The sequence below is a fragment of the Nanorana parkeri genome, unplaced genomic scaffold, assembly GCF_000935625.1.
Source record: "Nanorana parkeri isolate BGI_ZX_2015 unplaced genomic scaffold, ASM93562v1 scaffold746, whole genome shotgun sequence".
NCBI lineage: Eukaryota > Metazoa > Chordata > Amphibia > Anura > Dicroglossidae > Nanorana > Nanorana parkeri.
The window spans coordinates 486,238-549,709 of NW_017307014.1; the positions used below are offsets into that span (position 1 = coordinate 486,238).

At 42.8% G+C, this 63,472-nt stretch overlaps 2 protein-coding genes across 2 annotated transcripts; both read left to right on the plus strand.

Annotated features, from left to right (window-relative positions):
• The first annotated feature begins 2,250 nt into the window (after window positions 1-2,250).
• On the plus strand, window positions 2,251-15,546 carry NQO2 (NAD(P)H quinone dehydrogenase 2). The gene is made up of 6 exons (XM_018564348.1): window positions 2,251-2,309; window positions 6,826-6,990; window positions 8,421-8,566; window positions 10,698-10,799; window positions 12,287-12,388; window positions 15,327-15,546. The coding sequence occupies exons 1-6, from the start codon at window positions 2,294-2,296 to the stop codon at window positions 15,498-15,500; spliced, it is 705 nt and encodes a 234-aa protein (XP_018419850.1). The 5' UTR covers window positions 2,251-2,293; the 3' UTR covers window positions 15,501-15,546.
• Window positions 15,547-19,578: 4,032 nt separating this feature from the next.
• On the plus strand, window positions 19,579-60,691 carry RIPK1 (receptor interacting serine/threonine kinase 1). The gene is made up of 13 exons (XM_018564341.1): window positions 19,579-19,713; window positions 26,859-26,866; window positions 30,547-30,738; window positions 37,096-37,249; window positions 38,692-38,829; window positions 39,131-39,371; window positions 42,080-42,229; window positions 43,946-44,022; window positions 49,242-49,332; window positions 51,208-51,825; window positions 55,442-55,519; window positions 57,973-58,176; window positions 60,398-60,691. Exons 3-13 carry the CDS (start codon window positions 30,560-30,562, stop codon window positions 60,676-60,678), a joined length of 2,211 nt encoding a protein of 736 aa, XP_018419843.1. The 5' UTR covers window positions 19,579-19,713; window positions 26,859-26,866; window positions 30,547-30,559; the 3' UTR covers window positions 60,679-60,691.
• Window positions 60,692-63,472: the final 2,781 nt, after the last annotated feature.

A 63,472-nucleotide genomic window follows, 5' to 3' on the forward strand; every position in this document is an offset into this window, starting at 1 on the left:
TGTAATACATCACTTCCGTATTCACCTGTCAGTCCTCTGGCTGCTATAGCCAGAGAGAAGAAGCTGATGAAGCAGATCTCTGCTTCATCAGCTTCTTTGGGGGTCCCCAGGTGACATTAGGGGTCTCAGAGACCCCTAATGTCTCTATAAAGAGGACCTGTCAGTGGTGTTCTTCTTTAGCTATAGAGGCATGTGAGTGAAGGGAATGCTGTTGTTTGTTTATTGCTTTTTCCGTATTAGCAGGCATCCCAACCTGAAAGAATTCATTTTAGGGAGGTGCCCTTTTCATTTCAGGGAGGTGCCCTCAACCCCCATCATCCGCAGGGGGGTGGGATGAGGGATCCCACCCCCCTGCGGATGATCAGAGTTAAAAAAAAAACACAGACAGTATGGAAATGAATGGCTAGATTGCTATTGGCTATTTCAATTTTCAATAGCCAATAGGACGCTGGCTATTGCACCCGCCCACTGCTGCTGTCAATCGGCAGAGGAGGACTTGATGGAGAACTTCAGGTCCACCTCTGCGTATTGACAGCAGCAGAGGGCGGTTGCAATAGCCAGCCTGCTATTGGCTATTGAAAATTGAAATAGCCAATAGCAATCTAGTTATCCATTTCCACGCTGTCTTTTTTTTCTGACAGTGATCTGCGGCCCGATGTCAGAATAAAAAAAACCAAACAGCAGGGAAATGTTTACTCTGCTAGGTAGAGCAGAGTAAACCTTTCCGGGATAAAATGTTTCCCTCCCGGGAGTCCAGGAGCCGCTATCTTATTGCGGGAGATTCCCGGAACATCCGGGAGAGTGTAGATGTCTGTATTAGGGAAATTGACTCTCTTTATTTGTCGAGGTCTATTACTGGGATAGGGGAAGAGGGCATCTCACTCACTTTGGAGACATTTACCCTCACAGGACCAGAAGTAAGAGGAAAATCTCCACAAAGGGACACAGATGGAAAAAAGTGAAAGAAGTTTTCACCATTTATTATTCTACCAAAAATTACAGATATTTTTTGACTGACTCTGATGTTCCAGAAACAACAACCCAATTATGTTTTCTCTTATTTGTTGCCATGTATACAGTCAAAAAGTAGCTCTGCATATAGAGCAGTCATGCTCTCACCAGAAGCCCATAGCATATGGTTAATTGTATTATATGTTGTGAAACTTTGGGTGGACTGTCACTGAAGAAGGAACCCTATGTGGCCCTTAAATGTTGGTATATTGGTGTATGTTTCACTACAAAATCTTTCCATTTAAGTTAGAACCATTTTCAATGATGTGACGGTCAGTTTTGCTTGATTGCTGGATATTGGTTAACACCGTCACTACATGCAATTTTCCCCCACAAGAACATTTTGGTGGTCATAAAATGTAAAGTTTATAGCTGAGATTTGGACTGTTAATAAAGAGCAGATATCATTCTTTCTCCAGTATATTTTCATCATTTTTACTGCATGATACAATGGACAGAGCTTGTACAAAAGGCACCATCATTCAGGGGTGTCCTAGGACAACATGGTGTCTCCATACAGCTCTGGTCCTATAGTTGCTGGTCAGGTGGGAATCCTATTTGTTCAGTTGAATGCATATGTGTCAGTTTGTGCAAAGAGCTGCAGTGTGTGCTCAAATTTGGTCAGTACAAAAAGGGGCAACACAACTCTCGCTGGTTCATCATCTTATCACAGAACAATGTGAGCGCAAAATGTAGTTGAAAAGCCTTTGGCCTCATTCTTTTGTTTTGAGGGATTATGCTATTTTAAGTGTTTATGTAATACATTCCAAAGAGCTGAAAATTCACATTCATTGAAAAGAAGTGTTCGCTCCAGGGATTATATTAGACCCTTAACCTTTTTTGCTGCTGCTATGTATTACAAAGGATTGTACAACCCTGAGCTGTTAACCTCTCTGGCAGTGGAAGTGAACAGTTTCGAGCTCTGCCCTGATTTTGCTAGTTGCCATGATCACCAGCTGCCCGCACAAGACAAAGAGTGGAACCGATGAACACCGTTCTTGTTTCCTAGGGAATGTGTTTCAGCAAGTGGAAAGCACTAAGAAAATTCTGATGCTCTCTTTCAAATTAAATAAGTGACTGAGCTACTGCCTCAATGCTTTTCGCACTCAGATGCTCTACCAATGAAACTTATTTTATGTGAAGTCTAAACTGGATTGCTTTTCAGCTATTGCAGATAGAAGACTTTTTTAAAAGCATAACTTAATTACATAATTTTAAGCCGCTTCTTGAGTGCAGAAATTATTTGGGAGCTTTGCATCCTATAAACACACTAAAAAGGACAATGACAGTAATGCCAGGTAAGTAAAGTGTTTTAATTTCCTGCATTTACGCCTTTCATTGTTAAGCTTGATACCTTGCTCCGACCGGAAGGTCTATCCTGCAAAGGTCAATTGTACAGCATGGAGCAGTATTATCATTCGCTTTGTCATTACCACATGAGACATTTACAGCTTCGCATACAAGGTCGTAAATGCATTATACCCGATCTCTCACAACAGTTATTCTGGACAGTAAAGTAATTATACGATAGTGCCTGCAGAAAATATAAGCTAATACTGGTGGCACCAATATAATTTTAGTTTAGCAGTTCTGTCCCATCAAAGCTTTACTGGAGCCCCCAGAATACATGTGCTACTGCTGAATTTTTGGAGGTTTGTATTTACCTAGCCTAAAGGATACCCTGACCTAGATGAAAATGTCTGGCTGGACCTGGTGATAGCTCACTCAGGCTTTAAACCCTGCTGTGGAAGATGGAAGAGCTGGTGGGGCTGATTCCTATAGCCAAAACTCAGAGCGGGAATATATCAAAACTGGAGCAGACAAAATCTGGAGCAGCTGTGCATGGCAGCCAATCAGCTTTTCTCTTAAGTTTGTTCAATTAAGATTTGAAAATGAAAGAGAAGCTTATTGGTTGCTATGCACAGCTGCTCCAGATTTTGTCTGTTCCAGTTTTGATACATTCCCTTCAGAGTTTGCTGGGAGCTTTGACAAGTGCTATGGAGAGGACAACCCTAATATACTTTGTCAGAAGGAAAGGCAGAAGGGGGGCTTTCTTAATGTTCGCACAGAAAGACAAAAAAACCTGATACGTGCTATGTTTGCGTTAATCTTACAGTTGTCTTAGTATATTATTGCACAGTGGAGACAAGGAATATGCGCGGAGGACCTATAATGATGTCCTTGTGTATGAGAAATTAAATAAAACTGTCTGCTGGTGTTTTAGGAGATATTTTTTCTTATTTTTAATGCCTTTCATGCTGCATATAATATTATTTATATATTTTTCTTGTTACTCTTGTATTGATAAAATATTTTATTATCATATGTGCATAAAGCTCTGATGAGCAGATTTAGAAGAGTAGTGTTTTTTTTTTCTATATTCTTGTTTGGAGTTTGTTTTCAGTGTTCCACATGGACAAATGAGGTGTTACAATTTACCTTTTTGGTTAATCCCTGCATTGGCCAGAAATGACCTAAGAAATACATGAAAAAAAAGCAATGTAAGGCTGGTCTTAGACTTCAAAGGGTGGTCAGACATAAAGAATCGATCTGGTGGCCATAATATTAGCAAATAATAGCAATAAACAGAAGCTCAGTTTGGCCAAGCTTGCAATCAAGTTTGAAAACTAATCTTAAAAAAGGGCACCCTGGCGACAGCTCACCAGTACCAGGATCACTGAAAGACTGCTTAACTTTTCTTTGCGAGACACTGCCTTGTTATCCAGACCAGCCAGATTCTGCAGTGTTGTAAGCAGTGGCATACCTAAAAATCACAGGGTCTTATATTTATATTAATGTTGAATGCAAACCCCCCTCCCAAGAAAAAAGAAAAAAAAACACACCATTGTACAACATTCTAATTACCATGGCAGGCGATGAAGGATTAAATAGCACATGGTAATGATATTGAAGTACTAACATGTGGAGGGGGAGGTGGTCTTTCATTCAGGGAGCCCAGAACAAAAGGAAAAGTGGGGAGCAAATTGACAGTCTCTGCAAAGTGGCCCCCTCCAACCTAGTTATATTCATGGTATCAAGGCTAATTTCTATCTCCTGCCTCCTCCACAGCTGAAGACACAATACTTGGTGCTTTTGGGTATGGGAGACTATGTGACCTCTCCTGTGACAGTGGTCAGTATTAAAGCCAGCCCAAGCACTGTCACATATGAGTGACGACACCATTTCACATAGTCACTGACATCTTAGATTTTAAGGCTGGCTATAGAGACGGAAGAAGTTGTGAGTGAATGTGCTGACAAGGTGAGTATAAGGGGGGCAGAGAGGACACCTTTGCAAAGACACTGCCGGGAGGGGGGGGGGTCCTAAAACATTGCTGTATTGCAGCTCTCTGGCAGCCATTCCTATCCACACATGTTTTACTATCAGCCAAATAGAGTCTAATGTTACTCACTGTACACATTGCACACATTTGCTGCTGTCATTGTACCCACAAAATACTTTTCTATCATTACTATGCCACGGGCAAGGGTCTTACAGACACACATAAACCTGAAAACAAAATAATATTTTAAAAAACTCTTCCATTGCATATGTATTTCTGTCTGAGCCTGCCTTACAGAAGAACCTCATTTAAATTGTTGGGGAATACTTACCAGCCATCAACTGATTAAACAATAGACATTTTGTTCAGGAGTTTGTAACACTTTGTACAGAGTTCAGCAGTTAGGATTATGTAACACAGTGCCCCTTACAATGCTGGTGAGTAAAAAGAAAAAAACAATCCCAAACATTGACTACCAATGTATTAAAGGAGAACTATGGGGTCAGTGTTTTTCCCCATAGTTCTCCTTAGGGTAACGGGAGGACACAAACTAGCGTCCTCCCGTTACCCTAAGCTCAGTATACCGCGAGCTACAGCTCACGGTATACTGAGACGCCGCACCTGGAGCGGATCCCGACGTAGATGACGGGATCCACCCAGCTGCGTGAGTGACAGCTGGCTCTGCCTATCTAGAGGCAGAGCCAGCTGTACCCGCCCCCTCCCCGTCCGTTCCGCCAGTCAGCGCTGGCAGATCGGAGCGGGGAGAGGGGAATCCAGCCCCTCCCCCTGTCACGGCAGAGAGCCGTGACAGGATCGAGAGGTGAGGGAACCCGGTATGTGTTCCCTCACCTCCCGATCTACTGAGCCGACCTGTGACAGTCTCATTGTCACAGGTCGGCTTAGAACTATGAGGTGAGTGGAAATCACTCATCTCATAGTTCTCCTTTAAGTCAGTTGGAAAAAGAGAAAAAAATGTCCCACTGATGGAGGTCATTTGTGGTCAGTGGAAGGAGAAAGGCCTAGCATCATTGTTCAGTATAAAAAAACTGCCATGCAATACTGGTTAGTGGCAGGCATGATCCGTAGATTAAAAAATGCTTGGCTTCAATGGTCAGTGGGAGGGAAAAATGGCTTAGCGTCTGCGTTTGGAAAACATGCCCTAGCATTAGTGGGAGGGAAAATTGTTCTGGTGTCAGTAGTCAGAGAAATGATATGGTCAACTCTCCCGGTTTCCTCCTTAACTACTTTAGACCTCAGAACATCTCCCACTGCTTTCCTCCCTAACCCCTATAGGCCTTAGATCACCCCACTTTCCTTCTTAACTCCTTTAGACCTCAGATAAGCCCCCTTTTCTTCTTAACCCCTTCAGCCCCCTTTTCTTTACCTTCTTCACAACTTCTTCAGACCACTGCCCATCGCCATGGCAGAGCACACTGAGGAAGTCTATAAAAGACTTCACCTGTGACTCTATGATGTGAAAAGCATACCATGACCAGAAATTGTAAGTAAAGATAGACTTCCTCACCCTTCTGTGCTGAGGCCACACTGGACTAAGGAGCTTCCCAGCACTGGCGCTAGGAGTCCAGGGCATAGAAAGCAGCATGGTGGGTGGCAATTGCTGGTTAGAGGTGCATCCTTAACCTTAAGGGGTGCCCGCTGCATCTATCACCTGGCCTAATCTGCCCACAGATCCCAGCCTTCCTGCACATACCCCATAGCACAAGCTGGGCTGCTATGGTAATAGTGATTTTCTTACTGGCGATGTGTTGCCAGCAGTGGAATTCCTATCTGACATGACCCAAAGGGGATGGTAGTGGGTGTTTCAAAGCAATTGGGAGGCCCATGGTCTTCAAGGCCAATTTAAGATAATTATTGTATACAACATGCATACCTTCAACTGTCTCTCTATTGGAAACTGAAATTTTCATTTGAGTACGAGTGACTTTTCTACCACGTGATACTGATCTGCAGAGGCATCTGCTGTCATCTCAGCACCCACCCATTATTTTGGGTTATATCTATTCAGCAGTGCGATGGGATCTATTTGAATTGCTTTTGAAAACACATCACTCTGTCCCGATTTCCCTTTCAGTAGTTCCTCTTTTCAGTTTGAGGTAAGGACCTCTAAAAAATGAACGATTTCATACTCTGAACCTTTCATTAGAAACTAAAAAAAATGAATGCAAAAGCACTTGTAGGGAAAAGCACATCCCCGTAACTGGGCATGTGACAGGAGTGCGTCTCTTGTATACATACTTTGTGCTAAAAGGAGTCTGTCTTTCTCATCTCAGTTGGGAGAACGTACATGTGCATTTTCTGTAAACAAAAACATCCGTTTTATATTGTCTGGTTCTGTTGTTTGTGCATTTTTTTAGGCAGTTACCATCATTACTATCGTATGTCTATGGGTAACCTAATTCTCATCCAACAGCCTAATTTTTCTACAAATATAGAATACTCCAAGCAACCTAAGTAGCTGTTGCATTGTTTTGTAAACTGCCATTAAAACATTCATATTTTTGTTTTAATAGGTAGAAACGTTCTTATTGTGTATGCTCACCAAGAGCCAAAATCAATGAATGGATCTCTAAAGAATATTGTAGTGGATGTCTTAAGCAAACAGGGATGCAGTGTTACAGTCTCTGATCTGTATGCAATGAAATTTAATGCAGCGGCAACCAGAAATGACATCACAGGTAAACATGATGAGTCACTTATTTTTGGATGTTACATCAACTTAACAGACTTCGGGTCTCTTAAAACTATACCCTCCTATCCTTTACAGCCAAGGAAGGTGCAATCTTAGCCTCTATTTGGATTGCAGTTGCCATGGTGCTGCACATGCAATCAGCTATGACACCAGCCATATGAGGGCTTGAAAGTTCAGTTGAGAGCTAAAATAAGCACACTGGCAACCTTGGCAGATAACATGCCTTGAAGGAAACTGTCCGGGGGACCGGTTAAATTTGTGGTTCAGTTCCGTTTTAAAGATAACATGCTGAGGCTGCATGGCAACATAGTTAGAAATACTGTCTTGCAGAATTATTGTCCTTAATTTATTACCACCAGGGACACTATCAATATGGAGTTTGTATGATTTTCCCATGTTTGTGTGAATTTCTTCTGGGTTCTATGGCCTTCTCATAACACCATAAATAATAATAGGTTAACAATCTTCTACCAAGATTAGCCCCAGTGCCTCTACATGGATGCCTGAGAAAGGGAAATTACATTATTTTCTTCAGGGGTAGGAACTACAGGAAATATTGTCTGAAATAGTGTTTGCAAAACAATACAAAATGTGTATCCTGTATTTGTTATGTATTATGTATGTTAATATAAAATAGTAGTGTTAGAGAAAGCCTGACACAATACAATGTGTAAGCAATCTAGACAAAAATATGGGTCAGTAGATCCAGAAATATATTTTATATGCAAATAGTGTTTGTAAAACACTACAAAATGTGTATCCTGTATTTGTTATGTATTATGTATGTTAATATAAAATAGTAATGTTAGAGAAAGCCTGTCACAAACCCATGAGCCTCCTATTTGGTAACATAAAATAAGAAAGCTAGTGAGATGTTGAGTGGTCATGTCCCCAATGTAAAGGGAATTCCCATTTTAGACAGTTGTCTCCAGAACATATGACCCATTGAAAGGTTTCTCCTTACCTCTTGCTTACATGACATTTCTAACATTTAGGATTTCCCTTTGTTTTCTGTCTTGGTGACAATGGATGGTGAATTCCCCTAAAGGGGGCACAAACAGCAATAAAAACTAGGCATAGGGTCTAACCCTTCCCCTCTCTATCCAAACCAAAATGTTTTGGCTTTACATACACTTTAAATAAAGTCATAAATATGTTTCAGAGTGTTTATATAGCTTGAATTTCAAGCCAAATTTCATACATTATATCCTTTCTTATGGTAAGAGGTTAGGATTTTCTGCCCTTGGACCTGTTAGGCTCAGTTGTTTCAGGGTTGCTTTCATGTCTGTCAAAGGCTGGTGGAGGACTCAATGTTGCTTTGCATTACCCTACTCTAGCCTCCACGTGGATTCATTGTGCTTTATAGATTGCAGCTATAAAGGAAAGGTAAGGGACATTTTATTTCTGGTTTTGTAGGAGACCTGTGCAATCCTCGACACTTCAGCTATGGAACAGAGACAAAGGAAGCATTCAAGAAAGGCTGCTTATGTGAGGATATTCTTGAAGAGCAGAGAAAAGTCCATGAAGCTGACTTAGTCATCCTTCAGGTACCTAGAGTTTACAAACTGATTTTTGTTTACTTTATAAGATAACTTACTCAAACACTGTATACACTTGCTTTTGAATGCCATTGGTCAAGGCTGACCTACAGTTTCTTCTGTGGGAAAAGGTACTCTTATAAATGGTCCTTAGGCCATCAGTGGCACAGTGACATAGTTTGGCCACACCACTAATTTACCACTTGCAGTTTTGGCCCAGGGTGTCCCCAGCATTTTAAAATCCTAGCAATGTCCCTGCTTGCGATCCAAGCACCCGTTACAAAGAGACCAGCCAGGTCAGTGAACTCAATTTTTTCAACTGCCATTAGGCAAAACAGCTTGGTCATGCCCCCTTTCCCTGAGACATTCCACTGGTTGGCCAATGAAGGAGCAGCAGCATATTGATAAAGTGTTTTTCGCTCCTGTAAGCATTTAGAACATTAGACTAATAGTACTGCCCCAACATTGACTAGTCGCTGACGGCCACAATTCGCACATTCAGACCCAGATTTTCGGCTTACAGTGCAGTCTTTAAACACTTTAACAACCGCTGCTCTTGAACATTTAATAAATTCTGCTGTTTTGCTGATACAACTCCATGGCTCCGAGCGCCAACAATCATCCCACTTTCAAAGGCTGTTAAATCGCGTTGTTTACCCATATCTTCAGAAACAAATCACTTCTACTGTCGTGGTAAACAACCTGTGTCCCTATTTATAATGGTCTGGCCCTCTAGCAACTTCAGTGCGAAATTATAGCTAATTTGCCTACAAACGTCAGGTGGTCATAATAATCTGGCCACTCAGTGTATATGTGCTGCTGTTAAGAGCATTACATATAACCTATATATTGTGGTATTGTGGTGTGGCAATCCCACTGTAGAATTGGATTTGATGATCACCTGGGACGTTTCAGGAAGCAAGGGATTGTCTGGATTTTGTTGGGATCCTGGAACTGGGAGGTTTCAAGGTGATTCTGGAGGAAAGATGAGATCCCTAGTCCTGGGTCTAGGCTTTAGCAGTGGCCAGCACTCGATAATTGCACAGATGTGCACAGCCATTAAGAAAAGGATGCTGGCTAGGGGAATTAGCTCCTGCTGGGAAAGAGGAACAGACCGTGTTCAGGTGTCAGGAGAACACCCCCAGAAGGCAGAGAGGAGTCAGGTAGTAAGTGTGCTGGAGGCACACTAGGACAGCCAGGGAGGCTGGGAGAGAACTGGTGAGGCTAGAAGAGCCGTGAGCCTGAGGGGCCACCAGTATCAGCGTGGGTCAGCACTTCAAAGAGGACCAGTGGGTCAGATGTGCTACTGTTTAAAGTGGAAGCCAGGAGGCTGCTATTGTGTTGTGTTGAAGCCTTGCAAGAATGTTATGTTGAACAACCCCTGCGAGGGTATCCAAGATGGATATGAACTTTGTTTTGAATAAAAGTGGGCTACCGAGCCCTTAAACCGAAGATATTGCGAGTAGACTGCATTCTTAAGCGCTCACCATATGTGCTAACCACCCCAACGTCACAATATATACATACATACATACACAGACACACACATATACACACACACACAGTAAAATAAAATCCATATACCAATAATACAATAATATTATATATTTATTTATATATACATCAGATTTGTGAATTGATGTTCAAGTATCTGTCAGTGTATAGGTCACAATTTATTAGACAGCCCAAGTGCAGTCTTTAAACACTTTAACAACCGCTGCTCTTGAACATTTAATAAATTCTGCTGTTTTGCTGATACAACTCCATGGCTCCGAGCGCCAACAATCATCCCACTTTCAAAGGCTGTTAAATCGCGTTGTTTACCCATATCTTCAGAAACAAATCACTTCTACTGTCGTGGTAAACAACCTGTGTCCCTATTTATAATGGTCTGGCCCTCTAGCAACTTCAGTGCGAAATTATAGCTAATTTGCCTACAAACGTCAGGTGGTCATAATAATCTGGCCACTCAGTGTATATGTGCTGCTGTTAAGAGCATTACATATAACCTATATATTGTGGTATTGTGGTGTGGCAATCCCACTGTAGAATTGGATTTGATGATCACCTGGGACGTTTCAGGAAGCAAGGGATTGTCTGGATTTTGTTGGGATCCTGGAACTGGGAGGTTTCAAGGTGATTCTGGAGGAAAGAATGGTTCAGCGTTCCTGCTATCATGAAGGGCTGGATAGATCGAGTATTTGTTCAAGGCTTTGCCTTTGACTTCCCTGGCTGCTATGAGACTGGACTCTTGAAGGTGAATATATATTGGATGACACAGTACAACCACTTGGTTGAAAAAAGTGTTACATTCAACTACTGTGCTAAAAATAAGTTTCTTTCTGCATTACATGTATTACAATAGATCAGTGTTTTTCAGTCCCTGTACCCAGTCTAAAATGTAAAAAAAGTTAAAAATTTAAAAAACAACACGTGAAGACCCTTATGAGACCAAAATCCATATGAGACCTTTTTCCTAGATAGGGGTCTGGTACATATTTTAAGGGGGGACACCACACAAAAAACACAAAAAACACAAAAAAGTGGCGTTCCCCCTTTTACATAAGAAGCCCCCTCTCACTTCAGGAGTCCCCCTTCACATCAGAAGCCCTTCCTTCACATCAGGAGCCTCCCTTTCACATCATAATCCCCCCTTTACATTAGGAGCCCCCCCCCCCTCATCAGGAGCCCGCTTCACATCAGAGTGGTCAGCCCCTCCTTCACATCAGAGTACTCAGTCCCCACTTAACAACTGTACCCTACTTTAACATCAGAGTGTGGGTTGCAGCAGCAAGGCAGTTGGCAGGAGGTTGCACAGGTCTGGATGGAGGCAAATTTCTGTAATCTTCTAAATGGATCCCGCCAACAGTAGATAAGCGCCCTGTGTTTCGTTTCCATGATGCTGGTGGCTGGTCTGCCTGATGTTGTATAAAACATTTGCAGCACTGTGAGGGACAACACACAGGGCAAAAAAAAGGAAACTTTCTGCAGTGACATCTGCAGGATGTATCAAAACTGGCTGTGTGGTTAATGAGAATTTATTAGGCCCACTGGTTTTTTTTTTGGGAAGTATTGGGAGAATAAAATATAATCTTCCCATTACTTAGAGCTGGTGTGGGGCACTGTGGCTGTCACATACTGGCTCTATGTACTGAGAGCTGAGAGATCATGTAACCGCTGATTTTTCAGCTCACAGTCTCCTACTTGCAAAGAGTAGTGACTGTCAGTCACTAGAGGCAGAACAGGCTGACAGTCAGGCAGTGGGGTGGATCCCAACAATATTGTTGGGAGCTATTCTGGCTGCAACGTGGCTCTGCGCTGTCAGCATATAGTGGGCAGTAGCCCACTATATGCTAACATGGGTCGCAGGAGTACATTAGTAAATGCACCCCAGTGCCCCAAAAGAGAAGTACAGCCAAAAAATAAGTTTGGCTTTACTTCTCTTTCACATGTAATATGCTTGTTCAAATCTTTCACAGCTATACTAAGGTGTCACCATTGGAGATATTTCCAGCCAAGTATAAAGTGTAATGGACCATCATCACTGGCTTACAAAGGTAAAGGCCCATATCAGAGTATTCAAAACAAGAAAATGGCACAGTGGTTTTGCTACTGTATGTTCTGTTGATGGTTGATGGTGGATGTAGCAGTTTAAGGAATATTAGGGAAAGTAAAGAGCAGGAATAAAAGATCACATGGCTTATGCACATTGAAGGTGGTTATTGTTCCTTTTTTGCTGGGCAGGGTAAAAAAGCACTTCTTTCGCTTACAACTGGAGGAACTGAAGAGATGTTTAGCACAGAAGGAGCAAGTGGAGATATCCGATATCTTCTTTGGCCTATTCAAGTAAGTATTTTTTCATTAATCTTAAAAATATTTGTCTTTGAAAATTAGAACAATGTCTTGAAAAGAGAAGGAACATGTATAGTTTGGCAGTTGCACTTTGGTATTTGCACACTGGATGTAGGAGAACAGTCCCCAGTGCTAGTTTACCCTGATATTATGGACTGCTCCGAGCATTAATATTTAGCAATGACCGTTAAATAATTCCTACATCCAATATAAACAAAATACGTGCTCTACTGTTGCCAAGCTAAGATGGTCCTGTGCATCCAAGAGAGAAGTTCTATTGTTATATATATACAGTATATACAATGTCAGGGAGTCTGAAATTAAAATCCTTTTTTTGTTTACAATAGAAAGGTAAACTGACAAAGATTCTTGTTCTTTACAGTTCACATACAGTAGCTTTAATACTAGAATAAGAGTCTTTATTTTCAGCCATGTGACTGTAATCTTTAAATCTCTTTGGACTCTCATTTTTTAAAATAAGGATTCCCATTATGGTGTGTTATCTATGTTTGTTTTACTGGATGCTAAATCTCTACTAGTTAGTAATGCAAATGACATATAGAACTTACTACTGTGAAATATTTTTTCTCCTCTTTTTTAATAAAAAAGTGTTATTAACCTATGCAGCAAACATGATATTATATGATTGACACTATACATGTCCCTAAAAGATTACATCAATAAACGTTGATTGCCTCTGGTAAATTCAAGTTTAAAAAAACTCAGAAAATGTTGCTGGCTATTAGATCCATCTGATGAAGGGGTCATAAAACATTTTCAGGATTTGAACCTTAAAGTAGAACTCCAATCAAAAATGTTCTAAACCCTTGCAGTAGGGCTACTCCCACACTACAAGGGATAAGTGCTTGTTTTTGTCTAGGTGCTTAAAAAAACGTTATACTCAGCTCTATCTCACATTATCCTCTTAATCCAGTCCCCGAAGCCTCTATCCCCCTCTGCTGCAGTGGCTAAGGATCCTTGAGTTATCACATTCTATACACAGTGTATAGGACGTGGGGACGCTGAGGGCGTACTATCTATCTAGAGGTTGCAAATAAACAGACAACATAGGCTGGCAGTACATAATGTCCCCAGCATCCTCTAGTTTGCTTTTACATGCATTTAAATTTGGCATTTTAGACTTGCAGATGCCTGAATTTAGCAGTTTACAATAAATGCAGTATATACTGAGTGCACGCCTTTGGTATCTGTGTTCCACAGGGCTCCATTGCTGCCATTAGGTATTTGCTGTCACACCAAGTGCTGCCAAGTCCTTCCACTGACACCAGGGGGAGGCAATGACCATGCAATAGCAGTGCAATACCCATCACATTTAGTGTCTACATTTCATAGTCTCCTTAGGTCCCACATTTCTAGCTTACCTTATGTGCCATGCATATGCACTATCTATGAAAAATGATAAATACTCTGTTTTTGTCATACAGGGCTACTAGATTACCAGTCAGGCAAACTACAATTTGCAAACAGTGCAAGGCTGAATAACTAACAAGTAAAGGCTAAATAACTTCTTAAAAGAAATGCATACCATATTAGTGTAAAGCCGGTTATACACTATACAATCTGATTGCACGATCTCTATAAAACTTCATGTAGATTTGCCAAAACTATTGAATATGAGGAGAATCCTAAACAATTCATTAATTTAGAAATGACACAGTTATGTAAACCTAAACTTTGTGTGCAAAATAGTCTATTTTTTCTTTGCATACACACAATTGTGTCTTAAATAGATCTGCTGATGTTCTCTTTGTGCCAGAAACAGCGTTGCAACAGTCCAAATGAGTGATCACAGGGGTAAAGGAGACTGAGAAAATGCTTTCCTTTTATCTGTAGCATACCTTTTATCTGAGTCATGACACTGTTCTCCCAGTATACACCCCTCAGCCTAGGCACAGTTACTTGACTAGAGCCTTAAGGACTGCTTAATATGCACTCCAGTCAAAATGTTTTATTTTATTTTGTATACAACAGGAAAGGTTAGAATATCTGTCAGGTTTATATTGCTGATTATGTTGCTGTTTGGGAGAGTTCTCCTCACTTCCTGTCGGGACAACTGGGGTAGCATGGAAACATAGAAGAGACATGGCAGAAAAAGACCAAGCGGTCCATCGAGTCTGCCCCTTTTTTATTTGTTTTGTGGGTTTGTTTCTTTAAACCTTTTTTTTGTCTTGAGTATAATTCCATGTTTGTCCCAAGTATGTTTAACTGCACTTACTGTTGACTGACTCACTACACCTCTGCTGGAGGTACTGTATGTTCCAAGCATCAAATACTCTTTCAGCAAAATAAACACGTTATCAGTTTTGAACTTTTCTTCTGCTAGTTATCGATAACGTCACAATGTTCTTGATCTTAGCTTCATATTGAAAATACTTTATTAATACTCTTAATGTATTTAAAGGGTTCAATCCCTCATCCCCTTCTTTCCTGAAGACTGTACATATTTAGTTCCTGCAATCCTTCCTGATATTTCATCCCTCAGACCTTTCACCATTTTCCATGCCCATTCAATCTTATCTATATGTATTTTGTAACCAAGGTCTTAAGTACTGGACACAGTATTCTAAATTAGGTCTAGCTAAAGATACTGTATATTTATATCTATATATATCCATCTATCTATCTATCGATCGATCGATCGATAGATAGATAGATAGATAGATAGATAGATAGATAGATAGAAATATATTTTATTTTTTTTAAACTATGTAGTTGCTGTATATTCTGACACAGCAGAAACGTATTTGTGAAGATCAGTAAAGTTACTCATTTAGGGTATAACATGGAACAAGGTATGAATTAGCCTTTACGTGTGATGAATTATATTGTATCATACAAATAATGTTTACCTGTATCATTCTTTGCTGTAATACATCTGTATTGCTGAAAATTGTTTTTGGTACATTTGCAGCATGGCATAATGCACTTCTGTGGATTTCAAGTTCTCGCCCCTCAGATATGTTATGCAACAGAATATGTGACAGAAGCAAAAAGAAAAGAAATGCTTATGAACTGGGCTCAGAGATTGGAGAACATCTGGGAGGAACCTCCTATAGATTGTACCCCATCTTGGTATTTCCGTTAGATTAAAGAGCTTCTCTGCATTGGAAGACTGTCTAACAGCTACTCACATCACTGCAATACTGACAAACTTTTGTTGCCCATGGATTATAAAAGCATACAGAATAGTATATGCAATGCATAGCTTATTATTAGCTGAAGTAACAATGGTTGGTCCATTGTGTTCTGGAATTAGCCTGTTTTAATGTTTCCTAAGGCGGAATATTGCTTTCCTATGTACAACTTACAAAACAAAATAATAAAGAGAAATAAGTATATAAACTAGAAAAAGACTAAAGTGATTGGAGGGCAGAGGCTTTTGTAATCTAGTTATGACACATTGATCTATGCAATTAAATGTACTTTGCTTATTAACCGACATGGAGTTATGGATGTGCTGTAGTGAATATGGAGTGCTCATAGGCCCTATTAGAGGCAGGAATAAATGTATCTCCAGTAGCCATCAGGGTTTTTGTATGAGCCAGCTCCATTGACAACAACTAGAGAAAACATAAAAAGTTGGCACCAGCTGTATTGGAGCTTGGCTACCTGGTTCCTGGGATTTGTCCAGCCCTGAAATACCATTTACATGTGTTTTCACTTTCATAAAAACCTACTGGAATGATGGGATTGGCCTTAGAATAGAAGCTTCTTGAGAGCAATGCTGAGGCAACTAGAGACATCAGAGCTGTAATGCTTGACTTTTTTAGGTATGAATATATATAATACAATAAATACAATTGTGAAATACTGCATGAGTTCAAGGGTTTTAAGCTCTTTATAATCATAAGCAAACATCATCATGTGCACCTGCTATTATAAACTGGTGGGAAATCTGCTAAAAGATGATATGTTTTGGCACCTCGCTACCTTTATTTTTTCTATTGATATGTTGGAAACGGCAAGTAGATAAAATAAAGTGAAAAAGAAGAAGTTGAAAAAACAGATCTGCTGTTCTAAAATGTTGTTTGCCTTTAGAAAATGAACCCCAATAGGTATAATTCAAAAAGCTAGTTTTCTCCTTTCCCATTGTTTTATTTATTATTATTATTATTATACAGGATTTATATAGCGCCAACAGTTTGCGCAGCGCTTTACAATATAGGGAAGACATTACAATCACAATACAAATCAAGACAAGATGGTAAGGAGGGCCCTGCACTGCACCTTATACATTTCTAACGGTTTGTTAACAAAAGGTGCATTATAATGTTATTCAGGGATCTGTGTGATGTAAAAGTCAATTGATAAAGATAACAGCCCTTTTATCACTCCTTAAAATAGCGATAGGTTCAGACTGATGATATACAGTACAGTCATGGCCACAAATATTGGCACTCCTGCATTTCTGTCAGATAACGCACCACTTTGCGCAGAAAATTGTTGCAATTACAAATGTTTATGCATTCTCATGTTTATTTATTTCCTTTTGTATTGGTATGACACAAAAAAGTGGAGGGAAAAAAAAGCCAAATCTGACATATTCCACGCAAAACTCCAAAAATGGGCAGGACATAATTATTGGCAAATTACAAGAAATAATTGCATTCCAAGTTTGTATGGAAAAGCATGGACAATCTCAAGGTTACAAGTCCATCTCCAGAGATCTTAAAGATTAAATCCACTCTAACTTTCCTCCAATCCTTTACATTAAGTTTTCGTTCATCCCCAACTGCCCACCGTGCCAGAGCAGCGGTGTCTGACTTTGGAATAAACCTATTTAAACTTATCAATTGTGTGATTTGCTGCCTTAAAAACCTTTCTTCCATTTTTCTAATATATATTTATGATTTTGGGGTGTGGCACCATTGGACAGAGGTATCACCAATGCACTGTAATAATAAGCAAAGATTAAACCTCAGATTGACCGACATACTGAAATAAATCATTTTTGTATGCATTTTTAAAGTTTAAATTGTATATTGATATATATTTCATGGGTGCCTGTTTTCTTTTCATTACATACTGGTTATACTGAAGTAAAAATAACCAGATCTGAGGTATATGCGGACAGTAAATATTATTTAGAACTGTGATGTAGGGTAAATGTAAGGTAAATGTATAAAAAAAATGGGCAATGAATGATGAGGGAACCAATCATTTACTGCTTTTCAAATATGCCGCATAATCGAGTTCCTGCACAAATACGTATTTTGCAATAATACAGACAACCAAGCAACACAAAAAGCATCCAGTGGTATCTTAATAGCACAGCTAGTCTTTTAGAAAAGTGTTCCTTTTTGCAAAAAAAATAACCCTTACATCAATTTCTTTTCATACTCTAAAGTCATGGCAGACGGCTTAGTCAGCAGTTGTCTCAGGAAATACAAATAACGTGAGTTTTTATTGAAGCATTGCAACATACTGGAACTGCAATTTCAACATATATACTACCACAGAGTAAAACATATCTGCTGTAAATGTCTCCTGTTATGTCAAGGTTCTAATGCTGAGAAGAGTGATGGCAGAAAATGACCGAGTGGTCCATTGAGTCTGTCCGTTTTTTTATTTTTTTAATCTTTGGATAAAAATATTGATCTATATTTGTCCCAAACATGTTTAAATTCACTTACTTTTGACCAGCTTACCACCTGTGCTGGAGGTTCTGTTTCAAGCATCAACTACTCTCTCAGTAAAATAATACTTTTTCATGAGATGACGAGGGAGCATGAAGCCAGCTTCCCGGCCAATCACAAACCCGGGCGCAAGTGATGAGAAACCCGGGCACAAGTGACGAGGGAGCATGGAGCCGGCTTCCCGGCCAATCAGGAAGCCAGGCAACATGTAATGACGCGCTGCCCGGCTTCCTGATACAGGAAGTATTGGGCTAGGCATCAGAGCATTTGGGCGAGTACGAGTACTCACCAAAAGACTTGGTATCGGCACCTATTGGCTATTTTAAATTTTAATAGTCAATAGCAGGCTGGTTATTGCTCCACCCCCTGCCTGATGTCAATCAGCAGAGGAGCAGACCTGAGAGAGAAAGTTCTCTTTCAGGTCTGCTTCTCTGCTGATTGATATCAAGCAGGGGGTGGAGCAATAGCCAGCCTGCTATTGCAATTTAAAATAGCCAATATCAGAACAACTCTTGCTCCTGCAGAGGAGCGGACCTGAGAGAGAAAGTTCTCTCTCGGGTCCGATTGGTGGTATGCGGTATGTGGTATGCACTATGCAGTATCCAGGCAGACTTACCTGCTTTTACTTACCAGCATCTGTTTCCAGAAGAGCTCCCCCACGTCTCTATCTCTTACGGCGTATTTTAGTAGGGTATACAGGGTTAGAATTATGGTTAGAATTGCACGGTTTGATTTTTTTAGAATATCTATCAATTAGTATGGTGCCATCGGCAGACGAAAACAACGTTACTGAAAATTTTCGAACTAGCATATGGGAAAACTTTTCTTGATCGAACGAATTTCTAACAGACAATGTGGTTTTCGTTCTAACGTTTCTGAAGCCAGTATTGAACGTTCCGACGGGATTTGTCGTACACATGTTAGTGCCAAAATCTACTCGTGTATGCCTTACTTTTATGTGGTTTGTCACCTCTCATGAGGTGGATAGTTGAAATATCTAATGGTATTTTTTGCAGCAGTATGCTTGGGCTTTTCTAGGCAAGCATTACTTTATGGACTGTTGTTTTCAGGAACATTTTACGGTATATTTAAAATTAATTAAAGAGCTGTATTTATTGTATTTAACCAATTTTTAAAAAATGACGCAGCCAATTCAATTCTATGCCACAGTGTTGGTGTCTTCTGTTTTTATTTATTTATGTCTAAAGGTTTCCGGTGTGTTGTTTTTAAAAGGTGTCACTTGCAGCCCCATGAGGCCACTTCTTTTATTTGCGTCCCTGCCTCTACTTGCAATAAAGCTTGTTGAATATCAAGGAAAAAGCAGTGGAAGTGCAGCCTGGTTTGCTTTTCAGCCATAGCAAGCTGGTGAGAGGTAAGCACTAAGTATGAGAAGGCAACAGGAGGGGGAAACCCCAGCCATGTCATACATTTACGTACTTTTAAAGGGGGTGGAGATTTCTACATATTCCTTCCCACAGGAAGCTGCTGCTGCTGGACTGTACACACACACACACACTAGAGAAGACTTCCTGATTAATATCATGGGCTTTGCTGGTAAAAGACAGCCACGGAGGCCGTGAAATGATCGACAATCGCTGATCTATGACAAGAGTTTCCAAGCGATGTAGAAGAAGCACAAACAAGTAGAAGAGGAACTTCTTTGTACAGGTAATGTTTGACAGGTGTCCTATGGTAAGGGGTATCCCCTGTGTCCCTTTAGACGTTTCAGCTCTTTTTTCAGTCAATCAATGGTTAAAGTACCCCCATGCCCCGCTTATTACATGTACTGTACAAGCTGTGCCCTGGGAGTGCCACCTTTCCATTCACCTCTCAAAGTTTACCTTAGGACACCGCCATTATAAAACAATTTATGGCATGAAAAAAAAAGCCATTGCATTTCCTGCTGTGGTTACTAACGATGATCTCAGACAAAGGAGTGCATGTCAACAATTAACAGATATATAATGGCCTTTTCTTGTCAGATTTGACCTAAGGTGGCCACACACATATCCATGTGATCATTCGGTCGTTTCTTTTTTTGTACTCCTTTAGATCTTCCAACAACAATGTAATGTAAGGGCCTGGACATTGGATACAAACTGACTGTATTGTTTAGGGCTTTCCTTACAGTACATAGTTTTGGCACATATGAAAGAGATTCTGCAGACATTGTACAATCAGATTGTCACGTATGTATGCCCAACATAAGATTCTGCCACAGGTCCTAGTTTAGCTGAGGTGTCCCTCTAAGGCTAGGTTCACACCTGCGCAATCTATGACCACGCGGCAATCGTGCACGACACTGCGTGGATTGCTGACCGGTCACGGGAACGCCCAACACAGCCGATCTCGCTGGCGGTGCCATTATTTTCTAATGGCACTCCTGCTGCGGTTCTGCCCGTGCAATTGAACACGCGTGTCGTGTGTCGCAAAAACAGGTACATGTACCTTTTTTTCAGCGATTGCTGCGCGGATGTAACCCCATTGAAATCAATGGGGCCACGCGGCAACCGCTGTGCACACCCAAACGCGTTTGCGCGGTTCCAGGAAGCGCATCGCGGGGCTCACACAGATCTGAACGTAGCCTTAAAGGAGAACTATGAGGTGAGTGAATCATAGTACAAGCCGATGTGTGACAATGAAACTGTCACACGTCAGCTCAAGAGATCGGGAAGTGAGCGAACACATAACGTCGCTCGCTTACTTCTCGATCATCCCCACAGGGATTTCCCCCTCCCCGTTCCAATCCTCCAGGGCTGACTGGAGGAACGGACGGGGGAGGGGCGGGCACAGCTGGCTCTGCCTTTGGACAGGCAGAGCTAGCTGTCACTCACGCAGCTGGGTGGATCTCGACAGTAATGTCTGGATCCGTCCCGGCTGCAGCGGTCTCCGTATACCGCTAGCTATAGCTCGCGATATACAGAGCTTTGGGTCACCAGAGGACACTAGTATATGCCTTCCCGTGACCCTTAAGAGAACTATGGGAAAAAACACTTACCCCCATAGTTCTCTTTTAAGTTCTAGAATATGGTGGGTGCCTGGAAGGTTGTGTGGCCCTGTCAGGTTGGCTGCAAGGGGCCCTGTGGTTTCTAATGGTGGGTCTGCCTGGCACCCTGAATTTCTTACAAACATTTTTCAGCACACTAGGCTCAAAATGTTGCTTACACCTGCTGTATTGTATCCAGAGGCGTGTTCAGTTCCTTAGCCACTGTGAGTGCCGAGTTAGCAAACCGCCGCTGAATGCTGTGCACTCACCACTGCTAACTTAGCACTCGCAGTGGAAGTGAATGTGAATGCATAGCGCGGAGTGTGATGGAGAGGAGGGGACCATTTTAACTGTGGGCACACCTGGCAACGCTGGAGAAAGGTGCCTGAACCCTGATGGAGGAAATCAGTTCAGTGTGGGAACCAACAATGTAATGTTTTGTTGGACCAGCTCACCAAATATTCATTGGAAAATTGTATTTATTAGTAAAAAATATTATCATCTGCCATTTTGCTTCGCACGTTGCAGCGTTTAGTGAAGCTGCTGCAGAACAGCTACTCAGCGCTTGGCTAAGGAACTGAGTACGCCTCCGCAAAAAGGAGAATGCACATCTAAAGGGAAGCTGGGGATGCATTTTTGTATGTGATACTGGTGTAAATCCTGGTATAATAAAGTAAATAACATGCAAAATAGGAGACAATGAACATACGGAGAGCCAAGGTGATATTGCTGAACTATGTTCTACTCGCTATAACCTGGGCCTACTAGGAACAATAAAATGTTACTGGAAGTGAAACTGAAACTATGTCAATGCCCTATAAGAGAATGATGACAACGTTTCTGGGAAATCACAGCATACATCCAAACTTTCTGAGGTGGGGAAAGAAGGACGCCTTTTAGGGTAAATTATTTAGAAAGGGCACACCCCTGCCACGTCTAAGAATAATTATTTCGAAAAAAATGAGTCCACTGGTGCTTCTTTCATTACTTTATTATTATTATTGTTATCAAATCAAATGAAGAACAGTTGGGATGACAGAGGTGTGGAAGTAAAACTGCCCATACACAGGGCAGCAGGACCAGTGAGCCAAATTGAACCAGGATGTGGCCCAGTCAGCACCCTTTGTTCGACAGAAGTACATTTTTCAATTAAAAGCCCCAAAATCTTGGCCAATCAGCTGCAATCCCTGTTCAGGCAATAAGATAGTCAGAGGCGTAACTAGAAACCTCAGGGCCCGGTGCAAGAAACCATTACAGGTAGCCCCCCCAAAAAAAACATGATTTTGATACCTTTTTTTTTCTATTAAATAAACAGTATGTATGTTATAACTTTCAGGGCTAGTTCACATCAGCTCCAGTGCGTTCCGGCCCGATTTTGGTGCTGGAACACACTGGATCGCATCCCGGCTGGCTCACTGCGTTCTGGGGTGGGAGGGGGCGTGGCGGTGCATTAAAGGCAAGCCCCCCGGCCGCAGTGCGATCGCCTGCACCGGAACGCATGGCAAATCAATGCCTGTGTTCCGGTACGCTCACAAAAAATAGCGCCTGCAAATGGAGTTCCCTGACTGGACACCCCCCCACTACAGCGTCATCACCATCCCTCTGTCTGAACTGTGGTCCGCAAGTGTCAAAAACACTGCGGGCAGCATGAGGCAGCTGCTGGTGGCAGGCCCTCTTCTTTCTCTCTGGGCTCCCCCAAATTCGCCAAACACCAGGGCCCGGTCGCAAATGTGACTGCTGTGACCATGGTAATTTTGCCTGCGCCTATAATGTATTGCTGGGACTTGTAGTCCTGCATTGTTGGTGCTATTCTGCATTGCTGTATAATCATTATGCAGCAATGCAGCAGAATACCACCAGCTATGTAGGACTACAAGTCCCAGCAATACATTCTAATGTAAATAACAATAACAGCTTCTTCCCCCCCCCCCTCCGCGCGCCCCCACCTTCCCCGCAGCTGCTTCATCCTTGGCGGCCAGGGGGCGGGACAGAGTGGAGAGAGTCTGTCCTCTCCCAACAGAAGAATGTGCTGCCTGGTGGTACCTGCTGTGTTGGAGCCCGCCAGGCAGCCAAGTGACAGGCGCAGCCTCCTCTCCTTCCCCGCACAGCTGCCAGGCAATTGCGACCGTTGCGACCCTGGTAGTTCCGCCAGTGATGAATACAATAGCTCACCTGGGAGGATTCCCCCATCCACGCTGTTAGTGTGGATGAGGAAATCAAGCTATTTTTTTTTTTTTTTCACCGTGCTGGGCTGAATAAGAAACAAGATCAGTGTATGGCCATCCATAGAATTGGGAGTTTTACTTTAACATTTAGGCCTCATTCACACGAGAAAAAGCCGGCACGTACAGCTCCGTGCTGCGTGCACAGTTGTACCGGGCAGCTCCCAGGAAGGACAGGTGCTGCGTGTGATTAGTACGCAGCACCTGTCTTGCATGGCCATGCAAGTCCGTGCGGGTGTCCGTACTCGTACGCTGACAGGATGGATCCTGTCTGCATCTGAGCCGGGACACCCGCACCCGTACGGACCTGCACTTGGGGTGAGCGTAGGGCGACGTGTGGCTGCGTACTCCCATAGAGAAGGACAGGGGCTGCATACTAATTACACGCAGCACCTGTCCTTCCCGGGAGCTGCCCGATACAGCCGTGCACGGAGCTGTACGTGGCTGGCTTTTCTCGTGTGATGGAGGCATTAGGTGTTAAATTGACAACAACCCAACAAATTAATTTTTAAATGCTAGTTTCCAAGCTGTCATACTGATCCATAGATGTCTATGCTTTCTTAGGCACAAGTATGTGGATCACGGCAGAGAGCCGTGACAGGATCGAGAAGTGAGCGAACGCCGGTATGTGTTTGCTCACTTCCCGATCTACTGAGCCGACCTGTGACGGTCTCATTGCCTTTAATGTCACTCTGACTTTATAATCTCCAGTCAGTGTTTCAGAGTACTAGGATGCAGGCACACAGGGCAGGATTTTACATAGGATCTTGCTGGCATCCATGTCCTATGTAAAATCCTGTCCTTGCACTTTACACATGTAATGTTTGCACATGTTTACATGCATGCAGCAAAAAGTGCCCTATTGGTTTCTAGGACGCTAGGTGGCAAGGAACCACCTTCATCCATCCTAACAATGAAAGAAGCTAGGTGGCTCAAGGTGTCTGTGACGTAGCAACCAAGGACACTAGTCAGCTTGAGCCACCTGTATCCCAGCAATGAAGGATGCTAAGAGGCAAGGAGCTGTCTATGTCCTAACAACAAAGAACGCTAGGGGGCTCAAGCCTCTTGCATCCTAGCAATGAAGGGCACTAGGTGCCAACTTGCTGGGATGCCGACGGCTCCAATAAAGTGCATTTGCACTCTACACTGTCCGCATGTAAACATTAGCAGAAACATTTACAATCGCACAGTGTAAAATCCGTCCCATAGGCAGGACCATGGGTGCAGATTTTCCTTTTTTTTTTTATTTTAAACAGATCTGCGTGCAGCCCAAATTTACTGACTTTTAAGGCCCCATTCACATGGTGCTTTAGGTTGCGGCTGGGAATTTCTGTGGTAAGGACCTGCAGATTCCTGCAGCAGTAATTCTAAATTGTTCCACGTACAATTAGCTGTGGACTGCTGAAAGATGCGGCCGTTGTCACGTACCTGAACTGGATTATTTTATGCATTTGTATGGACACACCTATCTACAAACATTTGTGAAAGAATGGATCGCTCTCAGGAGCTTTGTGAATTCAAGCGTGGAAATCTCCTTGCTAATAAATATTCCACGGTGAACTGTTAGTGGTATTATAACAAAGTGGAAGCAACTGAGAACAACAGCAACTCAGCCACAAAGTGGTAGGCCATGGGAAATGACAGAGCGGGGTCAGGGCATGTTGAAGCGCACAGTGTGCAGAAGTCAATAGTCAATAGCTACAGACCTCCAAACTTCTTGTGGCCTTCAGATTGGCACAACAACAGTGTGCAGAGAGCTTCATGGAATGGGTTTCCATGGCCGAGCAGCTGCATCCAAGCCTTACATCACCAAGTGCAATGCAAAGCGTCGGTTGCAGTGGTGTAAAGCACGCCGCCACTGGACTCTAGAGAAGTGGAGACGTGTTCTCTGGAGTGACAAATCGCGCTTCTCTGTCTGGCAATCCGATGGACGTGTCTAGGTTTGGCGGTTGCCAGGAGAATGGTACTTGCCTGACTGAATTGTGCCAAATGTAAAGTTTGGTGGAGGGGGGATTATGGTGTGGGGTTGTTTTTCAGGGGTTGGGCTCCAGTGAAGGGAACTCTTATGGCATCAGCATAACAAGTCATTTTGGACAATTTCATGCTCCCAACTTTGTGGGAACAGTTTGGGGATGGCCCCTTCCTATTCCAACATGACTGCGCACCAGTGCACAAAGCAAGGTCCATGAAGACATGGATGAGCGAGTTTGGGGGGGGGGACTTGACTGGTCTGCATCAGGAACGTGGGGTCAGGGGAGGCAGGTGAGGCAGAGCCTCCCCTAGAATTATGGAGGAATAATTCTATGGGAGCTTTTTCTCCATTCAGATCGGCATCTAGCAGGTAACACAGCAGAGAAATCTTCCCCGCTCTGTAACCTGTCATGGACGGAGCGCTGCCTGTTAATTACAGGCGGCGCTGCATCCAGCTTTTGACAGGTAGTTAGGTTACACAGTAGCGGGCTTCCCCACTGCTTGTGTAACTTCACTATTGAAGCCAGAGCTGTCACAGCCTCTACTCTTTGTAAAGATGCCCATACACTGCTCGATTCTCATACGAGAATCGCGGGAAATCCCGCGATCGTACGAGAATCGAACAGTGTGAACGAAGACGCGCGACCGTTTCTACTGTACGGTCGCACTTCTTTTGTCTAAGGAGCATGTTAGAAAACCAGCCGAGAATCGTACGATTTTCGGCTGGTTTGAACAGTGCTCGGGAGACAAATGCCGAACGGGCCGGTGTGCGCACGCGCACACTGCTCGTTCAGCATTGCGGTCATCGGAATCCCGCCCCTCAGGGGGGCGGGCTTGCGATGATCGAGAGTGCGATCTGCCTGTCCAAGATGGGCAGATTGTACGTTTTTTTAATCACTTTACAACCATCGCAAGACTAAGGTCTTGCGATGGTTGTACAGTGTATGGCCACCTTTAAGGTACCCATACACCTTACAATTATCTGCAGATTTTTTGTGGTCAGATGGAAAAAGTGCAACAGATTGGCCCAGGTGGAGATTACTCCATCCACACAGTTAAGTGTAGATGGAGGAATCTGTTGCACCTTTTCCATCTAACCACAGAAAATCTGCCGATAATTTTAAGGTGAATGGCCAGCTTTAGAGGCGTGAGCTCTGTGGATGGCTTGGACCAATGGCAAAGCGCCATTTGTCCAAGCTGTCCAATTAAAAAAAGCAAAAAAAACCCCCACTGAGGCGATCTCGGTGCCTCAGCAGTGACGAGCAAGTGAGGGACAGGGAGGCTCCTCCCCGTCTCCTCCCTTCCTCATTTACACTAGCTTGGGGATGGATTGGGGCGGGGCTTCAACCAACCAGGGGTGTGCTTTGGCCAACAGGAGGCGGGGCCTCCATCCGGCGGGGGGTGGGGCGGGACGTGCTGGGGAATGCCTCACCCGGAACAAGAGGTACCGCACGTCACTGGTCTGCATAGAGTCCTGACCTCAATCTGACACAACACCTTTGGGATGAATTACATCGAGGCCTTCTCGTCCAACATCAGTACCTGACCTCACAAATGTGCATCTGGAAGAATGGTCAAACATTCCCATAGACACACTCCTAAACCTTGTGGATGCCTTCCCAGAAGAGTTGAAGCTGTTATAGCTGCAAAGGGTGGAGTGACTCAATATTGAACTCCACGGACTAAGACTGGGATGCCATTAAAGTTCATGTGCGTGTAAAGGCAGGCATCCCAATACTTTTGGTAATATAGTGTATGTGTGTGTGTGTATATAGACACACACATACACTACAAAAGCACTACACACACTGCAAAACACACACTGCAAAAGCACACTGCAAAAGCACACACACTGCAAAAGCACTACACAGTATATACACACACTGCAAAAGCACTACAATTCGCTGCTGGAACGCACTGGAGCACATCCCGTTTGGCATCCTGCGTTCAGGGGCAGAAGGGGGCTCGGCGGCGCCAATGACATTGCAGCCATACCCCCCGCCCACAGTGTGTTTGTCTGCACCAGAACACGTGGCACATTATTGCCTGTGTTCTGGTCCAGTGCGATTGCACTGGACCGGAACGGAGGGCATTCCTGTACCTCGTGTTCCTGTGCGGGCGATCGTACTGCAGGTGGGGGGGGTGCCTGCAGTGCCATTAACATGAATGGCCATGCCCCCTCCCACCCCTGAACTCAGGAAGCCGGCCAGGATTCGCTCCAGTGCGTTCCAGCAACGAATCGTGCTGGAATGCGCCGTAACTGGTGTGACAGGGCCCTAATTTTCAGGGATACATCACAACATTATGATAAGCAATTAAATACATGGAAACATCAGAAAATAATAAAAAATAACATGACATTGGCTGTGGCAGCGCACCTTTGCTCTTTTTATGTTTTGTTTTGTTTTAACCTCTGATCTTTCGTAATGGATCTTCCTGAGAGAGATATTGAATGTGGCACAAACAAAATTGTTAGAAGGTGTAGGTAGCACAAATATAAAAGCATTTATTTTTAAAGAGGCAGTAAAAGTAGTGATTTCTCACACTCTCATGTAATTTTGTTTTTTGATCTATGACTTCTGTCTTCTGAAATGTGCCCCCAGTCTATGAATATCTTCTAAAGCCTTGGTTCTCAACTGGTGGGTCGTGACCCAAAAGTGGGTTGCGACCCCGTGTTCAGTGGGTCGCCGCATGCCTTCCACTTTTCTAGGTGAGAGGTTGCTCAGCCTCTCCCTAGCCTCCCCCTAGTGCAGCATTGTCTGTTCTCACACCGAGCAGCCATTCAAAATATGGTGCCCGGTGCTGAGTGTCAGCTTGAGGTGGGGTGGAGTGGGCTGGGGGTTTGGCAGCGAGGGAGCTCCATCCATACCTGCATTGCTTACAGCTTCCTGGCATGTCCTGTAGAGGTGTCTGGACCGGAGTGACATCACATTCTGGCTCCCGGCACCTCTACAGGTTGCGCATGGGAGCTGTACAAGCAATGTTGGATGGAGCTCAATCACAGCACAGCAGCCCACACTGGTCGCAACTTAATGACCGAAGACAAATGTGGGTCCTGGGGTTACATAGGTTGAGAACCACTGTTTTAAAGCATGGCCACAGTCTCCAACAACTCCTACAGCAAGTCTGCAGTCTATGACAAGCTCTTGTAGCATGTCCATAGTCTTGCTCCATGTCCTGTTGCATGTCTACATTTTCTGACAGATTTCTGTAGCATTACATCCACCAGATATTATGTACAGTCCTTTGGTTACATCAGGGGCTGCACTTGAGGCCCTCTATATCACCACCACTGCCCAAAAGATACTCCTAGACAAGAAATGTCATCCAATTGATTTCTTCATGCTATATAGAGTTGTGGCTAAGCATAAGTCATATTTTTTATGACCTTAGTATATGTACAGTACTCACAACTCATTTAAGTCTCTTGTCTAATTTTGTGCAAAGGTAAATGTATTTACAAAGATCTCCTTTGCTGACTATTATGTTGAAAATTTACCATGAGCAATTTTAAAATATAAGTAAGGTTGTGTATGTCTTAGTGATCCATACATTTATTGATCTGTGACTTTGGCCTCCCTCTCTAGTTGTTGTCCCCTTGTTCGTCCATGTCCACCAGGATGGAGACTTTTAGCGGATGGGGTCCATAGTGTCATATTTGGCATGAATTGGTGCATATGTGATTGTTAAACAGCACAATGAAAAGACTTATTGTGTTGGGTTCATTGGCTTATGGTGTCCCTTACCTGAGACTTTTCTGCCTCTTGAAGCGACAGACTACAAAATGTTGCAAAACTCGTAGAGGCGCAATCTTGTCCTCTGGCCATACCAGCACTATGTTTAATACAAATGGACTTGATTTATGTATGTATGGTAATTTGACCTACTGTATAAATCAACATTAACCACATGCCATCCAACCATTGTAAATACACGGGCGGACATCAACCTTTTCCCAGCGGACAGACGGCCTTGTACTTGATTTTTTTTTGTCTGCCCATGCGTGCCCCCAAGCAGAATCCCGCTGGGATTGTAAACAGCCATTACCGGCTGTTACATACAAGCATTCAACCGGCTCTACAGCATGTATGAAACTAAGAAACGTGCGCTCTCCCCTGCTGCTGTGTCCCCCCTCAGCTGCCGCGCACCCCGCCCCCCCCATCATTGCCGCTGCCCGGGACTGGCACAGTGGCTGTCTATACTGAGAGAAAGTAAGAGAGATCAGCATTTCCGCACTACTGATCCCTCCTCCTCTCTCTCTAAAGGCGGAAGCGATGTGTATTACATCACTTCCGCCTTTAGCTCCAATTTCTCTGGCTGCTATAGATATATCTCTGCTTCATCAGCTTCTTTGGGGGTCCCAAGGTGACATTAGGGGTCTTAGCGACCCCTGCTGTCTCCATAAAGAGGACCTGTCATTGTATATTGGCTATTACATAGGGGGCTTGTTATCCCCCTATGTGATAACAATAAAGTTAAGTGTTAAAAAAAAGTAAAACAAATTCTCATATAAAAAAATAAAAAACACCCCAAAAAATGATAAGTCCCCCGCGTGTTCGCACATATAAACGTAAATATGCATGGGGTGTTCCTACGTGCGAAAAACAAAGATTACGCTACACATGTTACATATCACAGCGAATGTGGGAGTGTGAGCAATAATTAATTCCAGGGCCATCAATCACTGATAACACAAAACTGATGAGCGGTAAAAGCTTTTAAAGTGTCGCCTATGGCCAATTTTAGGAATGGGGTTGTTTTTGCGATTTCACTGCGCACACAATTTTAACGCTTGACATGTTTGGTGTCTATTTACCCGACGTGACCCCGTCTTTTATATTTTACCAAAAAATTGGGTACTAGTAAAGGTTCTATAACATAACGTAGGGAAAACAGGGTTTTTAAAAAAAAAAAAATTTCAAACTTTTTTCTTTGAACTTTGAATACTGAAAAATGGCCTGGAGAGGAAGGGGGTGTAAACACCGGGTCAGCAAGTGGTTACGCGTTATTTGGTCCAGTGATTCAAACGAGATTATGTCTCAGTACATGGTACATGGTTTTGTGATTTATTTTTTTTTGATGAGTTTTCATGAAGATGAATTGTTCTATAATGAAGCTAATTTGAAGTGTCAGTACCATCAAGGTCCAACAGGGTCCATGTTGAATCCTTTGGTTTTCTATTTAGTTCATTAGGAATCTGGATGTGGTTCTAAGCCGGCTCCAGTTGGGGCATAAAATCTCTTTGATTCAGGTGAACTTTGACTTCAAAGCATATTTTTAAAGCCATATTTTTCTTTGTTTTTCAGGTTGCTAAAGTACTATTTCTAAGATGGATAAGTCAGTTGATTCTGCAGACATGTCTCTTGAAGACATTGGCATGAATTCCAAAGACCTATTGGACAAGAGAGAAATTGACTGTGGGGGTTTTGGAAAAGTGTTCCTGTGCTGTCATAAGAAGCATGGCCTGGTTGTCCTGAAAACTGTGTTTACAGGGTGTAAACAAGATTCGTAAGTAACAAACTATTTTTATGTTACAAAAAAATAAAGGTGTTCCGTTCCTGATTCTCTACCTGTATTTTACAACACATAATCCAACACTGTTTTATCATTTCAAGAATAGGAAAGAAAACTTCTAACTTTTTTTTTTACTATCTGTGCCTAAGGTTGCCACCTGTATGGGTTTGACCCGGACAGTCCGGGTATGGGAGTCCAATATGTATTGTGTTTGGTTGTCAGGCGAGCTTCTACCTGGACACATGCTTGTTAAGCGTCCTGATTTGAGTCCCTGAGCAAATGTAAATCTCCCTATCGGCAGCGTCTCAGTTCCTTTGCCCTGCAGGCCTGTCATCAGGGCCGGATTCCCTACAAGGCCAGAGTGCAGAGGGGCAACAGCGTCTGTGGAATCCCCCGACGCCCGGAACACAAAGTTCTGGGCGGTAAGTTGCCTTCTACATTTAGTCCTGTTTTGGGAAGGCAGGACTAAATGTAGTGTGGTGAAGCCGCTTGTTGGTTTACATGTGATCACGTGTAAAATGTGTGCAGCCTGTCCGTCCTACTCTCCTCATCCCCCCCCCCGCGCCTACCTCTCTCTTCTGGTTCCATCCTTCCTCCGGCCGCCAAGTCTCTCCTTACTGGCCGCCATTGTGGGGAGCTGAGCCACAGGGTTAAAACTAACCCTGCCGCTCCGTGTATACAGTGAGAGGGGAGAGCTGTGCTCTTCCTCTCTCAGCTGTCACAGGAGTTCCAGCACAGTACTGTGCTAGAACGCCTGTAATGGAGGTGACAAGTTCAATAAAGAGAACCTGTCACCTCCAAAGGCTATCACACAGGGGCTTGTTAGCTAGCTCCAGTGTGATAGCAATAAAGTTAAGTGGAAAACAGAACCATTGCAGAACCTGGCCTTGGGGCAGCAGGGAGAGTAAATACGGTCCTGCCTGTCATAATGTAATCCGTGCTGAGCGGCTGTGAGCATTGAAGCTGGTATCGCCGCCTCTAAGATGCAGAATGTTAGTGATTCCTCTGGGAGCTGACAGCATTGGATTGCCTCTGAATGACCAGCTGCTGTGAGTATTTCAGGCTGGTCTTGTCTCCCTCAGTTGCCCCCCCCTCCCCTCCATGCTCATTATTGACAGAGGAGAGCTGACTCCAGATCAGAGGTGTGGCTGGGTGGGGTTACCATGGCAACAACCTCAGCTAGTGAGGCTCTGTCAACCAGAGAATGGACCGTTAACCCTTGCAGTGTGAGCTGCCCCAGTGTGTTCTGGCTCGAATGGTGCTGCAACGCTCTTGATCACATTTCCGCTGGCTCACTTTGCTTTGGGGTGGCAAGGGGCATGGTGGTGGTGCATTGAAGTCAATGGCACCGCAGCCACGCCCTCCAGCCGCAGTGCGATTGCCCGCACCGGAACGTGTGGCACATTAACGCCTGCGTTCCGGTGCGGTCGGACAAAATAGTGCCTGCAGCATTCTTTCTGACCGGACTGGAAGGCAGGCAGGCGACCGCACTGCGGCCGGAGGGCGTGGCTGTAGTGCCATTGACTTCAATGCACCGCCATGCCCCTTCCAGCCCCAAAACAATGTGATCCAGTGCATTCCGGCACCAATCGGGCCAGAACGCTGGTGTGAGCTAGCCCTAAAGAGGTAATAAAAAACCTTGCAGTGGGACTACAGCCCGCACTGCAAGGGTCCATTCACATTGTGCGCATTTGGCACATGCTATCGCACAATTCACCTAGCGTGTGGTTCCATGCGCTTGGTATGTTGCCCTGCAATTCATTTCAATGGCACCCCATGCAGCAGACATGCGTTAAAATGCAGCATGTGGTACCACAATACCATGCATTTAAAAAAAGTAGGAGAATTAACGACTTTTTTTCTCACCGTGCTGCAATACAACTATCTCTCCTCCCTCTCCCTCTGCCTCCCCCTGCTCTCTCCTGTATACTCTCTGAATAAAAGTGTTCGGGTTTAGCTCGCAGAAAAGGTGGCAACCGTATCTGTGCCCCGTTAGGAAAATTAACCTTCTGTGACAGACAGATAATTAAAAAAAAAATGTTTTATCCTGGTTACTTACTTCCTCTTGTAGGAAAACCTGACAGAAGTTCTAACCATTCTCCTCTATATCTAACATAGAAACATTGTTTGGTCTATAATGCACAGTTGAATGTAGAGCATTTGCATGTTGGTGGTGGTGATGCAGGCTGCTCATAATGCACTGTGGAGCAGCTTGATGATGTAATTCTCCTGGGTCTCTCCTCTGAGCACTCTGTGCCAGAATGAATTCATTCTCAGAAATGTTAATAGCACTTCATGTAGTAAACCTTCTGCTTTATCAGAAGGAACATATGGTCTAGTCTACAAATGCTGTTACAGCTGCCAGTGTACATTCTGTGCTTTCTGACTATTTTTGCTCCCTTTATGCAGTCATTTTGTGTGTGGTCATTACGATGTCAGGATGGTGCGGATAGACGAAGTTACACACATACAGGCCTATTTATTAAAAAAACTGCATAGCTGTGTGAGGTAACCAGCTGTTGTGAGAATTAGTGTTTTTAGTGTAATTTCTCTGCTGGTCAAATGTTCATTCATGTGGAACCTATGTGGATAGGGAAAATGCTGCATTATGGCCACTAGATGGAGCTGAGGATCACAGGAAATAAATACCTATTAGGAGTGTATGACATGTGTCTTCATGTATCACCCCCTCTGTCTCTATCACTAATCTACTCTGTGACATCTCAGCATGGATGTCACACCACCACCTCAAACTCAATCTGTCCAAACATGAGCGTATCATATTTCCTCCTCTCCGTGTTTACTCCCCCAACTTATCCATCACAATCAACAGCACAACAATCAACCCCTTCCGTCAAGCCAGGGTACTCGGTGTAATCCTTGACTCTGAGCTCTCCTTTCATCCCCACATCCAATCACTATCCAAATCTTGCGGACTCAACCTCCATAACATTTCTAAAATACTCCCCTTTTTAACAAACAAAACCACAAAGCTTCTAATTCACTTCCTTGTAATATCTCGCCTCGACTACTGTAACTCCCTCCTTGTTCGCCTACCACTAAACCGGCTATCCCCCCTTCAGTGCTGCTGCCATACTTATTCACCTCACCAACCGTTCAGTGTCTGCAGTCTCTCTCTTCCAAACCCTCCACTGGCTTCCAATTGCCCAACAAATAGAATTATAGTTACATAGTATTTGGGGTTGAATAAAGACATACGTCCATCAAGTCAAACCCATATAGGTCCACGCATCATCTCATTCTTAGGAATACTGGTATCCCTGAATATTACGGTCCCTCAGGAACTCGTCCAAAAGTTTCTTGAACAATTCTACACTCTTAGCTGAAATCACTGCCTGTGGCAGTGAGTTCCAGACCCTAACTGCTCTTACTGTGAAGAACCCCCCTTCGCCCATTGTGCTGGAATTTTTTCTCCACCAATTTTAGGTGGTGGCCTCTAGTCTTTGTAATGGTGTTTACACTCTTAAAGAGTTTTGTTGCAATGTTGCTACCACCATTGAACATCTTGTACATGAAAATCATCCCCGCTTAATCTCCTTACTTCCAATGTGAACATGTTTACATTCAGTAGCCTCGTCTCATAGCTCTGGTCCTCCATTCCCCTAATTAGTTTGGTTGCCCTCCGCTGGACTCTCTCCAGCTCAAGGACATCCCTTCTTAGTACCGGCAACCAAAACTGGACCGCGTACTCCAGATGTGGCCGAACCAATGATCTATAAAGTTGCAAAATTATAGACTTGTCTCTGCAATACATTCCCTTCTTAATACAGGACAAGACCCTACTAGCTTTGTTTACCACAGCCTGGCACTGCATGCTACCATTCAGTTTGAAGTCTACAATGACCCCCAAATCTTTTTCTATAATACATATCTTTCTATAAATCTTTTTCTATATACAAATCTTCTGTATAGAAATCTTTCTATAAATAATAAATATTATTATTAATAAATACTAACAACAACACACAAAGCCACCCATAACTCAGCCCCCGACTACATCTCCAACCTCATCTCAAAATATCACCCATACCGTCCTCCTCAGCTCCTCTCAAGACCTCCTGCTCTCTAGCTCTCTCATCACCTCCCCCCATGCTGGCCTCCAGGACTTCTCCAGAGTGCCCCCCCTTCTCTGAAACTCCCTACCCCAATCTGTCCACTTATCTCCTATGCTGTCCACCTTTAGGCAATCCTTAAAAACTTATCTCATCAGGGAAGCCTATCCTGCCTCAACATAACTGCCCTTTTACTTCTTCCACTAACCCAATCTAAACAAGTATTACCTTTTATGTGTGACTTGCCCCTCCTACTAGATTGTCAGCTCTACGAGCAGGGTCCTCCTAACCCTATTGTACTGAAATTGTATTGTATTGTAAATTGTATTGTAACTGTACTGTCTCCTCCATTTTGTAAAGTGCTACGCAAACAGTTGTCGCTATATAAATCCTATATTATAATAATCAGGAGCGCCTCGAGGCCAGGGGTCACCCGGAGCGGAGACCGGGTAATACCCCGCAATGACATAATCGTGCATGCGCATGATGTGATGACATCATCACGCATGCGTGTGGCCATCTTGGTGATGGACACCGGCAGAAAGAGGAGGGAACATTCACCCGGCGGGATGAGGTATGCTGCCGGGTCCACTCCTCTCTCCTGACACTGTCAGACTCTCGGTACATGACCGCGTGACCGACATTTTAGAGGGGGTGACACAAATGTCAGTCATTTTGGTGTCACCCGGGTGCGTGCCGCACCCCCCTTGTGACGCCACTGATAATAATAATAATGTTAGATGTGTGAGATACAATGTTACAATTCAAGAAACCACTGGAGAGAATGAGCATGTGAATGTAATTATTAATACTATGGGGATTCTTTGGGGTATGGGGCATGGGGTATCCACCCTGTAATTTCTGTCCCCTTTTTTTCCCCTTCTTTAGTTAGCAATATTGTTTTATGTTTTATATTTTACAAACTTACGCATAAATAAAGATTATATAAAAAAAAGCAGGGATAACAATGGTTACAGTTATATGCTAATTCTCTCCAGTGGTCTTTTGAATTGTAACATTGTATCTCCTTTCTAATAGGTATTTATTTCCTATGATCCTCCGCTCAGTCTAGTGGTCATCATGTTGTATTTTCTCCATTCACATAGGTTCTTTATAAATGCACCTATTGAAGAATATTTGACCAAAAAGAAATTACACTAACATCATTTGTTTTTGCCCCATTCTCACAACAGCTGCTTAACTCGCACGGAATGAATGTACATGTAGTTTTGCTGGATGAATAAGCTGTGTGGATTTTGTATAAATAGACTCCAAACTGTTGGGGTTAGTTTGCAATGTTAAATAGAAAATAATGGTGAAAATCTAGGTACACAGTTGGCTATGGTATATCTTTCTACCTCAAGATAAATGGAAATAATAACACAAATGATATATAAAGTTATTCTGGGGTTTATCTCTTAGACACCAATCTTTTTTTTTTTTTTAATTCCTCTATTAACTCTATATTTTTCCTGTTAATGACATAAAGCGGAATTCAACTTTGCAAGCAGTAATCTGTAATCTAATTGGTTGCCTGTTAATGACATAAAGCGGAATTCAACTTTGCAAGCAGTAATCTGTAATCTAATTGGTTGCCATGTGTTACTGCTTTGTCCACATTTCAGCTCTACTGAATAGGATTGCATTGGTATTAATACTCCACAACATATAACCAAGACCTGTGCAGTCTGAAGAGTATCTCACCCCCTCTTATTAAAGGAGAACTATAGGGTTAGGGCTTTTCCCCATAGTTCTCCTAAGGGTAACAGGAGGACACAAACAAGCGTCCTCCCGTCACCCTAAGCCCGATCTATTGAGCCGACCTGTGACAGTTTCATTGTCACAGGTTGGCTAGAACTATGAGGCTAAGTGATTTTCACTCGCCTCATAGTTCTCCTTTAATCGATCAATACACACCATTAGAAAATAGGGGTTTCTAGAGACACAAACCATTGCACAAGTGTAAGAAAAATATATAAACTTTTAATCCAATTCATATTACTGTATATACAAATTAGTGATCAGCAAACAGATTAAAACCTAATCCGAGAACCACATCCCATAGTGCTTACGCCGCCGGTCATGTCTCTCAGAGGTTTGTGTCTCTAGAAGCCCCTATTTTCTAATGGTGTGTATGCATTGGTATAAAACCTGCAGGGGGCAGGAAGGGTACAAAGGCAGCAACACAATATAGATGCTGGATGCTTTATGTCTTTATGTGATGTCAATGTTCACATCTGCAGCTGAGAAATAATGTATTCTACTTTTGTATTTATAGATACAAAAATGATCTTATGCAAGAGGGAAAAATAATGTGTAAGCTGAATCACGAGCGAGTTGTAAAGCTACTTGGTGTTATCTTGGAAGATGGCAACTACTCTTTGGTGATTGAGTACATGACAAAGGGAAATTTGCTAAGTGTCTTAACTAAGGTATGGTACGGTATCATTTTATGCATAATATCCAAACTGCATACCACAACATAATAATCATAGTAATAACTTCCTTTTTGTCAAAAACATCTTTATTGACAAATCTAAAACAATCTACATTTCAGTAGCGTCCTAAACTGTGTTTCTATATATTTGTCTACAGTAGAGCAAGTATAATATTCAGATAACACTGGTAAAAGGGGTTTTCCTCTCTTTTGGCCATACTTTGCATTAGAATATAGTCACGGTTCCTCCTTTTATACTTTATAGCCATAATAGTGTCATTGGGATTCTCTTTATAAACTGACCACTTAGGGCTAAGCTACGCAGGTTATTTAAAACTGGTACCTGTATTCTACAACACATAATCCAACACTGCTTTATCATTTGACTCATAGGAAGAGAAAACCGCTTGTGTAGTTTTAGCCTTAGCAATGTTTACCTGCCCTGAAATCCTGTGACTGAAAGTATATCCACAAACAAAACTTTTTTTCTTAGTTTTGGATAGCGTGTGACAGTGATAGCAGTACCCCTGCCAGGTTTTGATTGCTTTCTGTGTCCCCACTGGGGAGATTGAACCTCTCTATTTGTTCATTGTCACCAGGAAATAAAACTTGTGGGAAATCCAAAATTGTACAGCTGTCTACAGAACAGGATGTGAGGGAAAATCATGCAGTGGGGACATCTGTCCAAGTAGAGATTTTTCCTGACTATGGAGACAATTCCACTCACTTCCTGTTGTATCAATCGGACAGGAAGTGAACCTTTTCAATTAGACATAAGACCAAATGTAACCCATCACACTCCTGACCGGAAGTCCCAACAGTAGGGTGGGTGCATTAGCGACAGCAGATGCCTCCGCAGATCATGTAAATTCAAGTAGAAAGTCACTCGCACTCCAAAATGATGCCCAGTCAATCCCTTTATTGACTATGGTAGTGTAACATCTCAAAGCGACATTTTGGACCATGTGGTCCCTTCTTCTTTTTGCCTGAAGAAGGGACCACATGGTTCCGAAACGTCGCTTTGAGATGTTACACTACCATAGTCAATAAAGGGATTGACTGGGCATCATTTTGGAGTGCGAGTGACTTTCTTTTCAATGAGCCACACACATTAAACAGAAAAATCTGTTTTTTTTCCTTAGATATATTTTCAGTTCCTTTCAAAGTCCATCAAAATTTTCCAAGAAATTTCCATATAGTAATACTTGAACACTTACAGATCAATTAACACTTGACAGTCCTTCCAATCTACTCTGCAGCTGCCAATAATTGCCCCTTATTAGAGATGACTAACTTGTTTTTCCAACTTTTGTTTTTTAAGACCAGTTCCACCCAGCTATAGTGAGCTCTATGAAGCTAGATAATGGTGTCATGCTTGTGTTGCATAATATTTAATCAGTTATTATTAATTGCATTTCCTGTTCTATTTAAATCTAGGTTGTAGTGCCCATTTCAGTGAAAGCTCGTTTTATCATGGAAATTATAGACGGAATGATCTATCTGCATAGTCAAAAAGTGATCCATAAGGACCTGAAACCAGAAAACATTTTGGCAGATGATGATTTTCATGTTAAGGTAGGTTTTTTTTTGTTAGGGGCATACTGTGTTTATAAATCAATTAATTTGACTTTCACCAAACATTCACTGGTGGTGAATCAATCACTGTAATTCAAAACACATGCCCCAGGAAAATTCGCCTGCAGTGAATGTATGGTCAGTGTCAGATTCCCTGCTTTATAAGTATTCCCCTTTGAATACATCCTTTTAAACATGCTTCCTCTTAGAAATTGGAACACATTTTTTATTTCTGGAGATGTCACTTGCATAAGCTACTAACAACCCTCATGATGTGTTTCCTTTAATCATGTCTCCAAAGATTGCAGATCTTGGCGTTGCAGCTTTCCAGAAATGGAGCACTTTGACAAAAGAGGAAACCAAGCGCCAAAAGAGTCAGAGCAAAAAAACAAGTTCTTCCAAGGCCAGCATTGGTGGGACGTTAAGCTATATGGCACCTGAGCACTTCAAAAATATCAACACGAAGGCCAGTGAAAAATCTGATGTGTACAGCTTCGGAATAGTTATCTGGGTGATACTAAGCAACAGTGAACCTTATGAACGTAAGGAACAAGTTTGTGTTGTCTATTGTTTTGTAATATACTTTTTTTTTTTTACATTGGTGTACTTCATTAAAAATGTATGTCATCTACAGCCTTGGTTCTCAACTGGTGGGTCGCGACCCCGTGTACAGTGGGTCTTCGCATGCCTTCCACTTCTCAGCCTCCCCCTAGCGCAGAAGTGTCAGCTCTCGCGCTGAGCAGCCATTCATATGCTGCTCTGCGCCGAGTGTTAGCTTGAGGTGGGGCAGGCTGGGGCTATGGCCGTGAGGAAGCTTCATCCATACATGCATTGCTTACATCTTCCTTGCATGTCCTGTAGAGGTGCCTGGACCGGGGTGACATCACATTCTGGCTCCCGGCATCTCTACAGGGCGTGCAAGGGGGTTGTACAAGCAAGCAATGGACACATGGATGGCGGTCCGTCACAGCAGAGCAGCTCACACTGGACCCCAGACTAAGGATCCACTCCAGTTCTCATAGGGTAGGGAGACTGGGTGGATCTTAAAAAATATTTTAAAAAATAAGAAAATGTTTTGGAGTGTTTATATGTGTGTGTGTGAGATTGTGTCTGCGGTTGTGTGTGTCTGTCAGTGTTTTTGAGGACCCGCTCACACCAGTGCAGTGCGTTAATCGAACAGTCAGAACACACTGTAGCATTTGAATGGCAATTTTTCATTAAATGGACTATTGCTTAACTACTACTATGGTGTGCTAGTGACATGATTTCTTCATTTGTGTTATTTCACGGTGCCGTCCGTGGTCACTACAAGCACCCACCCGTCTGCATGGGTCTTTTGGATATTCCGGTAAGGAGTGCAGCAAGACCTCTGGTTCTTGACACACTGTACCACACAATCGCACCTACTATGCACTCTGGTGTGGAAGGTGCGTTGCGTTGTCATTCATTTGAATGGCACCCCAAACGCACCACCCGCCCACAGTTCAATCGCGCGCACCGGAACCCGCGGTACCGCAATGCCATGCGTTCCATTGCAGTGCGACTTGGGTCGCAACTTAATGACCAAGGACAAATGTGGGTCCTGAGGTTACACAGGTTGAGAACCACTGATCTACAGTGTACTTTGACACAGTGTGGTTCTCTGCCTCTTTCTGCCCCTTGACAGTACAGTCACCTATAGGCCTGAGATGACAGTGACCTGAAATGGGAAATTTCAGTTAGATCCGACTTTTGCCCATGAATCCCACAAATGACAACTAGCTGGCTGCTTTTAGGGAAGTAATCAAGCATGTTAGAACTGAACTAATCAACAGGTGAACGAAGAAACAATGAGTATGTGTTGCTGCGGTACCAGGCATTAAAGTGTATCCAAACCTAAAAGCAAAAATGTAATATATTGCAGCTTACCTCTCCTTAGATGTGGTAGCTACATTAGTTTTCTACATTCACCTGGTGATTCTGCCAATAATGCACTTTCTGACCTCGGGTTACATCACTCACTTACTGTGCTGTATCTATGGAGGAGCAGAGTTATCACAAGAAGTGTGTTAAGACTACAGAACACATCCTCCTCATAACATACAGGAGCTGTTCTATAGTCCCCAGAGAGAACTTAGACAGGGTGGATAGCATTGTTTAAGATTTAAGTGCAGTATTGTCATCTAACTAAGGCAGTTAGAAGCTCACTGGGTCATCTGATTATACAGCTATAGCAAAGCTTTTTCAATGATATACTGTATTTAACAGACTAAAAGGGAGTGAATAAGAGAAGTTCATTGTTAGGGTTTGCATACACTTTAAAGTAGGGATGCAGCAATACCATTTTTTCAAGACTGAGTACGAGTACCGTTAGTTTTCCTCAAGTACTCGCCGATAACCAATTACTGATACTTTTTTATTTTTTTTAGTGTCATGTGACAGTTTTTCTAAAACAATACAGACTAATGATGATTTTAGGACAGTGGTGAAGTGCAAGGGCTCCAGTCCCAGCTGCAATCGCTGCGACCCTGGTAGTTCTGCCACTGACTCCAAGCTGTAGAGGGACTACAAATCTCAGCAATACAGAATACCACCAGCTAGAGATAACTAAAAATCCCAGCAATACATTGTACAGCAATGCAGAATAATGTGTACATAGATACTTTGTGTTGCTCACCAGAGCTGAGCATGATCTCAGGAGGCTGGGCGGAGTCTGATCAGGGCTGTATGGGGTCTAACCAGGGCTGCGTGGCGTCTAACTGTCAGGGATTCTTACCCTTCCTTGTCCAGTTGCTTGCAGCGTGGCTTGTGTAGTGTTTCTGACACTGTTCCTCTTTGGCGCCTTCTTATGACCAACCCCATTAACATCATCATTCTACAACTATTGGCCAACTTCAGACAAATTCCTGTCTCAGATTGATGATGCAACACCAGCTCACTATTTAACCTTCACCTTGCCTATTCAGTCTCTGCCCTTGCATGTGTTCTGATCTACCAAGTGCTCTGCAGTTCCTGTTCTCCGTATATGACTCTGGCTCTGGCTGACTGATCTCCTGCTTCCTGACTCAGGCTATTGTTTCCATTCATCCTGCTCTCTGTGTTCCCTGACCAGATTTGGCTGACTACCCACTTTGGCATGAGACCTCTGGCTTGACACTGACGACGTTCTGGACTCTCCATTTTTTTTTGCATTTATGTTTATTGTTTTTGAAAAGTGTGCATCTGTATTTTTGTTTTTCATTTTTCTGTTTTTTCTTTTTCTTTTTTTCAGATGTCATTAGTAATGACCAGCTTTCACTATGTGTGAAAGGGGGCCAAAGGCCAGCCGTGACTGTGGATATTAAAGCAAGCTTAGAGGAGGCAGCCAATCTCATGGAGGAATGCTGGAAGGATGAGCCAGATGAACGGCCTTCTTTTCAAGGTAAAGTTTACAACAGATCTTTTACCCTTTTCATGTTTACCTGAAAAAAATGGCAAACAAGGTTATCATTTTATTAAGCATTATATTTTAACCACTTTAGTACCGATGTTTATAAATAAACGTTCTGTACCAAAGTGGTTAAAACCACTGGCTTTCACATACAACTAATCACTTGTATGTAGCTTCAGAATGTTCAGAATGTGCTTCTCCCCCCCCCCCCCCAACTGCCAATGCTGGCTATCCTGGGCTCCACTGTTGCCAGTGCAAACCCAGGACTGGCAAAGCATGTGGAACGCTGTGCGATCAGCACAGCTTTGCTGCCTGTCATTTCTTCGTGGCTTCAGAATAAGCTGATGACGATCTGTGTTTCATCAGCTTGTTTGGGTCCATATGTGATAATAGAGGTCTAATAGAGGACTTGAGGGCTTGTTAGCCCACTATATCATAGAAACAACGTTGAGTGTAAAAACATTTTAAAAAATGAAGGTGACTTAGTAAAAAACGCAAATATGCATTGAGTGCCCCCTACAAGGACAAAGCACAGTTTCATTTTAATTCATAATAGCAATTCATACAAACCAATCTAGATATGGACAGAACAGGGGAGGAGGGGAACAGCTGATGATGTCCTTTTTCCAAGATGCATCTGAAAAGCCTAAACACCTTGTGACCAGGAAGTTTTTTTTCTACCCAGTCTATTCCAATTTTAGTTTGTATTATTGCGGGGCCACCCATGGGGACTGTGCATTGTTTACCTTTTATACTTTAGATCTGTTAATTGGACACAATTTGACAATGTTATTGTAACAGTGCTTTGTATTTTTATTTCTATTCTCTTGGGGATATTTTAGCTTTAGATCTTGGAGGATGGGGGATCATAGTAAATGCACGTTGAACTGTTTTTTCATTCCCAAACAAATCCCCTTACCCTCCCAACTATATTAGTTGTGAAAAGTACAGAACTAAGATTTAACATTTCATTGGTCAAGATGGCAGATCAGCACAGCTTTATTATTCTTAGCCAGCTGAGCACCGTACTTGCACAGGCACTAGTTGGCTGTATAGACATCAATGTGCTGCCTATACATCAGTACGTGGACTAATCTACAGGTAGTCAACTCAAAACTATGTAGCCAAATGAATGCATGGCTAGTATTAGGCCTCATTCACATTGTTAAGAACTGGTCCATACAGATCCGTGCGGCAAGCACGGCCGTATCGGGCTGCTTCTGGGAAGGACAGATGCTGCATGTGATTGTACGCAGCAGCCTGTTCTTCTCTATGGGAGTACGCAGCCGTATGCTCACCGGGCTGCACATCCGTGCAAGTGCGGGTGTCCTTACTCGTACGCAGACAGGATGGATCCTGTCTGCGTCCAAGCACGGACACCCGCACGGATGTGCAGTACGGGTGAGCGTACGGCCGCGTCCTCCCATAGAGAAGAACAGGCTGCTGCGTACAATCACACGCAGCACCTGTCCTTTCCGGGAGCCTTTGTCTATATGGGCCGGTTCTTATCAGTGTGAATGAGGCCTTAAGCCCAGACAGCTAGAAATAAAAGACATATAAACAAAGCCTGAAGAGCTGTGTGGAGCTGATCTGCCACCTGGAAAAATGAAATAACTGATATGAGGTCTGTACTCTTGTTACCAATAGAGAGAGAGAAAGAGGATATCATTTTAGGTAAATGAGTTCCCTGTGTCATTTGTGTTTTAGACTGTGAAAAACAATTCAGGCCAGTGTATTCTGAAAAATATGAGGAGAACATTGAGCGTGATATTAAGAAATTGCAGGTAAGCGGCAAATGACTTTAAATATATTTAGAGCGATTTTAGAGTCAAACGAATTTCAAGATATTTTAATTGCTGATTGAATCACTTACAATGGATGCTGCAGCTTTATATTTTAAAGTTTTAGTTGCCTGCAGAATCAGCTGGTCCCCTGAGCACTGGACCTGATACCCTGTTTTAGGATGTCTTCTTTCCCCTGCAGGGTCCTATGGAGCCACCTTGTGTGTGCTCGTAAATTGTGTGTCTCCATAAAAAAAACCAAAGGCACAGTAAAGCAAATCACTCCCCTGCTCTCTGCTCCTCACTCTTCCCTTCTCCAAGCTAGTATATTGACAGCTGCTGGAGACTGCTTTGTCCCTTGTGACCTGGACTGCATAGGAGGTTCAGGGATGTGGCTAAGAGAGTTGGAGCCAGCTGTTTGACTCTAAGTACAAGGGCAAAAGTGTACAAGCGTAAAACAATACATAACATTTCTGTATTGTGCTAGTATAATTTATATTTCTTGACTGTAAAAAGCTGAGCATATCCCTGCATCTCCCATATAGCAGTAGCTGCAGATTTCCTTTACTTCCAGCTGTATGAAACAAGCAGCACCCACAGCTGATCCCTCCCACAGATTCCTGCTCAACTCTACACTACATTTCCCATGATGTGATTTATGGCACATGTCATAGGAAGGGGGTGTTCCAATCTACTTCATTGTGTGGAGAGCTCCTTCTCCTTCAGCACTGGACAGTATTGACCCTGGACTGAATTGATGGATTGTATTTACTGTATATGCGCCCTACTCTGTTTAGTTGCTCAGGCAGTGATGCTGTACAACTTAGGCAAGCTGTCTGACACTTTAAGCTTTACAAATAATTTTTTGGGTGGGGAAGAATGGCATGGGGAGGTTCTGATTTGAGGCAGAACACAGACTGAGCAGAAATGTTTGGGTACAGAGGGTTCCCACTAAGGAATTTAGAATAGTGTGTCAGTGTGCAAGCTGCTGATTTGTACAATATGTTAATGTTTATGTGCTTTGTATGCCTAAAAAACTTTACTGAGGTACACAGGGTGTACAGAGCATGTTCTTTCCCTCCCACTGCTGTCCCTCCCTCCTGACACTTTTAACAGCAATTCACAGCTGTCAAAATGACAGCCAGTACTTGCTGGGTTTATAGAACAGCCGACTCTAACTACTGTTGTGAAAAATGCATCTTTTGATTAGTGTTTAAAAACTCTGCTCAGGCTTGAGATAGAACATAACATTATTGTTTCTTTGTATGTACTGTTTAATTTTATCTGCAGATCGGAGTGATGAGGTTTGATCTGCATATGATGTCAGTTAAAGTGACTCTGAACGCAGGAGTTAAATCTTAAAAATACATTCAATTACCCTAACTATTAACAATAATGTATCTTATTTGTGTATCACTCAGCTTTAGATCTTCAAATCATCTCTGAATTGGAGCTGACACTGTTCTTCCTTCTGAAGGGTGGCTACTTTTTTTCCCAGGGTCCATGTGTGTGTTGTAAAGTAGCCACCGCTCCAAGCTCACTCCCATGATGGACTATAATTTCAATACAAACTGGTTAACTAAATGTGAGTTTGAGTTTGTAGTCCATCACGGGAGCAAGCTTGGAGCGATGGCTGAAAGATATATATACCGTATTTTTCGCTCCATAAGACGCACTTTTTTCCCCCCAAAAGGAGGGGGAAAATGTGCCTGCGTCTTATGGAGCGAATCCCGACGCCCGAGACATGCAGTTTCGGGCGTCGGGCGAGTAGTAGGAGCCACTGCTCGTTTAATACGAGTGATCTAATGAGATCACTCGTATTAAAGCCGGGCGGCGGCGATCAAGTTCAGCAGCAGGAGCCACTGCTCGTTCAATACGAGTGATCTAATGAGATCACTCGTATTAAAACCGAGCAGCGGCGACGATCGAGATCACCATAGAGCAGACGAAGAACGGACTTTCTTCGTCTGCTCTGTGTGATCACTGAGACCGTGGCGCTGTAATCACAGCGCCACCTGTCTCAGCGGTCACTAACTGCAGCTTCTGTCACAGCTTCTGTCATAGAAGCTGTGTCAGCAGCTACAGTCTGTCGAGTGCTCCATAAGGCGCGCCGGACCTCCCTGCGTCCTATGGTCTGGTGCGTCTTATGGACCGCAAAATACGGTATATGTTTTTATCTACAAAAAACCCTTGTAGTCCAGGGGCACACGCCTTATGAATCGCCTTGTGCCTGAATTAGACCCGCTTTGCTAGTTTGGAGGAACTTCAGACATGCAAAGGCATTGTACATCCGCACACAGGTCTTTAAGATATCAGCTCTTTCATTTTATTACATAAAAGTGACAGTACAAAACAGTAGCGCTCCTCCCTCACCAGCAACGTTCAGATTTTGTCTGCTCCAGTCTTGATAAGTTCCCCTCATGGTGCTCTGTAAATGAACAAGGGGAGAGGAGGGGTGGATAAATGACAGTATGGCTTCTGTGTATGAGAGCTACAGCTCTCTTAGTTGCAGCACCAAAACTATAGCCATAGCTGCTACCTTCCGGCATGTACCTGCTTCTCATTCCTTCTCATTAACGATCGACAATTCTTTCAACAACATTTTTTTGCACTTCCTGGAAAAATAAGTTGATTAGATATTTGGGTGCCCAGATTCCTTCTTCTGATCTCACGCACTTACTGTATGTGCTGTGAATCACCTTCAGCTGCTACAGCAGACATTACAGGAACTTAAAGATTGGTCTCAGCGTCATCCCTCTTGGTTTGGTAGAATGGCTGCTTTTAAAATGTCAGTTTTGCCTCACTTTCTCTATCCTTTCCTATTTATTTACACTGTACCTTTTTTGCCCGCCTCAGAACAGTGCTACTTGGATACAGTATGTGTATGTATGTATATATATGTATATGTGTGTGTATGTGTGTGTATATATATATATATATTGTAACAAGGTGCCAGTAAAACCTGCCAGGTTGGCAGGAAAAGTAATAGATGGTAGATACTTTTTTCCACGGATCCTTAGATTCATCATCTAAAATAGGCCCAACCCCCCCCCCTGGATTGGCCTAGGCCCCCTGCATCTGGAACTGTATTACAAAGCCTCATTACTGACCTACATTTTGGATCGTCGTTTTAGTGACGCTCATAAATGATGGGTCTCCATTGTAAGAGCTATCTCTCCTGTTCTCCTGTACTTCTTAGATAAGACCCACTACCCTGAGTGGACCCTCTACCTTTTGCTAAACCCCCTTGTTGACAGTGTTGGACTCCCTCCTGAAGACAGAAAACATTTTATATTATGTTGGACCCCTGTAATGGGTAACCCAGATACCCCTCCAGGAGTCAATGAAGACACTTTTTTTCATCTGGGATGCGGATCGCCTTCTTCTATTTGAGTGGCCTTGGAGTCTGGGAAATTGAGGTCGTTGTTGTCCCTCACTTCAAATAGTGGTCTATGGCTTCAATATTTTCAACTAAGGGATTTCTTTTAGGTCTTAGATCATCATTTACAAGTATTGCAGCAGGATGGAGAATTTGACCATGACAGAACTGAGATGTATATCAATACATGGAGCACACGGCTTTTGTATATGGTATCTATAGACTTTAAAGATTTACTAGCAACAGATACCCTATCAGTTAAGTCATGAGGGTCCCACAACCTACCTTTGACCTCTCGCTACACACCCATGTGTATATTTCTTTCTTTTCCTCTTCCCCTTTTACTTTTTATAAATGACGGTGTGTGTGTGTTGTGTGTTGTGTGTGTGCGTGTGTGTGTGTATATATTATTTTTCTCCTTGCTTTTTCTTTTTTTTCATTTATTTCACTCCCTTGCTCCTCCTGTTTTCTTTTTTTATGCTGATCCCTCTCTTGGCCACTTGTGCACCTCCCATATGTGAATTTATATGAGGCACTGAATTATACACACTTATGGATAATGTGTGCTGCCTGAATTGATTGACTGTGTCTCTTTTGCCTTTTTTTCTGTGTTGATATTCATGTATGGGAGGATTTGCTCTGAAACTTTTTGTATCTTTTTTTGTATGGTTTATTAATGTTTTATATACTTAATAAAAATGCATTATGAAAAAAATATTCAGTGGAAAAAAAAACATTTACCAACTAAAAGAAAGTATGAATTAACTATGAAGATTTTTTCTATTTACAGTCCAAAACACATGACCTGGGGTAACTATTTTACTATTATTGTAGTATAAATGTGTCCGAAGTTCTGCTTTAAATACAATATTACTTTTATTACTATATCTTCTATAGTAATAACTAGGGTTGCACAGATACCAAGTACAGTACTCGGTACAAGTACGAGTACATGTACCGATACTTTTGAGCTCCAAGACTAGACTAGAGAAAAATTCAAAAATTAGGAGGTAGCTGTCATTTCTAAGGAGCACACGGAGCTCCTAGGATTTGTACATCTCTGTTTTAATGTTGTTTTTATAGATATAAATAAAGGGATGCACAGATACCAGTTTTGCGAGTACGAGTACTGGCACTTGCCGAGTACTTACAAGTATGAGTACTGATACATTTTTGTTTATTGTCATGTGACAGTTTTTCTAAATCAATACAGACTAATGGTTTCAGGACAGTGGTGGAGCGCCAGAGCCAGGACCCAGCTGCAACTACTGCACCCCTGGTAGTTCTCATGAAAATGCCAAGTATCTGCACTGGTACTCGAAAAGTATCTGTGCATCCCTATAATAATAACTATAAGTAATGACTATTATCTTCTGCAGTCACTTTTCAGAATTTTAAACTTGTTAGGTACAATATTTGATCAGTTTCTGTTTGGGGGGCCTGGAAATCCCTTTTTGAACTAGGTGGAATTTTGGAGCTATAAACAGAGTGCATTGTGTGAGAACACAGCCTGCTCATAGTTTGTTGGTATAGACTGTATTACAAAAAATGCTGAACTAAGCAAAAAAGTCGCCAAATGCATTTCCAGGGTTGGCCAAAAGTTTTCTAGGATTCATTCTTATTGGGAGGCCTAAGGTATAAGGTGCAAAGTACTGGTCATCATATTTTGGCTACTGACAATTGTTTTAATGGTGTAGTTTCAACATTCTTGTGAAGCTGCACAATAGTTTATTATAAATTTGTTGCCTCCTACTTTATGACTGAGTGTCTCCAATTAAACAATGTAAAACTTTCTCATGTATAGTATAAATGATATGTCATTACATTTATTTCATACATTTAGAAAGATTACCCTGAACCAGAAGCATTTATACAAAGGATGGCATCTTTGCAGATAGATTGTGATGCAGAAGATCCCAGTTTGCCAGTGAGAGGTATGTTGCCTTCTGTATATATTATGTTCTTACATAAAAGGCCAGAACTATTTCATGCTGTAAGAAGGGACTGCTACAATTAGTTGACCGAATAATTACACCTTGTCACTGGAAATCTCCATTATTACCCACTATTACAGAATGGGCAAAATAATTGTCCAATATTATAAGGATGGAGCATCTAACCTCACAAATCAATGACAGAACTAAGAGTTATAATGCGATTTAACAGCCTTTGAACGTGGGATGATTGTTGGCGCTCGGAGCCATGGAGCGAGTATCAGCAAAACAGCAGAATTCGTTAAATGTTCAAGAGCAGCTGTTAAAGTGTTTAAAGACTGAACTGTCAGCCGAAAATCTGGGTCTGAACGTGTGAATTGTGGCCGTCAGCGACTAGTCAATGTTAGGGCAGAACGGAGAGTGGCAAGACTGGTACAAGACAACAGAAGGGCAACAGTGCAGTGTCAGATTCCTCGCATCACCTTTCAACATCTCGTGGAGTCACGAGGCGGCCCAACAAAGTCATCTCATGGCCCAATGAAGTACTGATGAGGTGGTCATAATAATCTGGCCACTCAGTGTATATACATCTTATTGGAATACCTGTTACATATTAACCCTTATAGCCCTAGATTGCATATCAAATACATGAATATAAATAAAAAGATAATCCAAGATTAAATATGCCTATAATGATTACTATACATAGTTGTTATGATAATAACTGCAATATAAAAAACACTGATAACTTATTGCACAGTCAGCTTCCAGGTGGATGACTATAAGCCATGAAGGATTGTTGTAATCACTCAGTTACAACACCCTGCACATAATATCTGTAATAGTACAGGAAGATGTAAACAGTACTTGCTAAATATATATTTACCTAAAACTTGATCTTAAGATATAAAAAGGCACAATGCATAAAATGATGAAGCAACGTTTCATTTAAATTGGTGCGGGAAAGGTTAATTAATTTGAAATCACATAGTTTCCACTACTTACATGATTTAGTGATGTAGCTTGGGGCACAGTTGCAAATGACTTTCTATGTTGTTAGTATGTGGAATTTTACTTGGGTGAGTGGAAGCAAATGGAGGGATTGGCAGAGAGCAGCGGGGGATACTGAATGGTTGGTGTGGTGAATAAGTCTGACGGCATCATTCATGATAGACTGGAGTGGGGATAGTCTATGTAAAGGTTGGCCAATGAGGAGTTGCAATAGTTGAGGCAAAAGAAGACAAGAGAGTGAATTAGTAGCTTGGTGGAGTCATTGGTTAAGAAGTGGTGTATACTGGTAATGTTAGAGGTGAAGGCAGCAAGATTTGGACAGTGAATGGATGTGGAGCCTTAAAGGAGAGGTCAATGTCCAGGATTACACCAAGCACCCTGGTATGAAGGGATAGATTAAAAGTTGTGCTGTTGATCACAATAGAAAAGTCTGAAAGACTGAGCTTCAGAAAGTGGTGTAACATCCATACAAACACTTCATAACAGCCAACATGTCAAATTAAATGTAAATTCAAGTATAAATCTTTCTTCTGTGGGAAAATAGAGGCCGTTCTTGTTTGAGGCATTTCAAAAAATAAAGGTTTATTGGAACTGCTTTAAAATAATTTAGGAACGGTAATACAGAGAAAGATTCCAATGGCAACCACTCATTTTCATCCATGATTCTTGTAGGACCCCTCTTTGGGTCTGCTTTTACATAGATTACATGTACATCTGGTTGGGATAGTGTCTTCAGTCTGTATCTGTCTTCATGCCCACCAATTGTGCAAGGCACATGTGCTATTAAGATGACCCTAGTGATTAGAAGATAGTTTTTTTTTATTCACTATTTTTTCCTGTTTGACATGTTTTGTCCTTCTCTAGATACGCCCAGGTCTTTGCACAGCTCTCTTGGCTTGGGACAAGGAAACGTGAATGAGCATTTGTTTAGGCCTTCCAATGAGCCAGAAGAGAGTGAAGAAGAAAAGTTAAATGATAACTTGCAGCGGAAACTGGACGAAGAAATGCATTATCATCAGACTGGCAGTCATATTGACAACATGGTTAACCCTTCCAACCCAGACGCTGTAAGTGAGCTCAGAAGCCGTAAAGTATTTCATGAACCATGTGATATGCCTCCACAAACTCCAGGGAATTTTACACCTTTCAATGGACCGCACAGCCCTGAACAATCTGCTCAGATGGCCCCAGGCTACAATTATCAGTTTCCTGAGTATTCTCCGGGGGCATATGGCCCCACCCCCAACAATGTTGGATATGTTTTGCCTAATGAATACCAAAGAATGCCCAATTCACATCTTTTAGATAATTCGTCAAGTACACCGGAACCAGCGGCAAGTCGTTATGAGCAAAGCTGGCAAGGGTTGCCTGGTTCTGTACCGTATGATTCTACTAAAGTTCCTGTTGCAGAATCTGGGATGCCAAGTCTTTATCCACAATACGGAACCTATCCATATGCTAGTGGTGTCAGCCACACAGTAGGTGAGTGTACTTTTGCAGCTTTCCCATACAGCACTGTTGATACATGTCCCATGCTTTTTTCAAGACTAGTTTAGAGCATAGGAATTTTTCTCTATCAATGGGTTACCTGCTAGATTTATTAAAGGAAACCAGTGCTATGAGATATGCAAAAGTTGCTGGCCTCTCATTATAAAAAATGCTAATTACCTGGCTATCATGATGCTAAGTTAATGATCTAGAACAAGTATGCAAATCAGTAGTTCTGACTTCCCTTACTGCATGCTTAGTTTGGTATTGGTAAATTTTAGGAGGTCTCCAATTTTAGACTATTTATGTCTCCTGGCTTAGTATTTCTTTTAAAAAGCCATTCTAGCAACTTAGAAAACTGGAATATTATAAAAGAAAGAATGCAATGCTAGTTAGAGGGTCCACTCAATTTACCTTATTTTAAATGATATTTAATCCATTGCAGCCAGATATCAGTGACATTATCACTTGTGGTCTACTTCCTGAGAACTGTGCTGATCACAGTGGGGGGGATTCAAAAAAGCCCTTTTGCCAGTTTTGGTAGTTTTACTGACACTTGCATCAGACTCATGGTAGTCTTTCTTACCTCCACTCTAAGAATATGTTGCTATGGCTGCAGCAGAGTCAAAGAGAATTACTGACAGTTTACAGTTTGGAAAACTTGTGGTAATTAAGATTGATAGATTGATTGCAATCTCGCATACAGAGAGATGCCAGTACTCAGAGTGAGGCATGAATGCGCTTGAAGCAGTCACAATTTTGACAGCTTCCCGTTCATTTGTTGCTAGGACACTGGCCTGCCATAGTCTTAAACAACCAATTATGCATCCCCAGCCCCATTTGGCTGACGACCAGAAGATTCCCCAACCGACGTCTGAATGTAAACAAATTGCTCGGGGATGCTGGCTGACATCATTAACCAAATATGGCCCTATTTGGGTTATGATGTCAGCCAGCATTGCTCTTGTTTGCATTCAGTTGCCTTACATTGAGTGGGCAGAGCCTGATGTGAATCTTTTAGAGCCGAGTTCCCCATCAGGTCCGCTTTGCCATTGATTGACAGCAGGCACTGGATGGGTGCCATAGCCAATAGCAGGCTGGCTATGATACCTTTCCATTGCCTGCTATCAATATGAAGCATCGTGGACCTGATGGGGAACTCAGTTCTCAAAATTGATGTATCAATATACACAATTTGAGTGACGGAAAGCATTAATGTAGTATGCACCTCACAGACAGGTGCAACAAACACAACTGCAAGTGGGGCCAGTGGCGTAACCAGAGTTATGGGCGCCCGGGGCAGAGCCCGGATCGCCGCTATGCTATCCGGGCTGGCTGGATAAGGCAGACGCGCCCTCCAATTAGGCACTGTAGAGGGTCGCTCGCAGTGGCCTCGGAGGAGCGAGCGGCCGCCCGATGACAGCCGGGTGAATGTGGCAGAGAAAGGGAGCCAGGGGCTTCGTTTAGCGGGGGTCGTGACGGCGCCCCCCCTCAGTCCTGTGCCCGGGGCAAGTGCCCCACCGGTTGTTACGCCACTGAGTGGGGCACCTATACTTAGTACACTGAACCTTTAGCGCCCGTTTGCTCTAATTTGCCTAGTTGTTTTTCAAGTATTGAAATTGAAGCGACATGTTACTAGATAGTAAGGTTGTAAAAAAGACACAAGTTCATCAAGTTCAACAAAGAATGAATAGATAAATGTAAAATTTCTCTATATAGAACCTTATACCCAAAACTGATCCAGAGAAAACCAAAATAAACCTTTTATAAAGCATTGACTAATTTGCTGCAACAGGAGAAAAAAAAATTGGATATTTCCTGAATCAGAAATATCTGAGGTTATTATAAATGTTTATAGACAGTTATATTCTGTGCATTAAGAAATGTACCCAGCTTTAAAAAAATAAACAAATAAATAAAAATTAACTGAGCTGATTAAAACATTTTTTTGTTTTCCATACATGACCCTTATCAGTTCAGTTGCCCTTCTCTGCAGTCTCTCCAATTCCCCAACATTCTTTTTGTGAACTGGTGCCCAAAACGGAACTGCATATTCCAGATGAAGTCTTATTAATGCCTTGCATGGGGGCAAGATTATGTCTTTTCTCTAGAGTCTGTAATTGCCTTGCTTTTGAAACTGTAGCTTAGCATTGCATGATGTTATTAAGTCTACGGTCTACCAGAACACCCAGAGACTTCTTGATTACTGACCAGTAGTACTCCCCCTAGAATGCATGACGCATTCATGTTTTTAGCCTCTTTTATTTATCACAAAGTTGCACAATCAGTGCATTGATCTCTGCTTATAAATTAGAGATATCCTGTAAGGACTTCATTACACTGCATACATTTTTTTCCCCATAGTTCTCTTAAGGGTCACAGGAGGACATATACTAGCGTCCTCCCGTGACCCAAAAGCTCAGTATAAATCCATTTATCAATCGATACCACTCAGAATATCAAGCACTTTCGGGGCCACACAGGGTCCCCTTCATCAGGCTCAGAGTAGCTGGGAGGCCAGAATGACTACTCTGAGCCTGATGAAGGGGACCCTGTGTGGCCCCAAAAGCACTTGATATTCTGAGTGGTATTGATTCAGAAAAGGGATGTGCACTGATTTGAGAGTCTCATCGTGCTGGTGACATCATTACCACTGTGCCAATAATTACCTTGTAGTATACACATATATACACATACACATATGTAACTCCACCCATAATGCTTCAACACCTCTATCAAGCCAGAAAATATTACAGCCGAATCATGTGGAGAATACAGCTAAGATTTAGCAATACTTAATACATCAGTGCTGCTGGAGTGACTCTACTATTTTGTTGTAACATAGGACTCTTCTAGGACCTCCGTCTGACTTATCTGTCTCATTATATTCTAACTCTCCTTTTCACCCTTAATCCTAGTTTAAATACTCCTCCAATCTTCCAATAAACCTCCCCGGTAGCAGAGCAAACCCTAATTCCATTTAGGTGTAAATATTTAGCACATAACCCCAATGAAAAGTCAGCACAGTACTCTAGAATCCTAGAGTCTTTCAACTTACACCAGGTCTTTATCTATTTGTTTAGCTCTCTAAGCTTCCGTCGTCTTATTTAGCTGTTGCCCGCTATATGATAAGAGCGCTGCAGCCGGGACGGATCCCGACAATACTGTGGAGATCCAACCAGCTGGCTTTGCCTATCTAATGGCAGAACCAGGTATGCCCACCCCCTTCCCTGTCTGTGCTGGGGGATTGGAGAAGGGAGGGGGGGAATCCCTGACAGTCACCGCTCTCTGCAGGGGAATGATCGGGAAGTCAGCGAACGGCGGTATGTTTTCGCTCACTTACTGATCAATAGAGCCAATGTGGGACAGTTTTAATGTCACACGTCGGCTCTCAATATAGGGATGAATGTAATTCACTCACTCCATAGTTCTTCTTTAACCCTTGCATTGTATGGGAGCCCCAGTGGGTTTTTCTTTTCTCCCTGAGTTTAGCTTTAAACAAGGAGGAAAGCTATATTCATAATGTTTGCCTTTTACTAATCTATTTTCAGGTTGTGGTAGGATATTCTGCTTCCATGTTTTTACCATTTATGATTTGTCTACTCTTTAGGCACGCCAGGGAATACTGTGTTCCCTAAGGGAAACTTTGGCTATTCAGATACTTATACTCCGAGTAGTTATATTCCAGGTAAGGTCTAAGAGAAGCAGGTACATAATATATTCTGGTTATAAAAATGAGTATGTATAGCATTAAATAGTAACTTTTTTTTTTAAATATACAGTACTGTACAAAAGTTTTAGGGCACTTGAAAAAAAACATGCTGTGTAAAAAAAATAATTAAAAGAGATTTTTTTTTTATCAATGAACAAAATAGAAAGTGCAAAAACACTAGAAAAAAAAACCAAATTATTATTTGGTGTGTCCACCCTATGCCTTTAAAACAGCATTGATTCACCCAGATTCACTTCCACACAGTTAAGAATATTACAGGCATATGGTCCAGTGCATGATTAAACAACTATACCAAACAGATATTAAAAGCCATGCTCTACTAACATGTTGAGGTCGCTGAAGACAGTTCAATATGTATAACAGCAGTCACCAACCTTTTTGGCACCAGGGACTGGTTTCGTGGAAGAAAATATGGGGGGGGGGGGGGGGCAGCGATGATTAAAACGCATTTATTGTGCACTTTATTTTTATTATTATTACATTGTAATATATAATTAAATAATGATATAACTCGCCATATTGCAGAATCAGTGGGAGCCCTGAGCTTGCTTTCCTGCTCTCAGGTGGTCAGTTCGGCTCTCAGGTGGCCAGTGCAGTCTTTCAGGTGATCAGTGAAGGCTCTCACCAGAGGTCTGGAGAGTCTAACTGGTGGCTGAGGGCACAGCAGACATGGTTCTCTAATCAGGTGGCCCTTTTCTCCTCACTAGGGCCCTGAGGTGCCCCAGCGAGCGGCCTCCTAATATGCCTGATTAGAGGGCTGCCTCTGCCTGATTGTAGTCAGCCTGGATTGCCACCGGCATACAGAGGCGATTTGGGCCAGCTGGGCCTATTTGCATGGGCGGGCTTGGGGCGGGAGCTACATGCACCCCTATGTTAATCCGGGCTTGGCCGAGGTCTGGCGGTTGTGGCCCAGTTATTGAAAGGCCACGGACCAGCACGGGTCTGCGGCCCAGGGGTTGGGGACCTCTGATGTATATGATCTTAACAGTATGGCAAAACCTAGAACAGCAACAAGACACAGCATTGTCTTACTGCATCAACAAGGTCTCTCATATGCAGAAATTTCAAGGAAGACAGATGTTTTTTAGACGTGCTATCCAAGAACTTCTGCAGAAGCACAAAGAGCAGGCAACATTGGCGACAAACGTAGTGATCAGTCAAGAAAATTTAGTGCAGCAAATGAAAGACATATCATGCTGACTTCCCTTTGCAATGGGAAGATATCTAGTTGAACTGTCAGCTCAGATCTGGCAGAAACCGGTGGAATCCTGGTACACTCATCTACAGTTACGGAAAAGTGTGGTCAGAAATGGTCCTCAAACACAAGAACTGGTGTGCAGAAAATGGCAGCAGATGCTCCAGACTGATGAGTCCAAAACAGATATTTGGGTGTAACAGAAGGCAGTAGTCCTTGAACTTCGAGCAAACTGTCACGAGGGCAGACTAGGCGGGGTGTCGCAGAGCTGGGTAGGTATCGGGGATCCCCCCCCCCAGGGCACGGAATCTAAGGGCCAGCCAGTCTTCCCCAGAGCTCCTGATGGTGGAGATGTTATGCTGCGAGCGGACCCTAGGTCGCAGCCCTCAGGTTCACCCAACTCGGCTAACAGCCCACGATGGTTGACAATGACAGAGTTCCGGACAGGCTGCAATATCATCAGGGAGGCAAATTACCGAACCAAATTCATTCCGCTGCAAGACAACAACACAAAACCTACAGAAAAAGTCATGAAAAACTATCTTCAGTGAAAAGAAGAATGATGTGTCCAGGAGGAGATGGCATGGCCTCCACAAAGCCCTGGTTTCAACATCAAGTGTCTGGGATTGCATGAAAAGACAGAAGCAATTGGGACAGCCTAAGTGCAAGGAAAAACTGTGGTTAGTTTTCTATATAATCCACAGCCAACTCTGCTCAAATTCCAGAACTGGCTTGCACTGTGATTGCATCCCAGATGCAGGCAAACGAGCCCACCACCTATAGCAACCAAATCCAGAAATAGCCACACTTGTAGAGATCTATGAGTAACCTGGAATGGTGAAACATGTCAGGGGTTGAGCATACATGGGAACTAACAGTATGTATTTGCTCCATAAATAAAGATTTGTTTTCTTCAGTGAAGACCCTTGGAGTGCAGCTTTTTCTAGGTTTAGTTCTTCTAGATGTTTCTAACAACCTACCTGCCAAAATCTGTGTACAAGGGTACCTGGGAGAGTCGATGCTGTTTTTAAGGTAATGGATATTATTTGATTCAGACGTTTTGGTTTAAGCACTGTATGTAACTGATACAACTATTTGTTGCATCATTTTTAAAAGCATGCTCATTTTCAGCATTTTGTCACAAGTACCTAAAACATTTCTACAGAACTGTATATAGTTTTATCTCCTGAATACCAGTTCATACTATGTCCAGGATTTGCATTTTATTGTGCAGGTGTGACTGATTACTATGCTTTTTGCTTTTGCCTTTCCTTAGATAAACTTGTCAATCTGACTATATCAAATAGTAGAGCCATTCAAATTGGAAGTGGTAATTATATGTCAGTTGTGGAATCACCAGTAAGGAACAGGCATACCGCTCAAAATCAGAACCACAGCCATTATAAACAGGCGTTTGGTATGTATTGGTTTTTATTTATGGAAATTAACCCTGTTATCCCCTTTCTAATTTATTGTATTAATCGCAGCAATAGCAGACAGCCTGCTTATCTGAACACAACCTTCAGGGCGGATCCAGAGTCTAGTCTCTGGAGGGGGCACTGCCAGAAAATAAGCCCCCCCCCCGTCTTCCACTGCCACTGTGCCCATCCCTCTCTTCTCCCACTGCCACCTCTGTATCCACTCCCCCCTCATCTGGCTCTTCCACTGCTACTGTGCCACCCCTTTCCTCTCCCACCACCTCTGTGTCCACTGCCCCCTGACTCTCTCCCCGGGGTACAGCGCATTCACCTGGCCTCTCCTTCTGGAATCTTCCACCGCTTCCAGCATTGGGTGATCTGTACTCACACAAATTAGGCAGCCGCAAAGCTCAGTGTGGGCTGAGTCAGCCACCTAATTTGCCTGACTACAGTGCAGCCTCTGCTTTAGGTCCCGATCGTTCGGTGCAGCCGGCCGGGCACAGCATTGTGGCAGAGGGAGGGATCGATAATTTTTTGGGGGGGGGGGGGGGAAATCCCCGGGTCCGCCCAGCAGAATACCACCAGCTATACAATATACATCAAGTCAGCAATACTGACAGCTGCAGTCTCCCAACCCCCCCTTTCCCCGCCATCAGCCATAGATTCCCCAGCCTCACCTAACTCCTGCAGCACCTCTTTCTTCTGAGCCTATGGCGACCATAGGAGTGGAGAGAGCGCAGGGGAGGGTCCTCACAATGACCCACACAGCAGGATGGGGTTGCCTGGCGGTGCCTGCAGAGTCTGTACAGGCTCCCCCAGGCTAAACATTTCTCTTAAATGACAGGCATTTACACAGCCGCCTGTGTACATCCCCGCACAGCCGCCAGTGTTCTGTCGAGAACGCTGGTGCATACAGCTGTCACTGTGACAGAGTTTACTGCTGTCCAGTTTAGAAAACCGGCTCACTACTTGTTTTTTTACAATGAACCGCAGTAAAGTCTGTGAGAGTGACAGCTGTATGTAATGTCACTAGTACCGCGGGTGGGAGAGGCAGGGAGCGGCACTATCTCGTCCAGGATCTTCCACTGTCAGTAGATGAGGCTCAACTGTATATTGTATATTGAGTGTGCACAAGGCTGCAGAAAAAAGCCACTCTTTGTGAGAGCAGTTGTGTCTCGAGGAAGGTCCAACACATACTGCTCTCCAGTCAGCAAACCTCACACGCTGCTAATTGTAGAGCTGTAGATATTAGGGCCTGTTCAAACCATATGTATTTGGCTGCACTGGACAGCCTTGCCAATCACTGTCCCAACACATGCACAAGGCAGTTTGGTTTGTTTCCTATCACATCAGTTTGCACCACCCGTTGTGCACTACACTGCATCTGGTGGCAAATAGAACTGGCTGGAATGGCACTTTTTTTTAATAAAAAACACTTCCATAACAGCACACACCAGTGGCCATGCTGTAGTGCTGGTGTGAACAGATGCTTTCTCAGCAGGGTGTATGTGTAAACTGTGGACCTTTTATACAACCTTGTGCAAAATAGAAGATTTTCTACTCTCGCTGGGGTGCTATACAACCACTTAAAACAGTAAGACATTGAACACTTAGGGGGTTATTCACTATGGAGCTGAAGGATACACCTGTAGCATCGGCTGATCGTCCGCTCTCTTCGGCCGCCTCTGCCCTTCAGTTTAGTGGAACCAAAGGGCTGTTGTGAATAGCCTGTGCAGTAGCCGAGCCATCATTAAACAATAACAACTGGAAGACTCTGGCAGGTGTCGGCCCTGTCACTGCTAGCCAGAATCTTTGCCTGTGTTTTTTTTAAATTTCTTTTAAACTTTTCTTTTTTTTCCCCGTTTTTTTTTTTAACCGCCTCCCGGCCGGCCGTTGTATCGAAAAAAGGCCTGTCGGGAGCTTCCTAGATTTTCGCGGACGTATTTAAACATCCCGTCAGCCACTTCCTATCACGCGCGCAAGTGGGAACCTGCCCAAATTTAAAAACAGGCAGAGATGAAACCTAAAAATGTAGAAACATGCCTGTTTACATACAAGCGATACGCCGGCTATAGAGCGGGCGGATTGCTTGTATAAGGTGCCGGTCCATGCGGCCCCCCGCTCCCGCTGTCCTGCTTGACCCGGGCTCCGCTGTGCCTGGTGCGAGCCACCTCTCAGTACAGGCTTCCTCTAAATTGACTTTTTGTGTATGTCTTTCAGAGAACAATGCATTAGTGACTGAGCAACAGCTTCGTCTTCTGAGAGAGAACTTGTCCAAGAAATGGAAGGAGTTTGCTCGCGAAGTTGGATTTCGACAACCAGAAATTGAAGAGATTGACCATGACTATGAAAGAGATGGACTTAAGGAAAAAGTTTTCCAAATGGTGTACAAGTGGCAAATGAAAGAAGGATCTAAGAATGCCACAGTTGGCAAGGTGGCAAAGGCCCTATATGCTTTGGACGAAAAGGGCCTTCTTAATGATCTAATTCAGCTGAACTAAACCATGCAAACACTGAAATTAGTCTAAACTTTGTAAATGTTTGTGAAGAATCTTAAGACAAATCTTACCACGGGCTACAATATGCCTCCAAGCTGGCTGCTTTTCTAAACTCAAGCCGAAAAAGCAGACTAATTGTAATAAAAAGGCTTTTTATGAAACATTGTGATTGGGAAGGCCCAGATTTGTTTACATGAAATGCCTATGCATGATAAACTATTACAGACTGTGAGTTTAATTCTGTCAGCTTTAGCCATCAGGGTCTGTTTTTAGGATCCCTAGGCACTTGGAGAGGGGAATGGAATCATTTAGCTGTTGAATCCTTATCACAAATTGGTTGTCTTCTGTTGATGGAAAAAGTCCTTTGAAGATCAGCAATGATACGCCGAACAAGGATTTTTTTTAACGTATAAGGTAGTGAAAAAAGAATTTGATGGTATTATGGTTCCCCAACACATAATTTTGTGTCACAAAGTGCCAGGACTTTTAAAGGTTAGTTTATCATTTCCTCTTGTTGACTACCACGTGTGCCTATGATGCATATAGTGCCAAATGGACTTGGACAAGTTACATTTGCCTCACATTATTACTGGGCTGAAAGAACCTCTTCCAGAAAGATACAGGATACAGTAGAGTGTTCACTGATGCACTTTTGTCCCAGACCATCTGCCTTTCAAAAATAACAAATGGGATCCTCTTCTTCTACATTTTGTATGTAATTTGGATGAATGTATTTTCTGAATTGTGGTAAATTTACTATGGATTTTATATGACATTAGGTAACTTAAATACATATATTTTTAAGAACTTCTACTTCTAGAATCAATGTATTTTTATATGTTTAGATATTATGTTGTTTTTAGCATTAGATCTGCACCATAAACCTCACCTGCAAACAGTTCAAAGGCAGTCTAGATCTGACAGTGTATTACAGGGAGAAGCTGTTTATTTCACCCAGCAAGTGGGCAAATGTCCTTACTAGCTTCATTTGAAATGGGAGAGCCACGGATTCCATTTATGCAATTATGTCAGGAAGATCTTACTGTGAAAGTACCCAAGCCATATAAGAAGCCAAAGGCTAACTCGGTCCACCATGCTCCACTGAAAAATAAAATACCACTATTAGGTGAACAGACTGATATATCTTTACTCTGATCCTAAGAAAACATTCAGGGGGGAATTGATTAAACTGGTGCAGACAGAATTTGGAGCAATTGTCCATGGCAACTAATCAGCTTCACTCTTTGTTCAGTTAAGATTTGGACACAAAAGAGAGAAGCTGATTGGTTGTTATGCACAGCTGCTCCAGATTTTGTCTTCTCCAGTTTTAATGAATTCCGCTCTCAGTGTTGTCTAATCAACTGCCTAATGTGTATTTGAAGTACTGCGATACTTTAAATTAGTATTTGCCTTAGCTTTCCCTGATCCTCAATGCATCAGAAATCAGACTGAGAGTGGGAGGTTATGTATGGTCAGTCAGTCAGGCTCTGTTGTATTGTGTAGTGAAAACAAAATCCTCCAGTATGTATACTATACTCTTGAAGCATATTATAATGGCAGTAATACTGTATATTTGTCTTACATCCTGTTAATGTTAGTGACCAACATGGGACTGAATTTCTATAGACCAATAGTGATGGAATTAGTCATGTAGTAGTTATGACTTGTGAAAACATGGGAAATCTGATCAAATATATATATTTTATTTAAAATGTGTGCAGTTCTTTTCTAGTAAAAAAAAAAGTAAATCAATGTGACAGAAAGAAGTTGACAGAACAGAAGTTGTACAAACAGGTGTATTTTACAGGAAATACATTCCTACAGTCTTTAGACTGACCCTGTGAGGTGATCTGTGCATGATGTTGAACTCTGTTTTATAGAAGAACTCCGGGCATATCAAATCTTAACCCTTGCAGTGGGGTTAACCTCGTTCGTTTTTGTCTAGGGAGCTAAAATAACAGTTATACTCACCCGATCCCAGCTGCCTGCTAGACTGGTCCATGAAGCCTCACTCCCTCTCTGCTCTGATAAATATCCCCTTTTTTGTATATGATGCTGTGGCTGACATACTTACCTCATCCTGCATTGGGGGCCACTGCACTGACTGCATCCAATAATGAGATCCCAGTGAGATCCAACCAAGGCGTGCCTGCATTTTAAACCAAACAGCAAAAAGTTTTCCCAGCACACTCACCAGGCAGCATGTAAAAAAACCTATCTCACCGCTAAGGTTAGAAACAGAGGTTTAGATACACGTCTTCTGCAGAAAATGTGAAAGACGCACAGCCACGCCAAGGCACCTCTAAATAGTGCGGTCCTAACTCTAAACTATCAGAGTCTCCATCTTGGAGCACATGGGGAAAAAGATAAAATTGGGTGCAGGTTTGTCAGGAGGAAGCCCTGACAAAAGCTGGTAACAAGTTGATGAGTGCGTTTGCCATGTGTTTTGCTTGCATTTTACACCAGCCCCCATTTTCCTCTGCTTAACCAAAGGAAAGGTTGGAAAGCACTTCTTCATCCTCTCTCCAATAAGGTGAGAGGCAGGTGCTATAGGAAGCACAACCTCCATCTTGTCCCTTGAGGAATGAGGGTAGACTGGGCACTGCAGACGATCAACCTGAAGGTTAAAGGAGAACTATGAGGCGAGTGAAAATCACTCAGCCTCATAGTTCTAGCCGACCTGTGACAATGAAACTGTCAAAGGTCGGCTCAATAGATCGGGAAGTGAGCGAACACATACCGGCGTTCGCTCACTTCTCGATCCTGTCCCTGCAGAGAGCCGTGACTGTCACTCACG

Coding starts and splice junctions, on each gene's coding strand:
- NQO2 (XM_018564348.1), top strand. Junction 6,991..8,420: donor AACCAGAAATGACATCACAG/GTAAACATGATG, acceptor CTGGTTTTGTAG/GAGACCTGTGCAATCCTCGA. Junction 8,567..10,697: donor TTCAGGTACCTAGAGTTTAC/AAACTGATTTTT, acceptor TGGAGGAAAGAA/TGGTTCAGCGTTCCTGCTAT.
- RIPK1 (XM_018564341.1), top strand. CDS start 30,560: ATGGATAAGTCAGTTGATTCTGCAGACATGTCTCTTGAAGACATTGGC. Junction 39,372..42,079: donor CAACAGTGAACCTTATGAAC/GTAAGGAACAAG, acceptor TCTTTTTTTCAG/ATGTCATTAGTAATGACCAG. Junction 51,826..55,441: donor TGGTGTCAGCCACACAGTAG/GTGAGTGTACTT, acceptor TCTACTCTTTAG/GCACGCCAGGGAATACTGTG.